At 43.4% G+C, this 58,060-nt stretch overlaps 1 protein-coding gene across 1 annotated transcript; it reads right to left on the reverse strand.

Moving 5' to 3' along the window:
• Window positions 1-12,152: 12,152 nt before the first annotated feature.
• RPIA (ribose 5-phosphate isomerase A) lies at window positions 12,153-42,708 on the reverse strand. The gene is made up of 9 exons (XM_027624077.2): window positions 42,387-42,708; window positions 34,963-35,023; window positions 33,513-33,568; window positions 24,211-24,270; window positions 22,229-22,293; window positions 20,985-21,053; window positions 20,158-20,299; window positions 18,491-18,590; window positions 12,153-13,060 (listed from the first exon to the last, which is right to left on the reverse strand). The coding sequence occupies exons 1-9, from the start codon at window positions 42,669-42,671 to the stop codon at window positions 12,963-12,965; spliced, it is 936 nt and encodes a 311-aa protein (XP_027479878.1). The 5' UTR covers window positions 42,672-42,708; the 3' UTR covers window positions 12,153-12,962.
• Between the last annotated feature and the right edge of the window lie 15,352 nt (window positions 42,709-58,060).

A 58,060-nucleotide genomic window follows, 5' to 3' on the forward strand; every position in this document is an offset into this window, starting at 1 on the left:
GTGCTTATGAACAAAGATGAGGGGGAAAAAAAACACCAACAAAAATGCTAAGACAACTGTATCAAAGTGCAAGATCTGAATTCTCTTCCTTGGAAATTTTTGTTAGAATATCATTTTTCCCTGAAACAAGACGAAACCAGAGAGGGAAACAAACCATAAGAGACTCTTAATCTCAGGAAACAAACTGAGGGTTGCTGGAGTGGTGGGGGGTGGGAGGGATGGGGTGGCTGGGTGATAGACATTGGGGAGGGTATGTGCTATGGTGAGCACTGTGAATTGTGTAAGACTGATGAATTACAGACCTGTACCCCTGAAACAAATAATACGTTATATGTTAATAATGAAAAAAAATAAAAAAGAAAATTTGAAAAAAGAAAAGAAATAGTACTTCCAACATTTTTTTGTATTAAGGTTATAGAATAAAAAAAAAAAATAGAGTATCATTTTTCCCATATATTCAGGAACAGGAAAAGGTGGGGAACCACTTGCCAACAACTTGCTGCATGGCGGAAGTCAGAATTAAACTGTTGTCTTATTTTCTGATTCAGATTAAACCAATCTCTCCCGAGGACCGGCTCTGTGCCAGGCCCTGGTCAGACCATCCCGCGCCGTGCAGACCCTTCTGCGGCACCCAAAGCAAAGCGCTGTTACTTAACCAGACGAACACAGAAACTAACCACTTCCCAACAGTGTGAACTGATCTCAAAGGTAAAATTTTACCAGTTATAGCAAAGACTCCTCAGAATCTTAAATTATCTTTTATTGCCAAGTGACATGTGAACCACTGAAATACATTTGTTTTGCTGTTCTGGACTAAGGACCACCTGTTTAAAATAAATTCACAAGGGCATGTTTGGGGACAGATACATGCTTTAGTTAATCAAGGTGCTTCTCTCCAATTGCTCACATCCATTTGTCCAGTTCCATTCTTGAAAGTATTTAAAATGGCAAGAATTACAGTAATGAAAACACTAACATGGATCGAAATATTTTCCTGCCTTGATTACTGAAAGTTTTTCCATTTTATTTTTGGAACAGTAATATATGCACTTGGTAAAACCTTTGAATAATAACAAGGAATAATCATGGGAAGTAATTCTCTCTCTACCACTCTGTAACTCCTAGATTAAGAAATTCTTAATAAAGGATTTTAGCTCTAAAGTAGGTTTTTTAATAAAAAATGGACTGAACCCAAAAGCCGGTATGTTAGAAAAGATAGAACAAGCTAGACACGGAGGTACAAGTTGTACAAACTCTCCTTGTAGAGAAAAAGAACTCTTGAGTTACTTCTAAAACCAAAATTTTAAGAATTCATTTAAAATTATCCTTACTATAAAAAATAAATAAAATTATCCTTACTATAAAATTCAGACTATGAAAGTATTGATCATTTTAATTATAGAAAATTATACAGAAAAATAAGCTCTAGAATCCAGTCTTTTACTTGGATAAATATTTTGGATCATTTACTCTCTGCCATTATTTATACTCTGATATACACTCAGAATTAGACATGATCCAATGGGGTTCCCACAGAAAGGAAAACACAAAAAAATATATTTTGCCCCATGAAATGAATTTATAATTACTGAGTACCTGTCACATGGGTACAATTAAACCCAAAATCTATAAGGTTACTCAGAAAATATACATATAAAATAGAAACACAGAAAATAATCATAAATATAAAGCTCTCTACACTCACATCTTATAAAATAGCGATCTATTTTAGAAACAAGAATGCACTGTGGTGACTTTTACTGTATGTGAGTTGTAGCTCGATAAAATATAAGAAGGCATTAAATAAAACCCAAGAAAACCACGCTTAATAGAAAGGAGCTGATCTGAGGCATCAACCCAGAGAACACAACTCTTGGCTCTGCAAAGTACCTTGAGAATTTCCAGGATCAACACTTGCAAACATTATCAGCCTGAGTTGATGCTTATTCAGAGACTCGATTTCTCATGCCTGAAATAATCTACGTCGATGAAAACATGCTCATTTCTCACACTGAAATTTACATCCATCACCTTGTCCTGCCCTTCGTATGGGCGCTTTTCCTAGCACTCTCTTTATTTACACTTACGATCTTTTCCTTTAAGAGGTTTTATCTCATTTCCCCAAAGAGAAAAGCATAAAGGTATAAAGCATTCTGTACTTATTTGGCGGGGGGGGGGGGGGTGGTGTCACATAAATAAAAGCATGCACTCTCAGGGAGGGAGGGAAAGGACAAACTATCCAGAATTACATGGAATTATTCCTCCACCTCACCGGACCTCTCTTGGGTTTTCTAACAATACACCAGATACACACACACACACACACACACACACACTGCACACAACCCAGAACCCATGGTGGTCCTGGAGGGGACTGCAGGACCCAGCTCTTACCGTAGAGTTTCTGCACCAGCAGCAGGTTGAAAGCACTCACTGTGGGGGCCCTAGTGGCAGAGACCAGGGCGGCTGCTCATGGGGCTAACAGGCACCTTCAATATCAGAGCCCCGGGACATTTTGGCAATGTCCACAACAGACTCATTCTCCCCTGGGAAAGCGTCCCCATTCTCTCGAATTATCTCCCGTGACCCTTGAAGGCCTGTGTATAGATGTCCGGCAAAAACTATGGGTCTTAAAAAGATCCTGGGGGAACTTCAGGCAGGCAGGAATTCCAGCCCAGCTCAGCCTGCACCTTCAGGGGAGTGGGGCGGGGGGGGGGGGGGGGGGGGGGGGGCTTTGTGTACCCAGGACAGCAGACAAAGAGAAGAGAGCAGAAGTACCCAACAGTGGTGATACACATCTTAACTGCCAAGAATTGTCCTGAATAATGCAGCTCTCACGACTCCTGGCTCTTTGCTGGTTAAGTGACCCAGACTGATCTCTCAGAGCTGGTCATGTTAGGTTAGAGAGCTTGCTTGTAAAATGTGGAGTCTTGCACTCATCAATTTGAAGTACTCATTTAGGAAAAAGCCAAGATGGTTGCACAGAGCATTTATTTTTATACGACACTTAGGGCTGAGAGCTCTACCCAGTGACCACTGGTTCCTCCGTGCAAGCATAACCAGCACAGTGAGGCTCAAGGTTCAATGGGCACACACGCCAAACACTCCAAAGGGACAAGGAAGGCTCCACGAGTTCCGGTGGTGGTTGGCTTTCTCAGGAGTCCTCCCGATAGCCTATAATGGGAAGAAGGGGCAGCTCTGAGACAGACTGGCAGAGGCAAACCTCTGGGGCCCCTGGCTAGCCAACAGGGCAATGTCCCCCTTAAGGTCCTGCTCTACAAAGGCCGTGGAAATCCCAGTTTGTCAGTCTCAGCCAGGGAGGCCTTATTGTGCCGGGCTGGAGCGCCCCCTGCTGGCCCCCGCCAAGCGCAAACACCCAGCCCTTGGAAGGCCCCTGACAAAAGTCTGGAGTTTAATGAGAGAGACCCAGTGTCTACAATACAATTCTGTTGTTTTATCACATCCATACTTACATACTTTTTATTTTCATAAAAATGTTATTTGGCATCTCCCTCACACACTTGCCATTTTTTTTTATTTTAGTAATATTGTTTGGGTTCTTCAGAATATACAGAACATAGGAAAACAAATCCTATATAATCCCATCAGCAAAAATAACTACTTTTAACAACACTTAATATGCACAATCTGTATCTAGTTGAGACCATGCTGTGTGGCAGAGTCATTGCCTATCTACCCCCCGATCCATTTCCTGCCCTTGGCTCCGTTGCCACCTAGCTTCTGGCTAGGTATGGCTAATGGGAGGCACGGGTGAAAGACCAGAAAGTGAGAAGAAGGGATAAGCCAAGATATTTGTCTGTCTCTCTGCTTTGAGGAAGAACTTTCCTCCACCAACTGCCCAACTTCCAGCAACACCACCTTCTGCAGCCCTGGGAATGAAGTGGTTTCCCGCTGTTGCTCATTTCGGGTTGCTTCCACATAATGATTGGCTTCTCTGCCTTTCCATCACCTGTGAAACATTTCCTATAATAAGTTCCCTTTGTTCAAAATACCTAGAGTGGTTGACTTTCTCGATTAGATCCTGACTGTTATATGTCACATCAATAATTTTGGGTTAATTTATCGCTTGATATTATTCTATAAAAATTCTCCTATATCTTCGGTTCTTTACAAACCGTTCCTAATGGCCGCATAGTATGGATTACATCACACCATAATGTGCTTGCATCATTTGAGTTTCCAATGTCTGCTAAAATGTAACATTGGTATGGAAATCCTTATGCATACATTTATATCTACATTTCTAAGTGTTTGTTTCGACTAGATTCTTGGACAGGATTTAAAAGGAATGATTCATTTAAAGATTCTTGATAAATACTGCCCAAAAAATCCCCAGGAAGAAAAGTTAGACCAGTTTACAATTCAGCCAGAGGTCTAAGAGAGTTTATCTCACTGTGCCCTCCGCAACTCTGAACACATTAATTTATTTGATAATTTGATGGCAAAAAAAAAAGGCATTTTGTTGTTACTGTTTTAATTTAGATGTGTTTTGTTTTTATTGTTAATGAGGGAGAATATTTTTCAGGTGTTTATTGTGTGCATTCCCTCTTGTAAATTATCTATTTTACTACACAGTTCTTAGTCATTCTCTTATTGACTGGGGCATGAGTCAGTGTTCTTAGATGGAAACAATGGGAGTTGGCTCTGACTCAATTAAGCAGAAATGGGGTTTATTGAAAGCATATCACGTGGCTCCAAAATGGATGGGAAGGCTAGAAAATTAGGTTCAAAAAATAGAAGCAAGAGAACCTGGTAAGCTGTAAATACGACTAAGAACTTATCCTATGCAGAGACAGGGGAACCCTCCTACACTGTTGGTGGGAATGCAAGCTGGTGCAGCCACTCTGGAAAACAGTATGGAGGTTCCTCAAGAAGTTGAAAATAGAGCTACCATACGATCCAGCAATTGCACTACTGGGTATTTACCCCAAAGATACAAATGTAGGGATCCAAAGGGGTACGTGCACCCCGATGTTTATAGCAGCAATGTCCACAATAGCCAAACTGTGGAAAGAGCCAAGATGTCCATCGACAGATGAATGGATAAATAAGATGTGGTATATTTATTAAAATGGAATATTAGGCAGCCATCAAAAGGAATGAAATCTCATCAAAAACTAATGATGTAATGTATGGTGATTAACATAACATAATAAAAAAAGGAATGAAATCTTGCCATTTGCAACAACGTGGATGGAACTGGAGGGTATTACACTGAGCGAAATAAGTCAGAGAAAGACATGTATCATATGATCTCACTGATACGAGGAATTCTTAATCTCAGGAAACAAACTGAGGGTTGCTGGAGTGGTGGGGGGTGGAAGGGATGAGGTGGCTGGGTGACAGACATTGGGGAGGGTATGTGCTATGGTGAGTGCTGTGAATTGTGTAAGACTGATGAATCAGACCTGTACCTCTGAAACAATTAATACATTATATGTTAAAAAAAAAAAAAGATAGCAGGAGGGGAAGAATGAAGGGAGGGAATTCAGAGGGGGAGACGAACCATGAGAGATTATGGACTCTGAGAAACAAACTGAGGGTTCTAGAGGGGAGGGGGGTGGGGGGATGGGTTAGCCTGGTGATGGGTATTAAAGAGGGCACGTTCTGCGTGGAGCACTGGGTGTTATACACAAACAATGAATCATGGAACACTACATCAGAAACTAATGATGTAATGCATGGTGATTAACATAACATAATTAAAAAAAAAAAAAAGAACCTATCCTAAAACAGTCTGAATAAATGCCAGTGTGGCTGCTGCTATCCGAGTGTTGTTCTTGGTACTGCCATCACCCACGACCGAATTCTAGGTGCTACCAGCAGAATAAACATTAAACTGTTCTTCTATCTTTGTCATTCCCTGTGACAACTTGCAAACTCTGCATCAGTTCCTTCCCTCTTCAAGAAGTGGAATCTATTTCTCCACCTCTTTGAATCTGGGCTGACATTTCGACTCGCTTTAGGCAATAAAAGTGAGACTAACATTGTGCAATTTCTAAGGGAGCCTTGCAGCTTCCACAAGAATGCCCCTTCCAAGAATCCAGCTGCTATGCTGTGAGGAAGCCCAAGATGGCCCATGGAGAATGAGAGGCCCAGCCATTCCCCAGACATTTCAGCTTCAGTCAAACTGCCCCAGCTGAAGCCACATGCAAGAGAGATGGGTCATCCCCACCAAGCTCTAATCAGCTTATAGGACTGTGTACAAATGAATGGTGGTGGTTGTTTTAAGCAGCTGAGTTTTGTGGTGGTTTGTTATGCAGCAATAGATAACTGAGACGCTGTATTTATGTGCAAACCCTGGGTGGGAACAGCCAACTAGCAAGGCCTAAGTCCATGCCCTAGCTGCCAGGGAGTAGGGAGAATGGACATTTCCACTTCAGTGGGGGGGGGGGGGTAGGGAGAGATGCCCACAGTGAGGAATTCCCCAAATAGAAATAGGGGGTTCAGATGATAGGGAAATAAAAAAAAAAAAAATCTGTTAAACTCAGTATCTGCCTTTTGTATCTGCTTTTTAGATAATGATTGTTCTCTACAGATACTGATAATTGTGTCTCCTTCCCAAGAATTATATTCCTTACTTCCATTTTACATCTTATTATATTTGTAGGATTCTTAAACAATGGATCACTTTAACGGAAACACTTTCAAGTTAACTGGATTTAGGAAGTTTCAAAGTTCCTGCCCTCAGGATAACTAGTGACACTGCCTAATGCCTGGGACAAAATGCCCACAAGAGAGAATGTTTCCTGGCAGTGGAAGCATCTCTCCTAACTTAGACTTGCTGGGCCCTGACACTGGAAAGAAAATGTTCCATCAGCCTTAAAGAAAGTCTTCCAGTAAACTGGGAAGCTCCTCAGAACCATTTCTATAGACTCATAACTGATATCCCAAGCCTTCATATCCAAGATATGAGGACTCTTCCTCACCCATCCCACCTTCCTCCCTGAAGCCAGCAAGGACTCTGATCATGCCACTCAACTACCTAGAAACCCCCACCGTAGGATTAAGGCCCAAGTCCTTAGCTATGGGAAACACGGCCCATCAGTATGCATCCCCTGCCTTCCATCTCTTCTCTTAACACCTCCCTGGAGGCAGCATTCCTGGTGAGCCACACACAGCTCCTCGAAGTTGTATGCACCCACCAGGCCCTTGCTAACACTTGTCTTCGCACATTCTGTTCCTACTTCATAGGATGCTTCCTTCCATCTCGCTCTTCCCCTGGACACTACTCCCAGCCTGCTGAGCTTCTGCTCTTCAAGATTCTGCAACTAGAACAACCACTGAGAAAGTCACTGAAATATATACAGTAAAACAAACAAATGAAAACCAGAGGAATTAAAAAAAGTGTGTTAAAAAACATCTATTTTAAATCAAAAGAAGATAGTAAAGGAGGACCAAAACAACAAAAAGACAGAAGACAATGAAAACCTACGTCCGTACAGAAATGTGTACATGATTCTTCGCAGCAGCATTTGCCATAAAAAGTGTAAACAACCCACATGTCCATCAATTGGAGAATGGATAAATAAAATGTGGTCTAGCCATATGGTGGAACATCATTCAGCAATAAAAGAATGAAGTACCAATCCATGTTACAACATGGATGAACCTTGAAAACATTATGCTAAATAAAAGCAGCAAGATACAAGATCATATAAGATTCCATTTATATGAAATGTCCAGAAGAGTGGGAATCGACAGAGACAGAAGTGAAGTCATGGTTGCCTAGGGTTGGAGGTGGGAGTGGGAGGTTTTGTGGGGGGGTGTGGAATAGGGAGTGCCTGCTACGGAACACAGGGTTTCTCTTTGGGTTGATGAAAATGTTGTGGAATTGATTGTGGTGATGACTGCAAAACTGTGTGAATACACTAAAAACCACTGACTTGCACACTTTAGCTGGGTACTTATAAATGGGACTTCTGTCTCACTAAGGCTGAAAAAAATTTTAACTTAAATAAATTTTTTTAAAGATTCAGCTAAATGACCACCTTCTGTATCAGTCTTTCCTGACTTCCCCAAACAGAACACACAAGAAATCAACGGAGGCTTCAAAAAGCCAGAACAAGGACAACACCAGAGTTGCCTTGAGTTCTAGAACTGTGCTCACCAATACTTAAGTCATTCACCAGTGTGGCCATGGAACCCTTGAAAAGTGACTAGTCCAAAATGAGATGTGCTGAAGTAAAACATATACTGTATTTTGAAGACTTAGTACAAAGTGTCAAATATTGATTACATGTTCAAATAGTAATCTTTTAGATATGTTGGGTTAAGTAAAGGATTTTATTGAAATTAATCTCACCTGTTTTTTGTACCTTTTTAGTGTGGCTACTAGAACGTTTAAAATTCCATACATGGCTCACGCTTCCACTGCGCAGTGCTGTTCCTGACCGTATCTATGCTGCCCCACATGCCGGTTCCTGTGGGTTCGGACCTTGCGAACACCTGTCACAGATTCACAAAGAAACGGGGCGGCACCACTGGTGCAGAGGAACATGGGCCAAGTGCAGTGAAAATCAGATCGGAGTTCTAGAACCTCCAGAACTCATCAGTGACCACAGATTGGTCCAACCCGTCACTAAGAACAGCTTCTGAAATAAAATGAGCACAACTCTCCTATTTGAAACTCAGACTGGGATACACCCGAAACTGGGATCTCCCTCAAAGGTAGTTCTGTCACCAGGGAGACACTGAGCGGTCTTTTTGCCGCTGGGCCCAAGCCGACAGAGATGCACCAGGGCTCTAGTTCCCAGAGATGGAGCTGCGTCCTCTCCCCACCCTGCTGCTGAGAGAGATGCTTCTCAGTGATCTGACTTAGGGAATGGGTTTCAATGCTTAATTTATTTCGTTCATCAGTGTGTATAACGTGTTGTCCGCAGAACACAGACACTGCCTTTCCGGGGAAGACCTCTCCCTCCCTCTCCGGATCCCACCACCCCCCGGTTCCCCACTGCCCACATTCACACACACTTCTACCTTCTCGAAGCACCATTACGGATGTTTACTTGCAGAGTCAACCTGGGCACATTTGAATGCTAGGCTATATTGGAGTGTTTTGCTGTCTTTTGATACAAACTGGTTACTAAAAAAGCAAAGGCACTGAACCTATGACAAAAACACCATCTGATTAGCGGGTTAGTGGAGAGTGAAGGCTGACGCAACCCTAAATAGGGCTGCCTCAGCTGCTAGGTGTGACAGGAAGTGAGCAAACTCGGGCATTTGGGCTGCCTCAGCTGCTAGGTGTGACAGGAAGTGAGCAAACTCGGGCATTTGAAAAGTTATGAGAAGTGGTCGTCATGGCACCAATGAAGTCTCTGAAGGATGGAGCTACATCATGGGTATCTGTGGCCAGACTCCTCCGTCCCAGTGTCCGATACACAGCAAGTGCTCAATACTTGTTGATCAAAGAGAGAAGAGTTGATTATAGAATGCGCAGGCCTCCCGGGTCCTGGGGTGAGCATATCCTGAGAAAGAGAAGCGTAGCCCTGTCCTAGCTACAGTCAGGCCTTGGTGTCGCTATGAGCTGGCCTGACACCCACAGCGAGGATGGGGTGTTCTCCTGTGGAACATCAACAGTTTCACACAACTCCATCGGACATGGCCACTCTGTGACTGTGGTGGGTGAAGACAAAAACCAGATGACTCCATGATTACATCTCAACACAGACAAAACGTGAACAGTGTCCAAATCACAAAAAGGGCCAGACATCCCCATATTCTGGCTGAGTGACTGCAGCTTCTTTACCAATCCCAGATTTAGCCTCACTCCATTCTTACCTTCTTGGTAAAAATTTAAAACACCCGATCACCGAATTCTCCCACCTCCAACCCAAACCAATCCAGAGCAGAGCCAGGCTTCCCTGAGCCTTCCTCCAAAGCACCAGATACAAGCCCAAATCCCCTAGGCCCTAACACCCTCTGACTGAGACACCCTGCAGCCCCACATGGCATGTGACTTCCCTCATTCAATGGGTCAATAAAACCAACTCTGTTCAGCTATGCATTCCTGAAGAGTCTTTTTGGCTAAGGGGAACTCACAGTCCTTAGCCATAAACACCCCTTCCCAGGCGAGCCATGCCTCAGGTTGCCACTATGCCTACCTACGTCCCCAGGCCTGGGAAGGAGAAAAGGAAACAAGCCGAGGGGAGAAGTCAGTGGTGGCAGAAGAGGAGGACTTCAAGTGCACTTTCCCATGACTCACCCTAGGTTGGTGCCATGTTCTACTCTTTTCTGCCATTAAAGGAAGCTCATCCAAAACCAGAAATTAATCTTATAGGATTACCTATGAGCCTACACACACACACCATTTCATTAACTTCAGTAATTTAACAAATTACTCATAGCTCAAATTGCAAATGACCAACACAAGAATTAAGGAATGCGAACTATCCAGAATCCTACAACCCCCTTGAACTAAGAGTAAGGCCCGGAGCCAGTTAAATCTGGCCTGCTTCCCAGTGTTATGACCTGAACAAGTGACTTAAACTGAACTTGTTTCTCACTGTGCAAATTAAGAGAACACCATGAAGTGGCTGTAAGACATGAGGGCAGAGGCCCAGAATCGCACTGGCACAAGGTGAGCGATAGACAAGTAGGAGGCTGTTGCCGGTTACCTGATGACCACTTTTCCCACCGGCTGGCCCACCCCTTCCCCACTAGGCCGACAGACAATGCCTTCGTATCACTGCTCCATCACAGCATTCCTCCATCAAACTGCCTGTCTCCTCCACCAGGGTGGAAGCACCTAGAGCACACAGGGGTGTTACTTGTCTCTGTCCCCTCCCTCCCACTAGTGCCCACTCGAAACTAGCATGTGATGGGAACTCAGAAAAAGGCTGATAAATGAATCAAAACTTTATGAGCTCTTCTAGCTGAAACCAAAACTGACTCAATCTTACTCAAATGCGATTGTGCCCCTTTGATGCCTCCCAGCATGGCTGTTTAACTGGGTTGTAACCCTTCCCAAATGCCAGACCTGCAGCCCATCCTGTGCCCCTCTGATCCATCATGGGCCTGCAAATTTTTTCCAACCAATTTATCACCTGCAAGATCACACTTGATAACAATTTTATTGAAGAACCTTTGGTCAAAATTTACCTCTAGAACAAACTCCTATGTGTGTGCCTCAAGCACGGCAGGGGTTTGTGTTTTGAGAGAAGAAAAACCTCACATCAGTGCTCATAGGGACTGCATTCTGGCCACAGGTGCGAACGCCCTGAAAGCCACTGAGGATGTCCATGTGACATGGAGCATGCAGGTGCTTCTCAGAAACCCAGCTTAGCTTTGCTATCTTTATCTCTGATTAACCCCTGCCACAAGAGCTTGAAAGGATTTCTAAAATGAGTTCTATCAAGTTTTCTCGGCTAAGATCTAGTGCCCATCTTGTGCAAAACTTATCATCTAGACCAGAAGAAGGTTTGAAAATGAAAGCGCTCCTAACAATAGGTTTCCTAACAAAGTGTGAGGCAACATTTTTAAAGAGCACTTGGGAGTGAAGATAAAGAGAAGGAACGTGGCAAGGGAAAGAGAGCCTCCTTAAAGAGGTTCTGTTAACTTTCATCCGGCCACCTAATGGATTAGCAGGGGCTGAGATGCCCGCAGGCTTGGTAGTTACAGTCCCAGGCTCCAACCCGAGGGCACGCTGAGGGAGATGAAGGCCCTCAGCATGAACACCTCATGGCCTGGGCTCCTCAGGCACACCCAAATCTACCACCGAGCTGATGGCGGCCTTCCCCCTCCCCGTCTGGACGGCGCACTGCCCACTGGGCACACGATCTGAAGATCAGTGAGGAGAATAAGGAGGGAATACGAGGAACCTGCTTAATGCTCGCCAGCTTCTGGGACTAAGGGTTGCGGACTAATACGACACTTGGGGATACCTGGTGACTTTTGTTCAGCTGAGTTATCTTCCATTAACAAAGAAAATAAGGTCTTGTTTGACAAAAGTCTATGGAATAAAACTGACGTCTAGCCCACCCCAAAATAAAGGAAATATTTACCTAGTTTTCGGCTCAAGATTTCTTGAGTAAATTCCACCCCTTATCAAAGATCCAGTGTAAGCTGGTGTGCAAAATTGATCCCTATTTTACTGCAAAACTACTGCAAACAGTAAAGACAAAGAGTCAAAATGGCACCATACTGTTTTATTTCAACCCTCAAACAATGTAAGGAAATGACAACTTCTGACGATGAACCATGCGAGTAATAATAAAGGAACAGGAAAAATATTAACAACAAAAAGACAACAAAAAGACAATTACTCAAAAACGTTTCACATTCCACAGCAGTGCTTTGGCAGTACTGGCAAGTATTTCTGGCCAATGGCTTCCCACAACAGGGGGCTTAGCAAAAGAACACCATGTTCTCTGTGACAGTTTACACTGAGTCACTATACACCACACTGCTCCACTCGACAGACTTTTGTAAACCTCATCTTAAAATATGTATCTAAGGATTGTGCGTGATCACAACAAAACAGTGTGGTAGAAAAGTAAACTCTAATGTTTCCAGTAAGGCATCAGGGAATCACTGCTGGCCGGGCCCTTCATTTTACCAGTTTAAAGAAAAAGTTTTGATTTACATTTCTCAGCAAACCCAATATTCAGAAGCTTAACCAGCAGACTCAAGTTAAAAGTTTAAAAGACAGTCCCTTTCTTTTTTTTTCTTTTTTGGTAAATGTTTCATATAAAACATGAAATCAAGTTCTACTTTAATAAAAAAACAGTATTTTTAATAGTAAAAATATATATGTTTATATTTCTCTTTTTAAAAAGACATTAAATAACAATACTTCAGAAGGCTGGAGTTAATCCCCCCAACCCCCACCCTGCCAGCTATCCGCCTGGCACAGCTGCGTTAAGGCAAAGGCTCCTGGAGAGGCATGTCTGCCTCAGCTGAGGGCTGGGGGCTCAAGGTGAACACATTCCGCTCCTGCAGGATCAATAGAAAGGCTTCTCCCTCATGTTCACAGAGCCGTCCTGCATCCCAAAGTAGACTCTCTCAGCCATGTTAATGAAAAGGCCTGTGTCCACCACGCCTGCAGGATGAAGGATGGAAAAAAGCATTAAGTTTCAGCTTCCCAAGGCAAAAAGAGAGTCAAGGATCATACACAACCATTATGAGCAGCACTGGACAAATGACAGGTCTGAAGTCTTTCCTCTCTCAGAACAATGAAGAGATTCACATTATTTTTATTTCTTCTTACAATCCCTTTCTCTGCTGCCATCTTGGCTTTCTACTATATCCAAATGTGCTAACTTTTTTCCTGCCTCAGGGCCTTTGCTCATGCTATTCTGCTTGCTGGACTAGTCATCTCTGAGCACTTCAAGGAGATGATTCTTCACTGTCCTTCAGATACAGATGACAAGTCATCTCTTCAGAGAGGTCCTCCATAACTACTCTAAGTAAACCCACCCCCAGTTATTTTCCTTTTCTCTTTAAATTGAAGTATAGTTGATATATAATGCTAGATTAAGTTTCAGGTACAGAGTATAGTGAATCAACAATTCTGTACATTACACGATGTTCACCATAGTAAGTGTAGCTTCCATCTGTCACCATATAAAGTCATTACAATATTATTGACCCTATTTCCTATCCTGTACTTTTCATCTGTGATTTACTTGTTTTATTAACTGTAAGTTTATACTTCTTAAACCCCTTCACCTATTTTGCCTATCCCCCCCGTCCCTCCCTTCTGGCAACCAATGGTCTGTTTCTGGGTTTTTTTGTTTGTTCATTTGTCTTATTTTATAGATCCCACATATAAGTGAAATTACATGGTATTTGTCTTTCTATGAGTTACTTCACTTAGCATAATACCCTCTAGGTCCAACCACATTGTTGAAAATGGCTCGATCTCATTCTTTTTTATGGCTGTGTAATATTCCATTGCACATATATACCAAATCTTTATCCATTCATCTGTCAACAGACACTTCTGTTGCTCCCCATCTTGGCTATTGTAAATAATGCTCCAATAAACATGGTGCATATATCTTTTCAAATTGCTGTTTTCATTTCCTTTGGGTAAATACCCAGCAGCGGAAATTACTGGATCATATAATACTTTTTAATCTTCTGAGGAACCTCCGTATTGTTTTCCACAGTAGTTACACCAATTTACATTCCCACCAGCAGAGCATGACGGTTCCCTTTTCTCCACACTCTCACCAACATTTGTTTTTTGGATTTTTTTTTTTAACATTTGTTATTTATCTTTTTGATTCTAGCCATTCTGACAGGTGTAAGGTGATATCTCTTTGTGGTTTTAATTTGCATTTCCCTGATCATTAATGATGCTGAGCATCTTTTCATGTGATTGTTAGTCATCCTATGTCTTCTTTGGAAAAAATGTCTATTGAGGTCCTCTGCCCAGTTTTTAAATTACTAGTTTTTTGTGTTGAGTTGTAAGAGTTCTTTATATATTTTGGATTTTAACTCCTTATTGGATATAGCATTTGCAAATACGTTCTCCCATTCGGTAGGCTGCCTTTTCATTTTGTTGATGATTTCCTTCACTGTACAAAAGCTTTTCAGTTTGGTGTAGTCCCAGTAGTTTATTTTTGCTTTTCTTTCCCTTGCCTGGGGAGAAAGATCCAGAAAAAAATGTTGCTAAAGCCAATGTCCAAGAAATTACTGCTTCTCTTAGGAGTTTCATGGCTTCAGGTCTCACATTTAACCCATTTTGAGTTTATTTTTGAGTGTGGTCTACGAAAGTGGTCCAGTTTCATTCTTTTGCATGTAGCTGTCCAGTTGTTCCAACACCATTTGTAGAAAAGACTGTCCTTTCCCCATTGTATATTCTTGCCTTTTTTGTTGTAGGTTAATTGACCATAGATGCCTGGGTTTATTTCTACTTTCTATTCTGTTCCACTGATTAATGTGCCTATTTTTGTGACAGTTCCATCCTGTTTTGATTATTACAGCTTTGTTATATATCTTGAATTCTGGGACTGTGACACCGCCAGCTGTGTTCTTCTTTCTCAAGAAGAAGAAACTTGCTTTGGTTATTTGCACACCTACTTATGCTCAATCACACTATCAGCCTTAGAAGTTTTCTAAGAGTGTAAGAGGATATTTGCAATGCATATATCCAACAAAAGACTCGCATCAAAATTTATAAATAATTCTCCAAATCAAGAAGACAACCTAGTAGAAAAATGGGCCAAAGATTTAAAGAGGTACTTTACAAAAGAGGCTATGTAAAATGGCCAATAAACTTAGAAATGGTGCTCAAACTAATTAGTGAAGAGAATGCAAATGAAAATGACAAGATAACCACTACACACTCACCAGAATGAATATATAATGAAATTTTACTAGAATGCAAAGACACTCCCACTCACAGACAGCAGGAGTACACTAGCAAAACCACTTAGGAATACATTTGTTAGTACATCTTCTAAAGCTGAACATATTCATACCTAACAATCCAGCAATTCTACTCCTAGGTATATATGCAACTGGTAGGTACACATGGTCATCAAAAGACATGTATACAAGAATGTTCATAGCAACACTTTTCCTAACAGCTAAAAACTGGTTAACACCCAAATGCCCATCAAGAGTAGAATAGCTATACAAACTTTTTTTTCACACACAAATATGATAGAATACTATTCACCAATGCAAATTAATACAACTCTAAGCAACGTTTACTGAAAATATTTACATATATACACAATACTACAATGAGATAATACTGTTCAACTATCAGGAAAACAAATCTGATGGACCAGTGTGTAGGGAAAATTGTTAGTAGAGGGGTAAATTGGTGCAATAATGGGGGGCAATTTAGCACCATCTAACAGGGGAAAAGGCAGAGGGAAAGAAGGAAGAGACTTTTTGCCGTTTACTCTTGTAATACTGAACAATGTCAATTAAAAAGAATTTTAAGGGGCACCTGGGTGGCTCAGTTGGTTAAGTGTCTGCCTTTGGCTCAAGTCATGATCCCAGGGTCCTGGGATCAAGTCCCACATCAGGCTCCCTGCTCTGTGGTAGTCTGCTTCTCCCTCTACCCTTCCCCCCTGCTCATGATCTCTCCCTCTCTAATAAATAATAAAAATCTTAAAGAAAAAAAAAAGGATTTTAAAATTGAAACTTCTCATGATGGCTCCCAATACATAACAAATAAAATCTATCAGTGAGGAAAAGCCATGAAGCAGAGAAAGGAGCTGCTGAAACATAGGTCCCTGGCACGTCACTGCACCAACTGAAGCTTCCCAAAGGAAGCACAGTGGCCATGCAAGACCCATCCATTCCAACAATTCTGTAATATAAGGTGACAGCTCCCCCTGATCCAAAAGAAGTCAAACCAGGTTCAGAAAAGGCTTGAGAGAGAGAGCAGAGATGAATGGCAGAAGCCGAAGGTCTGATCTCAGAGCACTGCCCCCTTCAGGTTACTGACTACCCCCAGTAGTGAAAGGGCAGAGGTGGCTCACTGTGAGCATGGGGCTCAGAATCCACGAGCTTTGGCCCTTCTATAATCTCTGTGCTCTGGGTGGACCCCAATGGAACATCCAAGGGAGGGAGTGACCAGCCAGGCACCAGTCCAGCTGAACTCTTAAGTGTCCTCACACACACAAATGTACATGGGGCAAGGGCAGGGTGACAGGGATGACAGGGAAACTTGCCCTGCTTCCCTTCCCTGGATTTTGGTCCTGCAGTATCATAACAGACCAATCCCCCAATCAGGGAAAGAGAAGAGCAAACAGGAGAGGCAATGAACCACACCAATGCTTTGATAGCATGATTTAACATCCAGCCTCTCTTTTTTCATTTTCTTCAGTTTAAGTTCCCACTAAGATTCTGAACTTCTCTAGGCTGTAGCTTCTACTTACTGGGGCAGAGGGCAAATAAAGCAGAAACTTCCTCATGAAGGACAACTCAGTGTCTCAGTAAGCCAAGAAAGGTCTGAGCAGGAGCAACAGAGCTACCTAGCGGGCACTGCAAGAAATTCACCTACAGAGGAACAGCGCCCACACTGGTGAGCTGCTTCCTATACAGTCCCCTGGGTTTATCTACATTATCATCAGGGGCAAGTGCTCCCCTTTTACTAATAGTGGCCTCTCCATCTTCTCTTCCACTTGCCCTCTTGGCTCATTACTTCTTCTATTAAATTACTCACTTCACTAAGTGAGAGAGAAAGCATAATTCAACTCCTCTTTTTTGCTTAATAAATCTGCTACAAGATTGTCAGTAGAAGACTAAAACAGCAGACTAAAGTAAGGTTGGAAGAACTAGCTCCTTATTACATGGCATATATTCACACCATTTTCATTCCCAAATAGCATGGATTACTTAGAATCTAGCACATTTAATTAATGGTGACAAAACTATCCTTTCTTCCTAGGGATTTATTCATTCAACAAACAATACTATCCTTTCTTCCTAGGAATTTATTCATTCAACAAACACTCCTTTATGCTCTCAATACCGTAAGACTGATGTCTCTCACATCTGCTTCCTCCATCTGATCCTCTCATATAGGCCTTCAATACCTCCTCTGGCCTAAACGTGTAACTCACCTCTACACTGCCCACCCAGCCTTACCCAGGGCCCCAGATCCCTGTTACAAGCATTTAGAGGTTCTCCCACCCCAACTGTTCATGTCATACCACCGCTCCTCAACCTGGCACTCAAAGAAGGACTAAAGGTTCAGGGTCTAGAGGCAGACAATCCAGGGCTCCCTTCTTGGCAATGCAGCCCTTGGCATGCCCACGTCCTGCTCTGTAACTATCTCATCCAATTGGAGAATCAAATGAGACATTTTTAAACACTTAGTGCAGTGTCTAGATTACACTATGCTAAGGCATAGGTCAAAAGCCACCTCTCTTCCAAGAACTTTCCCACACTCTCCAAAGGAAGCAACCTACACGCACTGTAGACTCTTGGTACTTCTCTAGCAAATTTAGCACATTCCATCTTATTTGTAGGCATGGCTTCTACACAGCCACACACAGCTTTCCCTGGGTATACGCGAACTCTCCTTGAGGCAGATTCCATGCTCTAGGATGGGAGCATTCCCTGTTAACATGCAGAGCAGCACCTGTGGTATGTATCTAATGAGTACAGGTGAACAGGGTCATTTTTCCTCACTACACAAGAAGAGAGCCCACAAAAATGAAAGAGGCTACAGTCAAGCTTCTAGAAGGTAAGGCTCTATGCAGAGAAGGTGAGCTTATTTCAAGGCAAACCCCCTCTGATACTCCATCAACTCCATGCCTATCCCAACTGAAATGAGTCATGAAATGCACAACCAACAAGCCACTAGGTAAGCAGTAACTATTCCTGGGGGGTGAAAGCAAAGGCACGATGTCAGAAACTCCAAGCATGGTACAAAGGAAATTTTTCTTTCCAACCAAGTCTTACAAAACCCATGCCCATCATGCCGCCCATGGCCAGAGGCAGGGGACAGTTAGGAAGTGCCTGGGTGTCTATGCTCAATGAACCCCACTCACATTACCTGGGATCATTTTGATAGCTGTGTTCACTTCACTCCATTTGTGCACCCGATCAAACTTCCAGTCCAGGATAAAATTCCCATTATCCGTCACCACGGGACCCTAGAAGGTATAATTTTCCACACTTACCGAGGATGTAGATATAGGTAGGCAGAGACAGGCAGGAAAGTGAAGGGGATGCCCAAAGACAAGTATCTTAATTAACCCGCTCCAGCCAGTACTCCCGCCTCATGCTCAGGCAGTGCTATGAAGAAGTAATGAGCAGGGGCTTTGACGTCAGAATTTGAGTCTTGAAGCCACATAGATACAGAGGAGGCTCAGAGGAGCCATTAACCTCTGTGAGCCTCAAATTCCTCCACTCCAAAAAGGGGATAATGATACATACTTGAGATGGCAGCTTATGCATAAACCACATGGGTAAGCATTTACCACAGTGAGGACTCACAGGAAGAGCTCAACAATTCTTAGCTATGGTTAGAATGAAAAACTACAGCAACAGAAGCAGACGATCCACACGGTGCAACGCTCTCACCACTTCACCTTAGGTGCCCAGTAATGCAAAATAAGGCAGTGCTATCGCCCCTATCACTTCCCCGAGCAGGCACTCCCACCAAAACAGGAAGCAGAGCTGCGTTCTGGGGTCAAAAAAAAAAAGCAGGGGGTAGTTTTAGACAATTAATCCAAAGTTCCTAGAGCACCAGAAGGCATTTGGGAACACAAATGCCGACAGAACACCACAGTGACAGGCAAGAAAACTAGGCCACTCCTGCAGGCTGGAGACGAGGGGGTGGGAGGTCAGTGAAGAGCCCCAGGAATGCTGGGGCTCTTGTCTGGAGTCGCCCTGGCCATGAGAGAGAACCTCCCTCTCCAACAGTCTCCTCTGGGCTCTTCAGCTACAGAGGGAACCAGACTCGAGAGCTCTGTACAACCACTAGGATTAGGACTGAGTTTTTAAAACATCAGAAAAACACCAGGAAAAAAAGAAACCCAATAAAAATATGCATCAGGGTAGAGTTAACAGATCATTTGTTTTCTCTTCTGTATCTTCCAAACTTGTTATACGGTTATATCTGTAATTACAGTTATTTTTTAGGTTATTACTTTTGCTAGTTTGTTTATTTAAGTGGAAGAGGGAAAAAAAAGTGCAGTCCACTTTAGAAGCTGAAGAGAAACATTTCCACTAAGTTTCTGGAGCGTATTCCTAAGGAGGGGTTCACATCCCCCAGGAAATCCTCCTTCTTGTCACATTTAATAACAGAATGAAATAAGAGGAGAAAAGGAAAATTATACCATGGAACCTGGAAAACTTCCTGCCCCAGAGTGCTTCCCAAAGCCCATTTTCAGCCACTGTGAAGCCCGGCGGTCCAGACTGCAGGTACAAAGATCCGATCGCCTGAGAAGCGTCAGACTCCAACGGACCGAAAGAAAGCATCAATCCCCCACTTGTACAGAGAATATGTGCTGCATTAAGTGTAGTAGTATCTACATGAGTTTGAATATAGAAACTAATAAAGCTGGTACTCTAAAAATGAACCAATAATCTGATTAAAAATAAATAAATAAAAGCTGACTACCCAAGCTATGCAAAAGAGGACCCCTACTGAAGCAAAAAGGAAGACACCACACGGAGAACCTGGAATGCCCTTGGGAAACCTCCCTAGCCACTTACTGCCTTGTTGACGGCCATTCGAAGTTCAATCACGCCCCCAAACTTCTGAGTCACAGCTCGGCTCACTGGGACATAGGCCATTGGGATGACCTCAATGGGGATTCCCTTGTGCCACTGATCCCCGAGGTTCTTTGAATCTTTCCTGGGAAGAAAAGTAAAAAAATACAATAAATCTAAATAAGCTCAATGGTATAGACAAACACCAAATTCAGACATAGTGAGTGGGCAAGGGCGGAGAGCAGGGACAAACACACAGGGCTTCAAATGTTTTGGCTATGTTCTACTATTTAAGAAATGAGGTATTTGAAGTAAATTAAGACAAAAATGTTAAAACTGGGTATGACTGGCTTGTGGCTATACAGGTATTCATTATTTATGTTCTTTCTACTGCTATAATATCTCATACATTTTTTTTTTGTTTTTTTTTTAATTCACATGCTTAGCACAAGCACCTTCTACCAGACTCCTTGAAGGAGAATCTGAGAGCCTGGTCAAAGACTACGCACAACAAAGGTCATGTGTAAGCCCAGAGGAAGCAGGGCATGCTGAGTCACTGCCCGTGGGCAGGGCCTGTCCTTCCTCTGAGGCTCCCTGCAAGGACCAAATGAATGATATATGAGGACATGCTCTTGTCACCAGAGTGACAAGCTGTTTCCTCCTCCTTCCAATGGACACCTAACATAACAAAATCCTCCAAGACACTGCCCTCAGTTGCCATCAGTCTCAGAAAGTCAGACAGCCCCTCCCTTTCTCTATTTCTTCCTCTATAAAATGGGGATGAGGTTGGGGTCTGATCTACCTCCCCAGTGGACAGCTCAACATTGTACCTGAAGTCGGCGATCACGATGAAGCGACTGGCATAGCCAGCCACAATTTTCTCCTGGGTCAGGCAGCCTCTGGGGATAGGAAGAGGCAAATGAACACAGGGTAGGAAACAAACTCAATTTGAAAACTAAGGTCAGAGACAGTAAACCCAAACTCGCTTAATGAGAAATTTAATTTTAATTCTTAAAGGGAGATCCCCAACTCCACCATGCTATGCAACAGACTGAATTGTGTCTCTCCCAAACTTCATATATCGAGGCCCTAACTCCCAATGTGCACTTGGAAGATGAGACCTCCAAGGAAATAATTATGGTTAAATGTAAGGGGATCCCTGGTCTGACAGGATTACTGGGTTAGAAGAAAAGACACCAGAGAGCTCACGTGCTCTCCCTCCACCCTGAGGGCACAGTGACAAGGCAGCCAACTGAAGCCAAGAGTCTCCAGAACTCTTGAGAAACTGTTGTTGCTGAAGCCACCCAGTCTACAGCATTTTGTTAAGGCAGCCTGAGCTAAGACGTGTTGCTTCTAGTAAATGGACTGCGAAAACATGAGCCTGAGTCGGGGAGAAATGGTTCCCAGTCAGGCCAGGCACACTCCTATCTAAGATGCATCTATGCTCAGGGAAAGGTCATCTGAGCACGGCATGAATGGAAGGGTCTATAACGTGAGAAGGACAACCTGTCTGTCCACTATTTGACAGCTGGAGAGCACGGTGAGATGCTAAACATATTTTGTGTCACTGCAGTCTGCTTGGTTATGAGAACCAGCAGAACAGGACTTCACCTTCTTCAACTCACCATTCCTTACCCACTAAATCAACATTTAAGAAACATTCACCAATAAATGTTTTCCAAATGAATGAACAAATATAACTAACGACTCACAGAGGGAAAGAGCAGCTTTAAGGCAAAGATCACAAACTAATGACCACAGATCTAATAAACTAGCCCCAACAATATACTTGGTTTAATTCACAATTCCTCTGAATCAGCAGAGGAAGCAGATACAGAGAACCCATTAAGATGAATAATAATCACCGAAGAGGTGAGGCCCAGGTTCCTACTCAGCAGACTGCTGCTACTCATGACTAGAAATGCCAAGCTGCCTCTACAACCATACAACTTCCTAGTAGAAAGACAAGCTCACATACATCACAGTGGCCATTTGTTTATTCTGCCTTCCACTCTGCTTTACTAAGGATTATCCAGCAGATACTCTTCAGCAAGAAAGTCCCCACAACACTCACCCACCGCCCTTGATGAGATTGAGATCAGCATCTACTTCATCAGCACCATCGATGGCAAGGTCAATCTGTGTTGGGGGCGGAGGGGGGAGGGAGGGAGGGAAGATACAAAACTACTAAGAGACGCTGTGCAAAGCTTGAATATGTAACAACTCATCAAATGCTTAGCAGCCCTATTAACTAGGTATAGTTATTCCCATTTAAGCAGTCAAAAAACAGGCTCCGGGAGGTTAGGCTATTCCACTAGGGTCACCAGGAAAGAAATATGGGGTCTGGAAACCACACCTGGGTGCAGCTCTTACCCATGACATTACACTCCCTTTTCTCATTGATGGGCTTCTCTGTGGAGGAGCTAGAATTACTGAATACACAATCCCAATGTGGGTGACATCACCCCTAAGTACAGAAAAGATACATAGTACATCTATGGTATTAAAATTTCACTGCGGGGGGGGGGGGGAGGCGGTAACAGAAAAAATGCTGAGAAACCCTGATTCAGAAGTCTCCATACTAATGTGGCAAAAAGAAAGGAAGTTTTAGACAGACAGAGAGAACCCAATGAAGAGTTATAAAGCTGACACACATATGACGTGATCTGCAATTGGAAATTATCCGAGGCACCCCCACTGTGACCCCACCAAAGCACCTGTCTGGGCTTGCCCACTCCCACTGTGAGGAAATTCCACCACCAACCCCAAGAGCAGTCAGGAGCAAACGGGTTCATTCATCTTTCAAGATCTGAAACCAAGTAAACTCCTGGACTCTGCATGGCAATGTGGGAGCCTTAAGTATGGTTATTTAAAACAGCAGTATGAAAAAACCTCAGGGTACAAGTCAGTTCAAGCTGCTTGGCATGGCAAAGGTTTATGAAGTGTACTGAGCTTCAGCTTCACTGTGCTTCCATCCTTTCATGGAGGCGGGCCCTGGTCTGAAGAGACAGCCTGCACTGCTTCTCCCCACCCTGAACTAACCCCAGGGCCAGGCTACGCGATGGCAACTCTCTGGGGCCCAGAAGTCTCCAACCTTCTTTGTGTGAGGTCCAGGCCCACCTTCAGCCCAAACCACTCTCCTCACAGTGCTGAACACTGATTCACACTCTGCCCTGGCTCTGCCCACAGAAATCCCGCAAACGAGCCCCTCCCATGGTTCTGACTCACCCCTCTGAGGCCCACATGTACCAGGATGACACAGGTTAGTAGACCAGGTCAGTACCCTCTCTGGAATACCCTCTCCTCCCCTGGCCACCCTGTCTTCAGAGTTCCGCTCAAGTTTCTTCTTCTTCACAGTTTACCTCTCCCCACAAACCCTTCTAAGTAGCACTGCTCCAGCACCAGAGGCATTTGAGTTCATATTCAGGCTCTACCAGTTACAGGGAGCATGGCTTTGGCAAATGGCTTGCCCTCTCTGTGTCTTTTTCACACCTGTAAGATGGGATGATGATGGTATGCGCCCTCAAGACTACTGGAGATTAAGTAGCTGAATACACACCTAGCACTTGGCATAACACGAACTACACAGAAGGGCTCAGTAAATGCTAGCTATGAGTATGCTGCTCACCCTCATCAACCGTCTCCTCTGGATTGCCCATGTGTTCAACCATCTTTGCCATTGACACTTCATTGTAATCTGTTTCCAAATGTCCATGGCTGCCTCAGATAATTACTTCTTATCTCCACTTACTGGTAAGCTCCGTGGGCCAGCTCACTCTTCTACTTCTGAGCAAGGACCACAGGAAGCTCTGGGTTCAATCCCCCTTCACTACGCCCATACTGAGCCCTCAGGGTTAAACCACAGGGAATGTACTGGAAACTAACAACCTCTCCCCTCGTGACCTTAGCCAAATTTAATATTCAAAATCCCAGGAGAAAACCTAATATGACTCACTGACCTTTCTCCTAGACTCAACAAGATATCCAGAGCCCGTGCGCAAGTGACAGCCGTAAAAAAAGGAGACAGAAAGACACAGCAGCCCCTCTCTCTCTTACCTCTGGGTGTCGGTCCAGGTCACTGAGAGTTAAGCCATACTGCAAGATGAGCTGACGGGCCTGTGAAGAACAAGAAAAAACACCCATAATCATTTACTCTGAGCGCGTGGCAAAGATTCTCAGCATTCTTCTGGATTTAAGTGTTTGACACGGAGTCCTGACCAAGCTCCCTCCCAAATCCAACTGGGCCTACTAAGAGGTAGGAACTATAGCTCCATGAATGGCAAAACTAAGTTAATTCATCCTGGGAGCCAAAAGGAGGCAAAGAGCATATAGTGAAGACTCCCAGTGCCAGGCTAAGAGTTCCTTCTCCGTGACCTGCTATTTAAGACAATGCCATGGACTCCTAAAGCTTATGGTAGTACAGTATTTAAAAAAAAAACAAAAAAAAAACCTTCCTAAAATAAGAACTGAGTTGATACAAAGTGATCTCCAGGCAATCATGTTGAATAAAAATAAGCAAAAGAATATATAGACTCAGCAGAATGTATCAAAGGCAAGATGTCCAGAATGGCTAAGTGAGGAGCTCAGCAAATTGAGAATACTGCACTGGGAAAGACTTAGGATTTACTTTAGAGATAGCCCTCATATTAAGCTTAACCTTTCAAAGGGGCTCACCAAAGGGGAAAGGTGGTGTGGTTCCTGCCACCATGTGGCCCTGAGCGGACTGACAGCTGGAATAAATAGACCCTTGGACCAACCAAATCCAAGTGGTAAGGATCTGTATTCATGTCAATGCCTACAATACAACAGAGGAATCAAAGGACGGAAAACTCTTCCAAAGGCATGTCTTTTTTTTTTTTTTTTTTAAGATTTTTATGTATTTATTTGTAAGAGAGAGAGAGAGCACAAGCAGGGGGAATAGCAGGCTCCTCACCGAGCCGGGAGCCCCATATGGGACTGGATCCCAGGACCCTGGGATCATGACCTGAGCTGAAGGCAGACGCTTAACCCACTGAGCCACCCAGGCGTCCCCCAAAGGCATGTCTTAAAATATTTTCTGCTTAAAATGGAAAGCACCCAAGATTAAAAATCAGAAAATCTCGGCTCTAATCTTAAATGAACCAGCCACATGACCCTTAGCAAGTTTTCTCACCCTATAGAAAGATGGAGATGAATGAAATGACCAATGTCAATCTTCAAATCCCAAATCCTAAGATTCTTAGAAGAAAACACAAAGATCTTGGAATTTGCAATATACATGACGTTGTTGGGATCCTAATTCAAACAAACTATAAAAATTACTTTCAAAGGATAAGACAATAGGGAAAATTTGAACCCTGGGTTTGTTTTTATGTTACCAAAGATTACTGTTAAATTTTTTGGTATTACTAAGATGTCTAAAAGCCTCCCTATTTTTCAAGAGACATAATGAAATACATATAATCAAATCATAACTGGGATTTCTTTCAAAATAACCGAGGCAGAGAATGGGATACAGATGAAAACAAAATTGTCCATGAATTAGTGATTACTGAAACTGGGTGATGTGTACATGAAAGTTCACTGTGCTGTTCTTTATCCTTTTTGAAGTGTGAAAATTTCCACATAAAAAGCTAAATTAAATTTTGACTGAAAATATCAAATTGTAAAAAAAAAAAATACATGATTTTGTTCCTATTAAAGAGAAATATATAATGAAGAGAGAAAACAATAAAAATGGTATTGCAGGGGCGCCTGGGTGGCTCGGTTGGCTAAGTGTCTGCCTTCGGCTCAGGTCATGATCCCGGGGTCCCGGGGTCGAGCTCTGAGTGGCATCATCAGGCTCCCTGCTCAGCAGGGAGTCTACTTCTCCCTGTCCCTTTGCTCTTCCCTCACCCCTCTCCCCCTGCCCCGCTCATACATGCTCGCCCTCTCTCTCTATCAAGTAAATTTTAAAAAATGGTATCACAGAATTACTTCTCAGTTCCTAGATGTCTCCAAAAGTAGTCCTGGAGAAGCCATCCTAATTCCAGACCCTGAAGCGATAAGAACCCTGGGAATGTCCGGAAGGCAGCCTCCCAGATGACCAGCCCCACCCCTGGTACTCGTGCCTTTGGGTAACCCCTGTCCACAAAGTCCCAGGGTGGCTCTGTGTGACAACAGCACACCGCAGAGGTGACGTGAGGTACTTCTGAGACTAGCTTATAAAGAACGCCATGGGGTGTGTAAGGGTGGCATGCTCTAGCAAGATCCTTCCCTCCTCATCTCCCTCTTCCCTCTGCCCCTCTCTTACCACACATGCCAGGGGAAACCAGCTGCCCTGTCCTGGAGACACCGACAGAGCTCTCCACCAAACAGCCTGTGAAGAATTAGGGCAATGCCCACGTGACTGAGCTTGGAAGTGAATCCCTGAACCACCGTTGAGTCTTGAGATGACCACAGCCCTGGCCAACAACTTAACTGCAACCTCTGCAGTGACCCACCCAGCCAAACCACTCTGGATTCCTGACCCTTGGAAACTATGAGATAATAAATATTTGTTGTTTTAAGCTGCTAAAATTTGTTCCACAGCAACAGATTCTGAATACAGATGGGTGTTAGAAAAATGATACAAACTGTACACAGTTCAATGTGATAGCCTACCATACAAAACTGTGTGATGTACTATGGTTTCCTATTAATTTTATGTACTTTAAAAACAATACTAAACCGCATTCAGATATATTACATGAAAACTAGATGTCAGGATTCCTAAGGAAAAAATCCTATGTAAATTGATCATTTTAATTTAACACTTCCTAAGTTCAAAGACTGCTTGCACCACTGGACAGTGTTACTGTTTCATGAAGATGTCTCATTTGTCAATCTGGACCGTAATCAAAGTATGAGAGAGCACACTTTATATACTCTTGTTACCTTATAGCAGTTAGCATCATTTGAGGCAATAGTTGGGTAAATAACCAATTATTCTGAATTCATTCTAGAAGGAGTCACCTAGTGCAAACCCCTGTTTAAAGAAAGAAATGGATGCCCAGAGAGGTCACAGTGCTAAGTTAGAGACAGAGTAAAGACCAGACATACAGTCTCCTGCCTTCCTGTCCTATCTAGGGACTAAGAAGGGAATTAGAAGAAAAGGAAAACAGAGAGAATGGTAAAAGAACAAGAAGCAGAGAATACAGGTCCATTTATAAATGGAATTGAAGTCATCTTATATAATAACACGTTATTAACGATAACAATATTAAAAAGGAGTTCTTCGAGATCTTGGCATTCCTCCTCTACCTGAAATGGCCTACCTTCTCCCAAAACCCAGCCCCAGATGCCCAACTCAAATGTTATCCTTTCCAGGAAGCCCTCCCCAATTCCCTGGGCAAGGAGTAGGCTCTCCTTCCTCTAAAACACACATTATCTCTACTTTTCTATTTGTAAATAATGACACACATAAATGTAGCATTAATTCATCCAACAAACACATACAAAGTGCCTAAGAGCCAGACACCCCACTGGACACAGGAGATGGTGAATAACACCTCCCATGCATAGAAGCCTCATATCCCTATAACAGTAAGTATACCCTCAATGATCACTATGTCCAACTGAATTCTGCCTCCTCACCAGCACCAGGAGTCAACCCATCCCAGTTCCCGTCCAGAGTGTGGCACCTGAAAAGAGCCCAGTAGAGAAGTGCTGTCTATGTGGTATGGCTGGGAGGCCCTGGTAACTTCCACAAGCCCTGGGACTCTCGTCTTCCTGGACAATAAGCAATAACATAAAGACAGAATCTGCTCTTGCTTTAAACAATCTGCATCCCCATCCGCAACGTGGAGAACCCTGTACATTGACCTCAAGACCCATCAGGGTAGGACCCTTTAACCTGCTCCCCGTCTGCAAGTCCTACAACCCTCCCTTCTCATCTCTGACTGGACTCCCCACAGGACCCCTGTGAGTAGCCCTGCACACACACAGAAGTCAGAGTCACAAATGGCACGAGCTTTACTCTTCCTGTTACATGCTGAACTGTGTTCCCCTGAAAAAACAAACAAACAAATAAACAAAAACAAGTTGGAGTCCTAACCCCCAGTACTTCAGAATGTGACCTTATCTGGAGATAGGGTCTTCACAGATGTAATCAAGTTAAAACAAAGTAACTGGGCTAAGCCCTGATCGAATATGACTGGTGCCCCTAGAAGGGGAAATCTGGACCAGACAGATAACACAGGGAGAACGCCATGTGAACATAAAGGCAAAGATCAGGACGATGCACCTACAAGCCAAGCAACACCAAAGACAGCCAGGAAACCACCAGAAGCTAGGAGAAAGGCACACCACAGATTCTCCTTCATCTTGCACTTGATCTCAGATTGCTAGCCTTCAGAACTGAGACAATAAATTTCTGGTTTTTAAGCCACACTCAGTTTATGGTACCTTGTTACGGCAGCCCTCGGAAACCAATATGCTAACTTCAACACAGCGGCCCAATTGTGGGGCTACCAAGCCAATACCAGCTCATTCAGCCCAAATGCAGCCACAGGTTCTTGACTAAGATTAGCATCTGCTGGGTACCAGACACTCGAGCTCACAGGGTTAGGGGTCTCCTGAAGGTGCAGAGCAAACACCCCCCTCTGCCTCTTCCAGCTCTTGAAAGTACAGGGAGCAGTAAAGCTAATGACTAGCTTGTGCTTTTGGAAAAAAGACAGGAACCAGTGCCGTGTCATTTGCAATGCCACAGCTGGGCCCCCAGAAGCCTCTGGTGACTAAGGACAGCAGCATGTGGCAGACCAGCAATCCTGTTGTTCATAAATTTCACAATAAAATCTGAAAGCTTGTCCTTTCCCTTTTATCGCCTAACTGAGGTGCACTGCAGACGGACGTGAAAAATAAACACTTTTGGCTCAGACCAGATCTGGCTTTTAAATACATTTTTTTTTAATTGTCCTCTTTCAAAAACTTTTAAGGAAAAATCTACCAAAAAAAAATCCTTTAAATCCCTATGGGTTCACTTGTTTAAAAGGTAGAACATGAAATATTTTGACTTTTTCAATCATTTCAGAAGATTGCATCTGGCTAAACTTAATGCAAATAAGTTTGGGTGTGACAGGAAAAAAACAAAACAGTAACTCTGAACAAGTGAATTTTTAAAAAGCCCTGTGAACTGTGAATGACTCCTCCACTGAATCTACTGAACTGGCCAGCATTTTCCAGTCTGGGTACACTGTTATCACTTACCACCATAAAATGCAGGTGGGTTAGGAGGATGTTATTTTAAAAACACAGAATTAAACCTCCATTTAAAGACAGCAATTTGAATACCTCCCTTTGGCTGAGCTCTTTCCCAAAACCTCTTTAAAACTGTAATCAAGGGTGCCTGGGTGGCTCAGATGGTTAAGCGTCTGCCTTCGGCTCAGGTCATGATCCCAGGATCCTGGGATGAAGTCCCACATCGGGCTCCCTGCTCAGCGGGGGGCCTGCTTCTCCCTCTGCTTCTCTCTCTCTCTCTCTCTCTCTCTCTGTCTCTCATGAATAAATAATAAAATCTTTAAAAAAAAAATAAAAGTATAATAAAGGAAATTTTCTAAAACACATAAAAAGAGGAGAAAACAGTAGCAAACTTTAAAAAGTGAGACCACTGATGGACAATGGTAACTGGCAAAAATGAGAAAGACAAATCCTAAGGCAGTACTGCAGGAAGCTAAGAAGCAACCAAATAAACAGCACAGAAAGAACCTCCCAAAAGATTCGGGGCTGCGTGGCACTGCGAACTTCAGGAAGCAGAAACGGCAGTGGGAGTAAAAGAGGGAACACTCGTTGAAAGGTTGAAAGGGTACTGAGGAACCTGCTCTCTCTCTTTCTCCACTACTCCCAAAGCAGCATGTTTATTCTCTGGAGAAGGTCCAAAAGCAGATCTCAGGACTGGCTACAGGCACAGTTGGAAGACCGGGGTACTCCAACAGTGAGCTCTTGCTACACAGCAGCTACTCCAAAACTTGGAGGCTTAAAAGAGTGAATATTGAACAGGCATTTCTCCAAAGACATCCAGACGGCCAAAAGACACAAGAAAAGATGCTCCACATCACTCATCATCATAGAAATGCAAATCAAAATTACAATGAGATATCACCTTACACCTGTCAGAATGGCTAAAATCAGAAACACCAAGTATTGGTGAGGATGTGGAGGAAAAGGAACCTCATGCATTGCTGGTGGGAATGCAAACTGGTGCAGCTGCTGTGGAAAACAGTATGAAGGTTCCTCAAAAAATTAAAAATAGAACTACCATTGATCCAGTAATTCCACTACCGACCAAAGAATATGAAAACACTAATTTGAAAAGATATATGCGCCCGTACATTTAGTGCAGCATTATTTACAGTAGCCAAATTACAGAAGCAGCCCAAGTGTCCATCAATAGATGAATGGATAAAGAAGCTGTGGTGTGTGTACACATACACACACATGAATATTACTCAGCCATAAAAAAAAAAAAATGAAATCTTGACATTTGCAACAACATGGGTGGATCTAGAGGGTATGATGCTAAGTGAAAGAAGTCAGTCAGAGAAAGACAAATACCATATGATTTCACTCATATGTGGAATTTAAGAAACAAAACAAAGAAAAAAAAAAAGAGACAAACCAAAAAACAGACTCTTAACTACAGAAAACAAACTGGGAGTTATCAGAAGGGAGACGGGAGGCGGGGATGGGGATTAATAGTACACTTACAGTAATGAACACTGGGTAATGAGTAGAACTGATGAATCACTATTTTGTACACCTGAAACTAATATAACACTGTATACGTAAACTGCACTGGAATTAAAATTTTTTAAAAATTAATTTTTTAAATTATATATTTTAAAAAAGCAACTATGTATTAATTGTCATGATTCTATGGACTGACTGGGAAGTCTCTGGAGTGGGCTGGCAGGTGTAGGATGACTTGCCTCACATGCCTGGAGCTGCTCGGCCTCTTACCCTCCAGGACAGCAGCCTGGGTTTGTTCACACAGTGGCAAGATGGTTTCAGCCACAAGATGGGCCAAGCCCCACTGCAAAAGCACTTTTCGATTCTCTGCTGGCATACCATGTGACCATTTGGTCACATCCCATTGGCAAAACAAGTCACAATCAAGCCCAGAGTCAAAGAAACATTGCAGAATGTTGTAGACACTTCTTTCCCAACTACCACAGGTATTTTGCTGAAAACTGAGAGCAAGATTATATCCGGAATAATGACAAGATGTCTTCTAGCCCTTTTTGCCTACTTGAATCCCAGGACACAGGTGGCCATGCATACCCCCTCCCAAAGGGGCATGGGCCAGACTTCTCTGAGAAAGCTGAGCAGCCGGAAGCAAATAATCTGACATCAGGAGTTCCCCAACGAGAGGGCTTGGCAGACAAGCCTGGAGCAAAGACCACCTTCATCCTATGAGCTAGTTTCCAATCAGCCTCTTAGTCCAAAATGAGCAGATAGTGAAGGAAGGCCAGAATAAGAAATGACCAAAGCAATCTAAAAATATTTTGACTGTATTGGTTGGTTCTCAAAACTCTGAATTATATGCAAAAAAGAGTAAATTTTACTGTACGTAAATTATAATTCCAACAAACTGTAAAAAAAAAACCTTTGAGGAAGGAACAGATATAAGGAGAAAAAAAATCTTAAAACAAAAACAAAATTATCGTTAACAATTTCACAGAGACAAGGGAAGAAATTGAAAAAGTTGAACCCATTAAACAAGAACAAACAAAAAAACCCTCAGAAAACACAACAAAAAATCTTATTTAAAATTAAACATGAGAGTAAATAAGCTCAATAGAAGGGTTGGAAAAGACAAAGCTAAGTAGATAATAGGACAAAACAGGCCACAAGCACCAAGGATACAACAAGCATCCTCGAAAGAAAGACCAGAGAAAATAGGGGCAAGAAAGTTATAGGAGTAATGGAAAAAACTCCCCCAAATCAAAGAGTATGAGTTTGCAGAATGAAATGTCCCAGCAAGCGCCCAGCAGCGTGGACGAAAACAAACCAACACTAAGACACAGCATGGTGAAATTTCAGAACACTGGACATGAAGAAAAGCTAATATAAGAATATAAAGGTTCAAAAAGTGAAAAAAATAGGTTTCAGGGGCGCCTGGGTGGCTTAGTCTGGTTAAGTGTCTCACTCGATCTCAGCTCAGGTCTTGACCTCAGGGTCACTGAGCTCAAGCCCCGTGCTGGGGCTTTAAAAACAAATAAATAAAATTTAAAAATAGGTCTCATAGAAAGGATCAAGAATCAGAATGGCACCAAGCTCCTCAACACGAAGTGAAAATTAGGACAACAGAGACAATAGATAAATGCCTTCAAAATTCCTCAGAAATGATTTTACATATACTTCTCTAAATCAAATAACCAACTTCAAGAAAGGCTAGAATAAAGACATTTTCAGATATCCAAAGTGTCTACAAATTTGCACCCCACACACTTGGATAGCTACCTAAAGGATGTGCTTCACCAAAACTGAAGTAAACAAAACAAAAGGCTGGGGGTGAGGAAGAACAGGACCAAGAAAGAGGACGATCCAAAAGAGAAGAGAAGGAAGGTTCTTGACTGCAAAGGGAGACCCCAAGACAACAGCCAAGTGCACCTGCCACAGCAATCCCAACCCCAACGACCCAGACAGGCTTGGCCAAGATGAAATGGGTGGAGTGTAATAACCAGAAAGAAGTGTCAAAAAGAAGTGAGATTTTCCCATCCGTGTAGAGTCTGGGGTTGAATGAGTAAGGAGTATGCAGACAACCAAGCAAATGGAAAAAACAAAGGCAACATTTACTTAACTTTTAGGAAAACGAAAATAACAGGCAGGTAAGGAGGTGTAATCACAGCACATTACATGGCTGGGCCAGAGTTTGGCCAATCACGGTTTTGTATACACTGAGTAACGCTTCAACAAAATATAACTGTATGGAACATCAGGAGAGAAGGCTGTGTGTGAACTGGGAGAGCAAGGAGGTAAAAACTAAGCAAACACCCATCTTCCATTCATCCATTCAGTGGAGAATTACTATACCAAGTTGAAAAATATTTTTAAGTAGCAAGAAAAGCATGTAGTTTCCAGATACTGGAGCAAATGTCCAACCAGCTAAGAGTTTTAAAACTCCCCATATACCACACCACGCCTAACACAGACTACACTGAAATATTCACTGAGTGAACACATGAAGGCATCTATAGCCCCACTTCTGAGCAGCAATCCTCCATAAATATCTGCTCTCCTGCTCCTGGCTCTCTCACCTACAGCAACCCTGGTGCACAACCCAACGCCACGCCTCCATTTCCTCCGGGACTCAGAAGATTCAGCAGCAAGTGCCAAGATGCAGAATGGAAAGCAGGACATACCTGGAAGGAGGTGGGAATGCAGACAAGGTTCAGATTCTCTTGTTTGACTCTTTCAGCTGTGGAGACAAAAGCCGTATTGGTGGTTTTTCACTCTCCTCATTTTGTTTCTTGTCACGTGCACACTTCCTCAAATCCAACAGGAAAGGAAAGGTCTATCCCCCACTGACAGCCGCCTTTCATTCTGTGTCCCCAGCCTCGGTGAAAAAGCTTGTGAACATACATCGCGCACACAAGACAGGGACACTAGAAAGCTCAAGGACTAAACACTAACTACAAGAAGAGCAATGTCACATGTTTGTTACTATTATGTGCCTGGCAATGTTCAAAGACCTTGGTACATGTGAACTCTTTTAGTCCTAACAACCCAAAGGTGAGTTGCAATTATTATTCCCATTTTATAGATGAGGAAACTGAGGCACTGACTGGTTAAAGTTCACTGCATAGATACAGCACTAAAAGGTGGCAGAGCTGAGCTATGATCCCACACAGTCTAGCTCCAGTCTTAACTACTTCCTTATATTGCCTTTCACAGAAAAAAAGAGAACTTTACTTTTACATTTAGCAAAAAATATCATTTGTAGGCCCCAGAGGGTGGGCTTATTCATTTTGGATTTATACATTTCTGGAGGGGAAAAAAAAAAGTCTTAAGGAAACAACTATCTTATTAAAATTTCAAGTCTTTTTAATCATTGGGTCTGCATCGTGGGAGGTTCAGAAGGCACTACTCTGAACCCCACAGTAATCCCTGTGCCCTAAAATCCTCCACACACTCAATGCTAAGGGAGAAAGGTATGCAACACTAAAGCCCAGGGTTAAGCCAATGAGGAGGATTCCACAAGCCCTCACTCCAACACCACAACCACTCTTTTAAAGACACAGTATTCCTGGACTTTGTCTCCTGAGCACTGCCCCTTGGCACCTAGAAGCAATCAGCAGTCAGGCAAGCCTATCCTCTGAGCTCTGTTTTAACAAACAAAAGCAGGGCAGTAAAACCTGTTGAACAGCCACAGGGGCTGATAATTCCTGAGCCTTTCCTAAGCTCAGAGACACCCTAATCAGGGTGGAACCGGCAGGAACCAGCCACCAACTTCGGGGGCCTCAAATCCACTCCAGGGTCATGGACAGGGCAACTGAGCTCAGTTTGTCTGTCTGAGATGGCCTGAGGAACCCAAAGGCTTTAGAAGGCTCGCCTCAAGGCCCCTGGGGCCACACACAGGACCACTGTGAGAATTAAAATTCTGTTGAGACCCCATCTTAAATCAGCTCCTCCACTCCAGATGAGCAGAGTAAACAAAGCCAGGCATCCCCCAAAGGTGGCTGAAGAGGCCCAAAAATACCTCTCAGAGCAGAGCTGGGCAGGTACCAAACCTGTACCCCACTCCCTCCCCCTCCTCTCCACCCCCACCCGCACCATCCCACAGAAGACCCAGTAGGCAGCCCAAGAGCTTACCTATTCGCTGCACAGCATGAACAATTGTAGAGCCACTTCCAATTCCTAGCACTTGGTTATTCTGCCAAAAAAAAAAAAAAAAAAAAAAGGAGAGAAAAAAACCAAAACTCATTAATACCATATTTTACTCCCTCTTTAGCCCACTTTCTAGATCAATTCACCAACATGAGTGCAAGGTAAGTACTGTGCCCATTTTATAGAAACATCAGCACTGAACAGAGCCACTGGAGAGTTGTACTTTATCCTAGTGCCCATGGCCATTTATCAGCAGCACCCTCCTCCTTTCATGTCTGACCCTAACATCACCAATTCCTCCTGTTAAAAAGATAAACTGAGGCACATTAAAATTTTTTTAAGAGTTTATTTGAGCAAGTCAGGTATAATCCAATCTAGCAGACAGAAAGGAGCTCTACAGAGCTATACGAAACAAGACTTTTATAGCCAGAGGAAGCGTGAACAAGGAAGTCCTAGCAGGCAAAAAAGCAGACTGGTTATTGCCAGGTTACTTTTCTTTAGAGGATGGCAGGGGTCTAACTTATGCTGATCTGACAATTCCTAATTTAACATTCCATTTCTGGGAGAGCTGAAACAGTAATTAAGTCTCCTTTTTGGTGACATGAGCTTAGCACAAGTGACTCAATTTGGGGCCTGCTGTCTCGTTTATAACAAAAGAAAATCTCACTATGGGCTTCCCCTTACCAAATGAGTTGTTAATCAGTTGCTGGAACGCTAAGAAATTTGACATGAAATATTTCAGCATGCTGAACTTCCTGAAGTTGCTTATTCAAAGTGAGGTTGTGTTGGGGGGGGGTAACTGATATTGTTAAATGATGATTTAAAAAAAAAAAGACCATGAGAGACGATGGACTCTGAAAAACAAACTGAGGGTTCTAGAGGGGAGAGGGGTGGGGGGATGGGTTAGCCTGGTGATGGGTATTAAGGAGGGCACATTCTGCGTGGAGCACTGGGTGTTATGCACAAACAATGAATCATGGAACACTACATCCAAAACTAATGATGTAATGTATGGTGATTAACATAACAATAAAAAATTATTTTAAAAAAAGGTAAAATCACGATACTGTTACAACCTGTTCACAGGAAAAACCCAAGAACCATAAATTCATATGTAGTCAAGAAATGTTCAAATGAATTTACAAGGTCTTTAGGGTAATAATCAGTTGAATCTCATAAAACACAATTAATTTCCATTTCTATGGACAGAAATTATCTGCATTGTTAAGAGTGTTCTAAAATTAAAAGTCTCTCCCTACAGAGTTGTGACAGGCCTACTTGGAAGGCTAAGGCACACACCTGCAAGCTCCAGCACTCCAATGAAAGGATATCCAACAATCGCTTTTGCTCACTTCCAAGTCTTAAATGTTTCCTTAAAAGGTTGAATTCTTCTCTAAAGTGGGGAGGGGCACCTGGGTGGCTCAGCTGGCCTTCAGCTCAGATCATGATCTCAGGGTTCTGCTCTGAGGGGAGTCTGCTTCTCCCCCCGCCCCCCCGCCTTGTGCACACGTGCGCACGAGCTCTCTCTCAAATAAATAAAATCTTTAGAGTGGGGATAACTGGTCTTGGAGGTTACAAGGGGTTGTTGTGAGATCTGACTTAAATTAACATGTATAAATCTTCTTGGTAGGTGCTAAATAAATGGTAGCTGCTGCTTTGGTTTTTAGCTCTTTTGCCTTAGACTGGCAGGAAGTTGCTTAGGAACTGAGTGAGCTCCACATTAGTTCCTAAATGTAGTACCCTGACCCTGTTTTGCAGTTTGTGGTCTAACTGACCTTGGCTGGGTCCCTAGTCTGCTCTTAGGGACTTGCCCCCTTTCTTAAGATGACAGGCTCAGTAATATGATGCCTGTTTCTTGTCCTTTGTACTCACAAGTACTCTCTATCTCTTACACATTGTCCCTACTGCAGATAAAGACTCTTTCTCATAATCCTAAGCAAGCCTCACCCTCTTCCCACATTCTGAGGCAGGCTTGGGCAAAACAGGGACCTCTGGGCATCAACTGGTCATAATGCTGATGTGGTTTGGTATTTCAAAACCTCTGCCATCCCCTTGACACAGGGAAACTGAAGAGACCCCCACGGGGGGGAAAAAAACTGCTTTTTTGCTCCTTTTCCTGCTTCTATTCTTGCTAGGACCTGCACCCCCACCCTAAACACACCTCACAGTTATCAATAACATATGTCCTACTTGTAAAGGTCAAGGAGTTAACGATACCTTTAGAGTCTTCCAGCACAACAGATAACATCTAAGGAGTGACTAGGTGGGGTCATCATGAACAGGTTTTCCAAGACCCTGACTCCAGTCACCTTGATGCCAAGACCCCTGGCTCCAGGGCATAAGATGGAAGACACCTGAGCACTCAACCTTGTTTTGACCAGTTCCTAGATGCCTGAGAGGCACGTACACCAGGCCACTGTCCTCAATTAAAAACTGCAGCCCCCAAGCAAAGACGAGACTCCTTTCCTTCCTGAGTCTCCAGACACTCCATCTACAATACTCTCACGCTATTCAATAAACTCTGCTCTCACCTCCTACCAGCTTGAGTTTGATTTTGATCCTGTGTGAAGCCAAGGACCCTCTTGGCTGGTCCTGTGGGACTGCCTCTGGTTCCTCAGACCTGGCGAGCCTGCATCACCCTAAAGAAAAGGTAACTTTCAAGGTTACTTCAGGCTTTCCCCGCTTCTGCTGACTTCAGGGAGGCTCTAGATGGTGGGCTTGATGTTCCCTGTTATGCCACCAGCCTGAAGGTGCCTGTGGTCAGTCCCCTGCCTTCTAGATACTAAGCTTACGTCAAAAGCCACTGAAGCTAGAAAACTCTGCTTTTCACTCCTGGGGTGTAAGTAGGCTCTGTGTTTTTCGTGGGCCTTTTCCTTTCTGACTGTCCCTGGGTGGGCCAGAAATCTTTCAGCACTGACCTACAGACCATTTTTGTAAAGTCAGCTTAAACTGCACATTCTAAGTAAGCCAAATCTTTTGCCTGATAGGAAGGAAGCAGGGAGTGTTAAAAAAAAAACAAAACAAAACAACAACAAAAAAAAGGGCAACCCTGTTGGGACCCCCCTCACTCTTGAGAGCTTTTTCTGTATCTTCACTTAATAAACTTTGATCACTTTACTCAAAAAAAAAAAAAAAAAGGCCCCAAATGGAGTTCTTATGCTAAGCCCCAGGTCACCAAACCAAGACTGGACTTAATTACAGTTTTGGCTCCCCCCAAAATGGAATCTTAAGCCAGTCAATCAGGAATTGTCTGATCAACACTAGCTAGGTAATGTGCCTGGGAGACCCCTACCATCCCCTATAAGGAAAGTGACCTTGTAATAATCAACCTGCTTTCATGCCTAGTACTTCTTAGTTCCTGCCCCTTCTGGCTATAAAAGTCTTTCATTTTGTATAGCTCCTTAGAGCGCCCTTCTTCTGTGTGCTAGGCTGGATGCTGCCTGATTCATGAATCACTGAATAAAGCCAACAGATTTTGAAGATTTACTCAGTTGAATTTTGTTCTTTAATATTTCGTAGGAGAAAGAAAAGTCCTGGGGGCAACTCAGGACAAACTGAGAGCTATAGCCAACATCCCTCACTTCACACAGGACAAAGGCCACAGGAATACCCAATGCCAGCCCCTGGGCCCATATCTGGTATAGTCCTTCTCAAAGCAAGACTATATCTCAAACTATAAAAAATTAGAAAGAATGACCAACAAGCAGAGGGAGCTACAAAAAAGAAATCAAATGCTAATACCCCAGCAACTAAAGCACTTCTAGCTGGGCCTCCCCTACCTAGAGGGTTTTACCCATCAGCCTCTGTGTGAAAGCTGATGGAAATCACTTTGACTAGCTCATAGTTCCCAAGTCATCAAACAGATCAAGGGGCCTCAGAGCAGACCTTGTTCTAGCTAAGAATTCCACCTTCAGTGATGCCCTCAAGAAGGCAATGCATCCAGTAGTCATTTAGCTACCTAGGCAAACCTTAACAGCAAGGTCTTCCAGACAAGTGAATGGTATGTCAAAATGTACAAAATAGCTAAATATGTGAATATGTAAAAATCTTCAAGTAATGAGAAAAGTACTTAATTTACTAATGCCTAGGTAGGCTCAACCTGACTCTCACACCTGACCTGAAGCCCATAGCTCTAGCTCTACAGTCCTCTGCCAGAATCCTCATTACCATACACTCATGTCACCCACAGGCTCCCAGCAGGCAGGTGGCACTCAGATAACTCTGGTGAGTCAGACAAGCTCTATGAAAGGCTCTTCCCTTGATTCCTGGAGGAGGCCAGGAAATGGCAGGGACCTGCCAGGCCCAAAGCTCTTCAACCACGTGGTCCTCCTACCTTGGAATCAAATGACTGGCCCAGGAATCAGTGTCCTAGCCAAAGCGAAACAGAGATAGCGGAAGGCTGCCTCTGAGGTGACCCAATAGCAGACAGCTGCCAGGCAAACTCTGCTGGAGAAGCAGGCCCCTTCTGATGGGCAATACTAAATCACATGTCATATATGCAACATCGGAACTTCACTCACTGTGTTGAGTAGGTTTACTTGGAAATACTTCTGCTGACCAACTGGAGTCACTACTCACCAACTTCTTCAAGCTAAGTCTGTCTAAAAACAAAGAGAACAAAGGAAGCGACAGACCTTCAGGAGAACACGGCCCTGAATGGTAACCTATCCCGGGTGGCTATACTCCCAGAAACAGGCAGATCTAAGTTCAGAGTGGCTACCCAAAGGATTCAGCAGCAAACTCGCCAAGTTTTCTATCCATCCAGATGTGGAAGTGATCACCACAATAGAACACCAATGGGCTAGGCAACTGGAAACCCTACAGTCCAGAGAGTCTAAGCAAAGGGCCACCAATAACTTACAACCTCCATATTCGTGTCTACACTCCACACAACTCAACAAACATTTACCAGGCAGGCCCCACTGTGACCAACACTGAGTGAAGATAAGGTTAACTATCCACTAGGAGCTTACTCTTTAGGGGGATAGGAGAGATAAACATATAGATGACTAGAACATAAGACACCATAAAGCACCTAAGAGGTATAAAGTGCTACAAAATCAAAGAGATCTCGCCCAACTTAGAGGAGACTAAGGAAAAACTGAAAGGAGAAAAGGATCTTTGAACCAAACTCTAAAGGACACATATGATTTGAACCAGCAAGGTCAGAGGACAAGAAAGAGCGTTCTAAGTAGAGTGTAATGATATTAAAATGCACACTATATGCCACTATATATTTTCCAATGTTCTGGTACATGGAGAAGAAAGGATTCCAGAAGGACACAAGACTGTGGGCTTCAGGAGAAGAACCACAGCCTCTCATTTGTGTATCCTCTCCATCTGGCCCAGTACCTGGCTTGCAACAGATACTTCAGATATGGAATGAGAACATTAGGATGAGGCCACCTGAGGGCCACTGTGACAAACAGATGAGAGATACAGAAGATGATAATGCATCACTTGGAAGGTTGGCAGAGGGGACAAGATAAGGGCAACTGCAAACCTCTGGCCATGCGGAGAGCCTCAACTAGGAAAGATGGTAAGTCAAAGGGAAGGGTCAGGTCTAACAACATTCCAAAGGTGGAACCAACAGAACCTTCCACATGACCATCTCCATAAACTTAGACAAGTGAGTAAACAATTTCAAGACACAAAGCGCTAGATGACATATGGCTTAGATGGTGCAAAGGATAACGCCCTGGAGAGGGCAGCTAGCTAAGCCTTGACAATTAGACACATGACTATGTTCAATAAATGTATAGGTTTGAATTAATTATCCTGTTTGCAAAGTATCCAGGACCTGACTTTCCCTCTCCCTGTAGCCACATTTCTGGCCACCATACCAACTGCCTGACACATATTAGGCCATCAAATATCTGGTAAATGAATGAAGTGAATAAATCAACGTTTAAGAGTAGAAAAAACAAAATCAGGTAATGTTAGCATCTCAGGAAGAAGTTTGGTAGGGAAAGCAGGTGCAACTGAGATTGGGGTGAGTTGCCCCCAAAAGGCCAATGAAGATCTCCCCATGATCACCCGGTAATTTCACAGAATAATGTAGCTGGAGTTCAGTGTTTTGTAGCTCCAGCCAGAGGTGGGGGCTTGAAGATTTTTATGGAAGCAAATGCATTGTAAGATGAAAGTCAGAAAGACTTATGCCACCAAATATTAATAGGTTAATAAGAATACTAAGATATGGGGCTTCTCTAATTGTACAGATTTCATTTACTCATTAATTATTCACTTTATACAGGCATTTTAAAAATTTCAGCTTACCATCCCAATTTTGTAGCTGAGACACTGAATCCTAAAAGTAGAGCCGGACTACACATTCTGCGTTGTCTCTGTGAATTCCCATAGGAAACTCCATTGCTAACCAGACTGGAACAAACTACACCAGAACAGAGCAGCTATGGAACCGGTGAAAGGGCACTGGAACAGGGGTCACCCAGTTTGGGTTCTGGAAGATCTACAGAACCTGCTGATCCACAGGTTACCACACTGGTCCCTCCCACTTAGCCAAGCTATTCGAGGATCAAACACCATCGTAGCAAAGTACTCTGTACATGGAAGCATTAACAAATGTAAAGAACTATCACGAGGAGAAAGGGAATCAGAAACCACTTTCTAAGAAACAGAAAAGAGAGACAAAAGGCCAACAAAGTCAAGGAAACTCCACCAAAGGGCAGAGATACTCCACTTGGCTCGACGGAAGTACCATAATTAAGGTAATTAACTTGATTGATGACAGCAAATCCACTCAGGTTAAGAGACTCCACTAAACAGCACCACACCCGTCACTTAACAACTGGGGCCACGACCTCACCGGTAACAGCTAAACCTGATCTGTGCGCCCCAACCTTAAACAGATTCCTCCAGAATCCCATTGTCCACCCAGCCCTGTCAAAGGCAAGAGGTTTTAAAACCCTCTTTCGCTCTCTTTCACTAGCGAGTACACTCAGGACCGTACACGCGCCAAGCCAAGAACCACCTTGGAGTGAAATTTCAAAGCAATTTTCAAACCAGCTCTCCACCGGCTTCCCAGCATAGGGAAGATCTCTTGGCAGCTCCAGAGCTCACCATTTTCTACTTGTTAATAAGGAAGCCAGCAGCATGGCAAGTCCCTTCCAGCGCCACTCCAAACACATGAGATACCACCACACTCCACTTTGCAAACTGTTACCCGGCCGGACAAGGAGTCTTTAGAAAGCTCAACTTTTAGGAATCTCGCCCCCCAGTCGATCCCACATGTAAAAGACCTTTAAGGAGCACGGAAAAGGGGGGATCTAAACCCGGGTACAGTGTACACCCTCTCCCCTCTCACGCAGCCCCGGCCCCGGCAGTACCCGGAACACGCAACACGAGCCCATCACGCAGAGCACGGGAGCCCCACGCCCGGAGCTGCTCACCCTCACGTGGTTCTCCACGGCCGCGCGTCCCGCCAGCTTCTTGGCCTCCTCCGCCTTGGACATCGTGGAGGGGGCCGGGCAGGCGCTGTTGGCGTCCCCGCCGTAGGTACCTGTGCTACCGACGCCGGCGCGGGTCCCGGACTGCGCGCGCCCGGGAGGCTGCACGTGGGAACCCAGGACGCCCCAGCTGTTCCCGCCTCCGCCAGAGGCCGCGCCCCCGGCCCGCCCGGGCAGCGGGGCCAGGACCCGCCCGTAGAGGGTGCTGAAGGGCCCGGGGCGCTGCATCCCGACGCCAAGCTCCAGCCTCCGCCACGGTCCCGCCCCCGGCTTGTCCGGAAGTCTGGTGGCTGACGCATACGGCCCGCGCCGGCTACTGCGGGGGTCCTTGCTGGGAAGTGTAGTTCTGTGGCTCCGGCAGTCCTAACCTACGCACCCGCCGGGACTACCAGTCCCACAATGCTGAGCGACTGGCGCGCAATAGGCCGCGGCGGGCTTGGGCGCGGTGGACCGCGAGGACTGAGCCAAGAACCGAACCTGATTGTGACTGCTAGCCGGGGTGTTCAGGCTACCTCTGGGTGGGTTCCCCGGATACTTTTGTCTGCCCTCTCAAGCGAGAAGGGGGTGGTAGAGCTGAACCCGTCGTTTTTTTCCAGAAGTAAGAACGTGGCCGTGGACGAGTCCTTAGGCCAGTCGCTCTTCTGGAGACGTCGCCCTCTTTTGAGAGTGACTTCTGTAGACACTCCCCAGCGAAACGCACATGCGGTTTGGCGGGCTTGTTATTGGACAGAAACCGGGTTCTGAACTCAGGTTCAGCTGCTCCCCGCTGGAAAATCAACATTCGAGAGACAAGTGATGGTGGGAAAAGAAAGGTTACTTTATTCTGGATGCCGGCAACCTGGAAAGATGGTAGACTAACGTCTCAAAGACCATCTTCCTCATCAGGCAAAGCCAGAGAGTTTTAAAGGGGAAGGCATTGAAAAAGGGAAGGGGGCTGCGTGCAGAGAAGCCGGTGCCCAGGCAGCTAGTCGTATGTGGACATGACCATAAACAGACTTGATGGCGTCAGTGGCATCTGTTTTCGAATGTAGTCAGGCCTTATCTTCTGGGCCTTCATTCCTCAAGGCCAGTGGCCTGCAAATCTAAGGAAGGTAGGCTGGTTCTGCTATAGACCTAGGGACTTAGGTTAGCAAGCAAGGAGTGCATAAGCATGAAGCAAGTTAACCCTAGACAGTTGGAGTGCTGTTACATGCTGAAATCTTACCATTAGAGCTGAAGGCCCAGGACTACAAGTTTAGAACTCCCGGCCTTAGACGTTGTTCTGCACCAGACAGTTTTGGATGGCTTACCATCCCCACGATGGAGCCTGGCCCCGCACATACAAGTATGTCCACAGAGACCTGGCAATCCTTGATGACTAATGAAGGGATTCAGAATAGGTGTCCCCAAAATGTGCCACTTTGTCAGGTGGACTATTTTGAGCTGAAAGCAATCCAGACCCTGAGGACTCAAGAGAAACTTTTGCTCCTCCCTCAACTGCCTAGAAGTATCTAAATTAGGTGTCTTTCCTAGAATAAGAGTTCTTACCAATGATAAATTTTATCTGACATCTGTATAGCAGAGCAAACATCTAATTACGCATCATCTGCTCCCTTACTGCCTGTGAATTGCCCTCCCCCTTTGAAGCCCAAGGCACTTCTCCTATTCCTTAGCTCAGAATGGCAGTCTCAATATACGCCAAGAATTTGTCTCTGTGAACCCTTGAGCAGCATCAGTCTGACTTACCAGGTACCGAGCCCCAAAGAAGGGATGGATTTCTGTCTCACATCAAGAAGGAGGCGAGAAAGGAAGAAAATAACCTGTTTTGCCACTTCAGTATATAAATGAGTTCTTCAGAGAAAGCAGAGGGGCCCTTTCTAAGACTGGACCACACCTTTTAGCCAGGGTCCCTCGAAACTGGCTTCCTCACCTCATTCAGTTCTCTGCCTGCTCAGTGATCTTCCCTGCTCACTTTAATAAAATACCCCTGCCCCAATCCTCAGCCCCCCAGTCCCCACCTCACGCCCATCATATCATCCTATTCTTCTCGAACATCATCCTGTTAAGTAATGTTTGTTTATTGCCTGTATTTCCCCTTTCTAGAAAGAAACAGAAAACTTGCCTTTCTTCACTAACGGATGCCTGAATTTACAGAATGAATGAATATAGGGAACCAGCCCTTGGCTCCTCCTTCCCCTCATCGTCCAACTCCCCACCTTCACCCCTACTCCACCTCAGGCATGGTACAGAATAATTCCCCTCATTATTAGCTTATAAGCTGTTTTAAGAGTTTAAGAAATAATTTTGCTAAGAAACAATGATAAAACAACAGACCAAAATAATTCCATCTCAAGTGTTTTTCCTGTAACTCTGGAGCTGTTGGCTAAGTATGAAGCACACTGCAGGCATCGGATGCTCCACAAAGCATTCCTGACGTCTTTTACACTAATTGTTTCTTTGCTGAGTTCCCTGACTCAAGACTCAGCCAGAGCTTAGAGGGGAGGGACTTCTGGTAGAGGCTGCTGGGCCTGGTGTCACCAAACATGGGCAAGGTGCAAGCACAAGAGGAACAGACAGACCTGAGGTCAGCTACATTTGTTCCCTCCACTAGAGAAGCATGTTACATCTTGAGTACCATTTAAGTGGCCTGACATAAAGTTCTACTAATGGGAAAAGGAGCTGCAGGAAAAGAGCAGCTCTTTATTATTACAGAGAAGATAAAAGCAAAACAAGTTGCTAACATTCTCAGCATGTTTTTCTTAAATTGGTTAAAGTTGGTTAAGTCCAGACTCTTCAATTTTTTATCTAAATATTTATTGGCCTTATAACTCAGATGTTTTGATTATAATATTTTAATAGACTTTACTTCTTAAAACAGTTTTACATTCATAGCAAAACTGAGCAGAAGGTACAGAGATTTCATGTATATTCACAACCCCCACATATGCATAGCTTTCCCCATTCTCAAACATCCCTCACCAGAGTGATACATTCGTTACTGTTGGTGAACCTACTTTGACATATCCCCCAGAGTCCACAGCTTGCATTATGAGTGGCCCTTGGTGTTTGACATTCTATGGATTTCCACAAAAGTATAATAACATGTATCCACCACTGAAGTATCATACAGAGTAGTTTCACTGTCCTAAAAATCCTCTGTGCTCTGCCTGTTCATCCCTCCCTCCCCCTTAATCCCTGGAAACCACTGATCTTTTTACTGTCTCCATAGTTTTGCCTCTTTCAGAATGTCGGATGGTTGGAATCATATACTATGTAGCCTTTTCAGATTGGCTTCCTTCACTTACTAGTTTGCATTTAAGTTTCCTCCATGTCTTTTCATGGTGTGACAGCTCACTTTTTTTAACACTGAATACTATTCCATTGTCTGGATGTACCACAGTTTATTTATCCATTCATCTATTGAAGGACATCTTATTTGCTTCCAGATTTTGACAATTATGAATAAAGCTGCAATAAACAGTGTGCAGGTTCTTGTGTGGACATGTTTTCAGCTCCTTTGGGTATACTAAGGAGTATAGTTACTGGATCATATGAAAAGAGGAGGTTTAATTTTGTAAGAAACTGCCAAACTGTCTTCCAAAGTGGCTGTACTATTTTGCATTCCCATCAACAATAAATGATAATTTCTCGCTGCTCCATGTCCTCCCTAGCATTTGGTGTTGTCAGTGTTCTGGATTCAGACCATTCTAATCAGTGTGTAGTGGTATCTCAAGGTTGTTTCAATTTGCATTTCCCTATTGACATATGATGTGGAATATCTTCATATGCTTATTTTCCATCTGTAGATCTTCTTTGGTGAGGTGTCTATTAAGGTATTTGGCCCATTTTTTAATCAAATTTTTTGTGTTCTTATTGTTGAGTTTTAAGTGTTCTTTGTATGTTTACACAACAGTCCTTTATCTGATACGTCTTTTGCAAATATGTTTTCCCAGTCTGTGGCTTATCTCCTAATTCTCTTGACACTGTCTTTCACAGAACAGAACATTTTAATTTTAATGAAATCCAGCTTATCGATTCTTTCTTTCATGGATCATGCTCGCGGTGTTGCGTTTAAAGAATCATTGCCAAAGCCACAGCGCTCCAGATTTTCTCCTATGTTATCTCCTAGTTTTATAGTTTTGCATTTTACATTTAGGTCTATGGTCCATTTTGAGTTAATTTTTGTGAAGGGTATAAGGTCTTTTTTTTTTTAAGATTTTATTTATTTGACAGAGAGAGACACAGTGAGAGAAGGAACACAGCAGGGGGAGTGGGAGAGGGAGAAGCAGGCTTCCACTGAACAGGGAGCCCGATGCAATCGGGGCTCAATCCCAGGACCCTGGGGTCATGACCTGAGCCGAAGGCAGACGCTTAACGCTTAACGACTGAGCCACCCAGGTGCCCCAAGGGTATAAGGTCTTTGTCTAGGTTAATTTTTGCATGTTCCAGAACCATCTGTAACAACTTCCCTTAGAGCTCAGATCCCAAGAAATTTTGTATACTTCTGGTTAACAGAACTTCCTGCTATTAGACAACAAAAGCTATGATCAGACTTCTCAGAAGCTCAAACCTTTCACTTTTCAGTAATGGAACACAGCTGATAGATTTAAGTAAGTGTTTCCTCCTTTTTGTACATTTCCTATCATCCCTAGTATGTTTGAGGTTACGTGTATTGTCCCCTTATATATTCACCTGGGACCAAAAATATAGGCAGTGCTGCACCTTACGTATTTTATGAATGCCTTTAATTTTTACCCCAAGAAGGCTTTGAAATAAATACACTTACCCCAAAGCCACACTATCTGCTGAGAGAAATCACCACCTGTTCTTTGAAATTGTGCTCAACTGCCTAGACTGGATCATGCAATATGCACCAAATAAAACAGCCACCAGCAATGTAAGGGGTCCCAAATTTGCTAGCACCCTACAAAATTTAACACAAATGTCTTCCTATTATCAATTTTCCCCTCTTCTTAAAGAAATCTCCCGTTCTTTGTTCCCACAGAGAACATGCATTCTCTCTCCCCTTTTCTTCTCAATATATTCAGCCTAAGCAGAAGGTGTCCATTCGGTTGTGGACAAGCCATTTATGGAGCATTTACTACATGCTGGGGCCTGCTCGAGGCACCAGGAATACAACAGTGGGCCACACAGACAAATACCTGTTGTTCTGAAGCTCCCATAGGAGTCCAGGTTCCTGCCTCCATTGTTGAGACCAGAGCATCTTCTGATGGAAGTGCTTTCATTCCCTTAACTCCTCAAAGGTGGATGATGCTATTAAAAGAGAACTCTTCAAAAAAAAGGTAAAGTATGACTCTTAAACAGGTTAAAAATGAATACATTGTTTACTATCATGAAGGAGGAAACTGGTGAGGTGTTAAAACCAGTTTAAAGGAAAAGTAAACCAAAAACAAAATCACAAATTTATATGGAGTTGGGACATTGAACTGAACATGCCAGTGAGGGCAAAATGAACTTATTCCACGGTGGAACAGGGACATCAAATGAACTCCTGCTAGACAGAGCTTACTTTCCATGACTATAGAGAAGAATGACTACAGACGAGCAGACAATCGACAAGAATGACTTTGAATTGCTGTTCGTTATCTATAGTTTACAGACCTGCAAAATAGCTTTTATAGAATCAGATAACCTGGAGGAGTGTCCTCTACAGTCTAGACAATGCAGAGTTTTCCACCGAAGCACAAAATTTTCCCTGCAATGCCAACGTCAAGGCTCCCACGGATGCTATCTCTCTCATGCTCCAGGGAATTGGCACAGGATTTCTCAGACTCAGCACTATGGACATTTTGAACCACACAATTCGTTGTTGTAAGGAACAGCAGCATCCCTGGCCTTTGTTCACTAGATGCCAGTAGCACTCTCACACCCCGCAGTTGTGACCAACAGTGTCTCCGGATATTCCTACCCTCTAAGCAAAAGCCCACAGTTTTATTTGAATTAGACCAATTTAGGGAATATGCCCACTCAGAACCAATAGGGGCAGATGTGGGAGGTGGGGAGGGCTTTGTTTAGTCTGAGCTTCAAATTCTTTAGAAGCTAGAGTCACCTTGGCCCAAGGACTATGGGAAGGAGGGGCGGAATAAAAAGTAGGGTATTGTTCCTGGGTGGGAGAAAGAAATGGACACTAGGAAGTTGAAAAGGGACATGGCCACTTGTACATGGGAGTATCAAGACTATCAATCTTTTGCTTTGTATCTATTGTGTTCACCCTTATTGTATTTGCGGTTCAAACTAGACTGTTCCAAATTCCTTCTGGAAACAAGTGGAGTTATAAATACATTAAACAATCAATACAATATTAAAATGAGTTGTCATCTACTCTTTACACAACCACTCTCTGCTAATGTCAGGGACACAGTCTGTGAATGAGCAATTTGGTAAAGGGAAAAAAAGTCTGGAATTAAAATATTTTTGTAGGCAATTTCCATTCTAGATATTTTACACACAACAAGGGAAAGTTGATTTACAATGCTCTTCTACTGAAATACTATCCTAATCAACACCAGATCATGGGAAATGTCACTATTTCCCTGTAGATGATATATTTAGGCAACCAACAAACAAGAACCATTGCAATGAATGAATAAACAAATTCCAAGCCAGGGTTTTAGGAACAGTCCCTTCTTTCACTATATCCAACTAATCACTTTCTACCTACATGTCTTACCTCCCTTGTAAACATCAGACCCAGACCCTGTCTTTATGTCTGACAGTCCTGCCCCAGTTCAGGCATTTGTCATTTCTAGATTACCACAGCAATGTCATAACTTCTCTTCCTTTCCCCAGTTTCAACTCCCTTCCACAACCATCAGAGCAATTTTTAAAAAACCAAATCTGATCATGTTGTCCCTGCCTAAATTTTACAATGGCCCCTCACTGTGTTCAGGATAAGTTCCAAACTTCCTAACGAGATATTCAGGGGCTTTCTATGAGTGGACCCCTGCCTTTTCCTTCAGGGTTCTCCTCCCTCTCTAGCACCTTCAGTGACCAAGCACCAATCATAGCCAGCCAGCAAGGTTTCCCCAATGCACCATGTTCTGTCATGCCTCCCTGCCTCTGCAAGAGCTGGTGCTTCTGCCTGTGGTGTCCTCTCCACAACCCTGCCATCCCCCCAGCCTTCACTGCCATCTGACTAACCCCTACCTCATCTTCTAAGACCCAGCCCAGGCTCACTTACTGAATAAACTTAGCACATCACTACTTTTCACGCTGATACACAGTATATGCCTATGCCTACTTTTGCCCACTAGAGGGCAAGCTCTCTGATTCAGAGCCTGGAGCCTACCTTTCTTAGGTCCCTAGGCTCAGGGCTTTAAGCTGGCACCAGACAGACATTCAGTATGTGGTTATTGGATGGGTGAATGGATGAATGGGTGGTTGACAAATGGACAAAAATCAGCATGTTAAAATTTCAGTACACCCCAGAAACTGTATAATTGCTTACAGTTTACCAAAATATGATTTAACATATATAATGTATATGATTAACATGGAACATCATGCACAACTATATGATGTAATGGAAAGAAAAAAAGAATTGAGTTAGAAGAACTAATATTTTGTCCTGTCTTTGTACTCACTGGTAAAGAGTGCCTGTGTAACTTGGCTTATGATTCCTTCCTACATCACTCCAACATCTTGGTCCATGCTCACGTCTCCTACTGCTCACTCTGATCTCCTGCTTCCCTTTTGTTAGAAGCCTTGTGGATACACCTGGCCCACATGGATAATCAGGATAATCACCCCCTCTCAAGAACCTTAACTTAATCACATCTACAAAATCCCTCCTGCCATATAAGGTAATATCACAGGTTCCAGTTATTAGGATATGTGCCTCCTTGAGGGGCCACTATTCAGCCTACCACAAATAACCCTAAGCAAACAAACAACAACTACAACAAAGACAGAATCAAAAACAAAAAAACCCTCCATCTAACCCTCATACTTTATACAAAAAACTAATTCACAATGGTTCATAGATTTAAATGTAAAATATACAACTACAATTTTTCAGAAGATCAAAAGGAAATTTCCTTTCTGCTCTCTGCTCTACTACTACTCTCAATACGTTACTTTTGACACCAGATGTGTGGGTGTTTCCCCACCCTTACCAGTTCTCTGACTATATGCAGACACCAACTGGGTGTCCTATAATACAATTCAGTTCTGACACGGTCTACCTGGAGTAAGCACAGACTCCACAAGTGAAGGGCACGGTCCCACAAGACAGCCCCCACTTCAAGGCCAATCACAAGTCCCAGGCTATCACCTGGGCTTCCTACTAACTGGCTATCAGTTGGAGGTTCCCACAACCCCTTCTTTGGGTTCAATAATACGCTAGAACAGTTCACAGAACTCATGAAAAACAGTTTACTAACTAGATTATCAGTTTATTATAAAAGGATACAATTTAGGAACAGCCAGATAGAAGAGATGCATAGGGCAAGGTATGTGGGAAAGTGCTCGGAGCTTTGATGCCCTCTCCAGGGGCACCACTCTCCCAGCACCTGCACCTGTTTACCAACCTGGAAGCTCTCCAAACCCCTTATTTTAGGGATTTTTATGGAGTTTTCATTACATAAGCGTGATTCATTAAATCACTGGCCATTGGTGATTAAACTCAGTCTCCATCCCTTCTCCTCTCCCCTGAGGTGGGAGTGGGGCTCAAAGTTCCAACTCTCTAATCACATGATTGGCTCCCCTAGGAACCAGCTTCTTTCCCCACCTCCTTAGGCCCCCCCAGTTTTTAGGGGCTTTCTAAAAGTCACCTTATTAACCTGACCTCAGGTGTGGACGAAAGGGGATTGTAAAGAATAACACAAAATATTCCTTTCATCTTTATATTCTCCAGCTATTTCAGGAGCTGGGAACAAAAACTAAATACTGTAACAAAAGATGCTCTAATTGCTCTTTATCACTTAGGAAATTGCAAGGGTTTTAGGAGTTGTGTACCAATGGATAAAGACCAAAGTATATTCCCTGTTATATCACAGTCCCACTATTACATAGGAGAACATTTTCAGGACCTAGGACTTGGTGAAGAGTTCTTAAATATGACACCACAAATACGATCTACAAAAGAAAAATCGATAAATTGATCTCCATCAAAATGAATAACTTTTGCTCTGTGGAGGATGCTGTTAATGATGAAAAGGATGAAAAGACAAGCTACAGACTACAAGAGAATATTTGCAAATCACCAATCTGGAAAAAGGGCACATATCTAGGATATATAAAGAATGCTCAAAAATTATCAGCAAAAAAAAAAAGAAAACTAAACAATCCAAAAAAGAAAAGAAAAGAAAGAAAACCAAACAATCCAATTAGAAAACAGGCCGAAGACATGAAAAGTCATTTAACTGAAGAGGATATACTGAAGGCACAGAAGCACACAAAAAGATTTACATCACTAGCCATTGGGGAAATGCAAATTAAGACCACATTGAGATACCACTTTATACCTATTAAAACAGCTAAAATAAAAATGGGTGGCAATACCAAATGCTGGCAAGGATGTGGAGAAAATGGATCTCTGTTACGCTGCTGGTGAGAATGTAAAATAGTATACCACTCTGGAAAGTAGTTTGGCAAACTACTTTAGTTAAAAAAACTAAACATGCAAATATAATTATGACCCTGCAATTGCACTCCTGGCCAGAAAAATGGAAACTTATGTCCACACAAAAGCCTATGCGTGAATGTTCACAAAAGCCTTATTTCTAATAAAAACTGGAAGCAACTAAAATGTCCTTCAGTGAGTGAGTGGTGAAACAAATTATACAGCCATTCCATGGAACTAGACTCATCAATATAAAAGAATGAACTATTGATACACACAACAGCATGAATGGACCTCAGGGCTTAATACTGAGGGAAGAAAAGCCAGTTTCAGAAGGTCACATACTCCCTGATTCCAATTAAATAATATTGTGAAATGACATTATAGAGCTGGAGAACAGATGAACCATGGCCAGGGTTTAGGAATAATGGAGGGGAGAGGTGTGGGTGTGCGTAGTGTCAATGTCTGACAATCAGCTTTTTTGACTGTACTGTAAGTGCCCGCCATTGAGCTTTTCCACTTCAAAGTCATTCATCTGGAATAAACACACTGCCAACCACACAACTAGATAAAGAACCAAAATGCCCCACCCGTGAGGTTCCCCTTTTAGAAAGTGCTGGCTGACCTAGATAGCTGACCATCTGACTGACCCTGCTTTTCCCTCCCACATTTTCACTCCCCAAAGGGTGAACTTGAGAAATCCCAGGCACCCCACCCTCAACCCCAATAAAGGCAGAGCCCCAGGTTCACGCTCTCTTTGTTTCTCTCTACCCACAACCTCACTGTGTGGCCCGGGACACGCAGGGTACCCTCCAGGACTTGTGAGTAGTAAACCTTGTTTTTTCAAAGTTCCTTGATGGTTGTTGATGAGGTGTGTTTGCCATCATAATAAAAACCACAAGGGCCAGTCCAGCCTCACCATTGGCTCCAAAAGGGGAAATGTCTGTGGGGCTCACAGTACAGGCAATTCGGGCATTTCTAGCTGATAGCATCGCTGTCGATAGGCTGAGACCAGCACCAAACAGTGTGACTATAAGGGGGGGTCTTTGTGGTGCTGAAACAGTTTTTGTCTCTTGAGTGCAGTAATGGTTACATGAATTTACACATGTGATAAATATCAATGTTCTCATTTTGAAATTTTACCATAGTTGTAGAAGATGTAAAATGTTTGCAACTTGCTGTAAATACGTAAATACTTCAACATAAAATGTTAAAAACATACAATTATAATGTATGTAAACTATACAGCAATGTTAATTTTTTAAAAGGTGATCTGTTAAATGTTTGGCAAAATGCAGTGTAGCAGCCTGAAGTCATGCTCTGGAGTCAGAAAGAATTGTGCTGTCCCCTTTATTTTCTTGTTTAATCTCGGAGAATTGTCTTAATGTCCGAGTATCCATTTCACGATCTGTAAAAGATATAAGACTAGCCATATTACAAGATTGTTGTGAAGAGAAGTGATCTATATAGAATGTCCAGTTCACATAAGTATTCCATAGGTGTTTTTCTTTTTCCTTACCCTGTTATGAGAGGCCTCATATAAAATAATTCACAAATCATTTAAAAATATTTGGGGGGGGACGGTAAAGAGATGGGCAAAATGGGTGAAGGGGAGTGTAGGTGATACAGGCTTCTAATTGTGGAATGACAATTAACTACACTTGCGGTGAGCATAGCATAACATAGAAGTTGAATCAGTATGTTGTACACCTGAAACTAACATAACATTGTGTGTCAACTATACTGAAACAAACAAATTTTCCTAAATAAAAACATAAATTTAAAAAAAGAAACGAAAAAAATTTTTAATTCTTTGTCAGGTTTCTCTATTTTCCTGGTTAGAAGTACAGTCGTAACATAGGGACTCTCCCAGATCTTACCTTCTATGTTACACCCAATACATTGAGCCTACACAGGAATTCATGGTGGTTTACCAGGGAGCAATGCTAAGAGCTACCACCAGGTGGCAGACCATCCTCTCTATTGAAGGATCAATTTGGTCCCTGGAGGCAATGGTAACCAGCTATATTTAGATTATGAAGTCTTTCTCTGTTTCCTGCTGTGAAGAATTCCTGGAACAGCCCAGTTTCCCCAGATTTTCTGGCCCTGGGCTTTTGAGTGTGATCCAATGATGTACTCAGTTAAACTTGGTCCAACGGTTTATCAAATATTTATCCAGGTTCATATGACAGATATGAGCAAAGGGCTGCAGACCAGAGCCATATTAAGTGTTCAGGCTTATTAATTGTTCAGCTTATTAATATTCAGGCTATTAAGTGTTCAGTTCTACGGCACATTTGCTTTTAGGTTGTGTGTGTATGCTTACTGCAAGGTGTTTTCCTATTAAATCCTCCTTTATAAAGTCATACAGGGTGGCCTGCCCACCAGAGCACCATGTCTAGCTGTTCGGTAGACCTAAAGCTACACTTTGAATCCTTGGGACAGTGTCCACAAGCAAATCTGAGACAGCAAAGCCTAGGTAAATGCAGTAAGGTCAGAAGAAGGCCACTCTGAGGAAGCGGCATTTGCGCTGAGCCCTGAATGAAGAGAAGGAGACTGCTACCTAAAGTCCTAGGGAGGGGCGCCTGGGTGGATCAGTTGGTTAAGCTTCTGCCTCCTGGGATAGAGCCCCACACTGGGCTCCTTGCTCAGCAGGGAGCCTGCTTCTCCCTCTGCCTCTGCCCCTCCCCTGCTTGTGCACACGCGCTCTCTCTCTCAAATAAATAAATAAATAAAATCTTTAAAGTCCTGGGGAAAAGCATTACAGACACTGGGCCAAGGCCCTGAGACAGGTTGAAATGTAAAGCATTGGTGCAGCCAAACCCTTCTCAGTGTGGCTGGAGCAGAGTGAAAACGGAAGGGGAGTAAGAGGCGAGATTGTCAGGGTAGGCAGGGGCCAGTTCAGGCATGGTCTTGTGGGCCTTGGGAAGGAGTTTGGATCTTGTTCTTGGTAAAGGGAAATCATTGGAGAGTCTTAACAGGAAGAAGGACATGATCCAGTTTGTGTTGTAAAAAGACCATCCGAACTACTGTGGGAGGGCTGGATGGTGAGGGGAGCTGGAGGGGAAATGGAGAAACCATTCAAGGAGGCACCCGCTGTTTGAATCAAACTCACAGTGTCAGACTGGGAAGAACCCCCTTGCCACCATCTGAGGCACAGAGGTACAGTACAAGGAAAGAGGACCACAACCAAGAGGAGCTCCTGACCCAGACTCTCACCCTGGCTTCCCACACCCCACGGTGTAGGCCAATGCTAATGAAAACACGCAACTACACATCATCAGTTTTCAGCAATACGGCAGCCTCCACCCCTCTGAGGCCAAGGAGCGTGTGAATTACACACCTCTGCATTTTTTTAATGTTTATTTTATTAAACTGAATATGCCATTTATTTATTTACTTACTTTTCAGAGAGAGAGCAGGTAGCAAGGGCAGAGGGAGAGGAGAGAGAGAAAAAAGTCCCAAGCAGGCTCCACACCCAGCCCAGAGCCCAACGCAGGGCTTCATCTCACCACCCCGAGACTATAACCTGATTCAGATGCTTAACTGACCAAGCCACCTCTGCATGCCCAGCTCTGCATTCTGCTGTGAGGAGCATTTGATTAAGCATGGCTAAGTATGGCTAAGAGCAGCCATCAAATAAATGTTTACAATAAGTTAGGAGGATTGTGCAAAAGTAGATCACCTGCGCCAAGAAAGCTGTCACCTGGGTAAGCACTGCTGGGAACAAAGAGGGACAATGGGGCAGAGGAATAGGGACAGGGGCCCCGGCATGAAGCCCAGCCAGTTATGTGGTACACAGCCTGTAAATCAATAATGGATATGCCTCACTGACTGTGCCAAGTTTTCAAGGTCAACAAGGCTCAGGGCTCCATGGCTAATTGCCTCCATGGCCAGTATGTTTGATCTGGCAAGACCAGGGTGGGAGCAGAGACAAACATCCCGTGACAATGACTCATAGCTATGCCAGTGACAGTGCCTGAGAATGGGGCCACCTGAGAATGGCAGCAGTGGGGCAGGGCAGGTGAGCCTGGGGGGGCACCTCAACCTGGTCTGGCTTCATCACAAGGCATTGTCAGCCAGTGTGGTTCTCTTTTCCAACCCCAGTGGGGCCACACTTAGGCTCTGAGGGAACACATAGATGTCTATAAAGATAAGTTTTCCCTTGTTTACTCTTGAATTAGTCTCAGATGAAGTTTGTATAAAACGAAGGATAAAGGACTGAATCTTTCTCTGTGTTTATAGACCACCATCACTTTCAGCATGGTCCCAACTGAAAACACCCCATCCTGCTACTTTTACCATTGTATTTGGTTGCCCATATGTTCACATGTCTCCCTCACTCAACTGTGAGCTTCCTGAGGGTAGGGCTGGTATCAAACATCCCTAGATGTGCTTTACCTGGCATATAGTTGATAGTCAAGATTATTGAATGAGTGAATAACTATTCTGGTCCAGAATTTTCTGCGTTCTTTCACCTTTATGCTGCTATCACAGACTGTTTCCAAGTGGGATTTCCCTCCCACCTTGATAGTGAATCACAGACAGAATGCGGTCTTCTTAAGAAAAACAAAACCCAGAGCATCCAGGAGACCAAGAATCTCTATGTGAAGTGCAGGCAGCTGGGCCATGACATTGTACCTTTGTTCAGACCCTTTGGCCTTTCTCCTCTGTTTGCCCAGCTGTGAACAAACCCTTCCTATTATGCCTGTATCACAGCTGGAACATCCAATCTCTACTTCATTAAGGACTGGGCAATGAAACCCAATCTTTGAGTATGAGTGCTCTCTTTTTCACTTATGTAAGAAAACATCTTGTAAACCTCTATTAGCTAGTAGTTGTTTTTCTAATATTTGTGGACCTAACAAAACTCATAAATAAAAATCTGCTGTAGGGCGCCTGGGTGGCTCAGTTGGTTAAGCGACTGACTTCGGCTCGGGTCATGATCCTGGAGTCCCTGGATCGAGTCTCGCATCGGGCTCCCTGCTCAGCAGGGAGTCTGCTTCTTCCTCTGACCCTCCCGCCTCTCATGTGCTCTCTCTCTCTCTCAAATAAATAAATAAATAAATAAAATCTTAAAAAAAAAAATAAAAATCTACTGTAAATTCTCCAATGATTTTAAATATATCTGTATTTTATTTATCATGTCATTTCTATATTTATTAGATTGTCATATATCTGTGTGTGACATTGTTTATTCAGTCTACAGCCAAAGACTTAGTGATTGTGTGGGTTTTCAGAAACTTTGCAATGATTCCTTGGTCCCTAAGGTTAGGACGCAATTTGGTACAAAAGCTGTACCTGGTAGCTTGGCCACCAGGTACAGCTTGACCCCAAACTCAGGAGACTCCCATTCATATAGGCTCCTAGGAAAACAAGGGAGCTTCCTTTCTTAACCTCTCAACTCTTCTTTCAGTGTCAGCTCTGAGTGCCCCAAAACTTCTAGAAAGGCATTCTTTCAAAATCCTCCAAATAAACATTTAATAATTCTAGTAGTTCTTAGGGGTTGGATGCCAGTTCAAAGGCCTTTGGCTTTGACTACTAGAAAACAAAACAAAACAAAACATGGGGGACTTTCACATATAGGAAAGTTCTGTGTCCTTAAAAGAATGCTGGATGCCATCAAGAATGTCCATGAGAACTTTTTGGCTCTACCACTTGTCTCCTTGTAAGCTGCATCTGTTTTGACCCCAGCTTTTTTTCTTTTGGGTTTTTTGTTGTTGTTGGTTTTTTTGTTGTTGTTGTTGTTGTTTTGTATTCTAGATGTTACCCTTGGTCCCTTCAATGTTACTAACTTGCTATCTCTTATTCTAAACACTTGGTGTATTGGCCAAGGTTTAGTTTCAAAGAACAGAACTATCCTAGCTAGTTTATGCAGAAAAGATCTAATTCAGAATATTTAAAAATTTACAGCGTTGTGGGAAGACTTGAAGACACAGAATCTGGAAGATTAAGCATTCGGGAACAGTTCCCAGATCCACACTGAGGAAATGGGCCACCAGGGGCTCTGCTGCACTGGGAAGCTGCCACCCCACCCCAGCTCTAGAACTTTTGC

Source organism: Zalophus californianus, chromosome 8 (genome assembly GCF_009762305.2).
Source record: "Zalophus californianus isolate mZalCal1 chromosome 8, mZalCal1.pri.v2, whole genome shotgun sequence".
Classification (NCBI taxonomy): Eukaryota; Metazoa; Chordata; class Mammalia; order Carnivora; family Otariidae; genus Zalophus; species Zalophus californianus.

What these genes read in the sequence shown, in the direction of transcription:
- RPIA (XM_027624077.2), bottom strand. Translation starts at nt 42,671, where the DNA reads ATGCAGCGCCCCGGGCCCTTCAGCACCCTCTACGGGCGGGTCCTGGCC. An exon ending in ATCGTGATCGCCGACTTCAG is followed by an intron (nt 20,300 to 20,984) that starts GTACAATGTTGA and finishes TTTTCTTCCCAG; the next exon opens with GAAAGATTCAAAGAACCTCG. An exon ending in GAATGGCCGTCAACAAGGCA is followed by an intron (nt 18,591 to 20,157) that starts GTAAGTGGCTAG and finishes TATACCTTCTAG; the next exon opens with GGTCCCGTGGTGACGGATAA.